The 72,089-nt window shown below is 29.8% G+C and overlaps 4 protein-coding genes across 5 annotated transcripts; 2 read left to right on the plus strand and 2 right to left on the minus strand.

Moving 5' to 3' along the window:
* The first annotated feature begins 11,852 nt into the window (after nt 1-11,852).
* On the plus strand, nt 11,853-12,818 carry LOC112758078 (protein FANTASTIC FOUR 3-like). Its single transcript, XM_025806656.3, has one exon. It carries the CDS (start codon nt 11,939-11,941, stop codon nt 12,767-12,769), a length of 831 nt encoding a protein of 276 aa, XP_025662441.1. The 5' UTR covers nt 11,853-11,938; the 3' UTR covers nt 12,770-12,818.
* Nucleotides 12,819-36,236: 23,418 nt separating this feature from the next.
* LOC112756328 (mitochondrial Rho GTPase 2) lies at nt 36,237-42,335 on the minus strand. The gene is made up of 14 exons (XM_025804866.2): nt 42,057-42,335; nt 41,554-41,686; nt 41,314-41,463; nt 40,637-40,813; nt 40,264-40,515; nt 39,460-39,528; nt 39,257-39,312; nt 38,713-38,794; nt 38,425-38,636; nt 38,227-38,296; nt 37,931-38,043; nt 37,063-37,213; nt 36,765-36,951; nt 36,237-36,645 (listed from the first exon to the last, which is right to left on the minus strand). Exons 1-14 carry the CDS (start codon nt 42,263-42,265, stop codon nt 36,572-36,574), a joined length of 1,935 nt encoding a protein of 644 aa, XP_025660651.1. The 5' UTR covers nt 42,266-42,335; the 3' UTR covers nt 36,237-36,571.
* A 4,000-nt stretch (nt 42,336-46,335) lies between these two features.
* On the minus strand, nt 46,336-54,536 carry LOC112754542 (basic helix-loop-helix protein A). The gene is made up of 8 exons (XM_025802214.3): nt 54,360-54,536; nt 53,477-53,770; nt 52,654-52,750; nt 52,525-52,539; nt 52,361-52,417; nt 50,881-51,166; nt 47,681-47,749; nt 46,336-47,357 (listed from the first exon to the last, which is right to left on the minus strand). The coding sequence occupies exons 1-8, from the start codon at nt 54,455-54,457 to the stop codon at nt 46,564-46,566; spliced, it is 1,710 nt and encodes a 569-aa protein (XP_025657999.1). The 5' UTR covers nt 54,458-54,536; the 3' UTR covers nt 46,336-46,563.
* A 4,574-nt stretch (nt 54,537-59,110) lies between these two features.
* Nucleotides 59,111-59,969, plus strand: LOC112756521 (uncharacterized). Of its 2 annotated transcripts, none has more exons than XR_011873486.1 (2): nt 59,111-59,482; nt 59,786-59,969. XR_011873486.1 is itself a non-coding variant. In XM_025805140.3 (2 exons), the coding sequence occupies exons 1-2, from the start codon at nt 59,141-59,143 to the stop codon at nt 59,937-59,939; spliced, it is 486 nt and encodes a 161-aa protein (XP_025660925.1). In that variant the 5' UTR covers nt 59,127-59,140; the 3' UTR covers nt 59,940-59,969. The 2 variants fall into 2 exon arrangements, 1 of the variants encoding a protein (XP_025660925.1); XM_025805140.3 differs by having other exon boundaries at nt 59,127-59,472.
* The last annotated feature ends 12,120 nt before the right edge of the window (nt 59,970-72,089 follow it).

Here is a 72,089-nt window from a genome sequence, read left to right on the forward strand (position 1 = left end):
TTTTCTTCTTCTTCTTTTTTTTTTTTAAGCCAAAACGACGTCGTTTGGCATTGAAGTTACAAACTACTAAACCGCCAAAAAACCGGATAGTTCTTCCGGTTCGCCGGTTAACCACTAGTTCGACTGGTTTTTCCACCGATTTTTTGCCAGACGGTTTTTTACGTTACCCAAACCAACTAGGTAATCGGTTCTCGGTTATTCCGGTTGAACCGGCCAGTCCGGTCCGGTTTTCAGAACCATGATATTAACTTAACTTTTTGATATATATAATTTTAGGAAAGTAAAGAGTTGAGGTGCAAGTAACTAGTAAACTTCCACATACTTAACTTTAAAAAAGCAACAAACTAATTCCGATCCATTAATCAACCATTAACTTAATGAGTATAATTAATTAATTAACCATCCGTTTGATCAGTTAACTAATTATCACCACGACACGACCGCGTGTGTCTATGTATATATATTAACTGTAAATATGGGGATGCATAGGAGATCAACACGTCTGACCAAATCAATATATAATATTACTTTATTAAGAAACGAAAATATCAGCATGGTGCCTAATTGGTAACTTAGGATGTTCTTTGCAGCACAATGCATGGGACATGCCATATTCATCTATCGACTTGTACTTAATGCAAGCGTGACTAAGTTTTTGATGTAATTTTTTACTAACAAACGTTAATAAAATACTGATATAAACAATCGGATATCACGTTTAATTTTGTAAAACGATGCTGTTTTAGATTTTAGCATTTAAATATTTTAAAAATAACATCATAAGTAATGTTAATTGAAATTTTTCTTCCTAAAACAAGTAATATGGTATTATTTTTAGATTATTTAAACATTAAAATCAGTACTGTATTAGATTCTATTGTATAGTATCTGACTCTCTATATCAATACTCCATTAATATTTGTGATTTGAAAATCATTCAAAAAATAAAATAAAATCGATTAAAATTTTAAAGACTAAATTTTTCAATCTCTCCATGATTTATTATTTTTTAAAACTATCAATGCTTTTCAGAAGGTTTCAATTAAAATTTTATTTCTTTTCAGCCAGATTTCTATTACTTGCATATAGAAGCAGTCAAGCGTGCACATAAAAAAGAAGAAGCATGCAATTATGAACAAAGAGGAAAAAAAAAAAAAAAGCATACACGTGATGTATATTTTGCAGACCCTCTCCAACAAAAAATGTATTTGTTCAAAGTAAATATCCCATTTTAGAAACTAGGAAAGAATTTTCTTTTATGTATGAAAATTTCTATAAAAATGTAGCACGCGTCTTTTATGCTAAATAGTGTATATATATAAGCTACTTAGTACAAGAACTGAAGTGTGTAAAGCATGGTCTATGTCTAAGTCTCCATGTGGGTGCAAGTGGACAATTTTTTCCTAACTCCATGATACATACACATGTATTATTATTAATTCTTTTTCATTTTTTTTAACTGCATGATATATATTAATGTTGCTCAAGAGTACGTTGTTGAGTAACAAGACACAAATAGGTTTTTTGAACCTGCTGGTTTCACTCCCTATAGCAATCTATTATTGATCATTAAGCAAAGAAGGAAAAAAAACGTGTAGAGTAAATAGTGGAATGGACTCTAGATATTTCAGGACCAAAGTTTATTTATAAATTGCATTGCACGTTTAATTTGTGTGCATCATGAAACTTAACTTCTCTAGATATTTATATGCCTAAAATATCAAGTAGGAGAGATGAAGTTTTACATCGATAGATTAAAAATTAATTAATAAGAAATATATAACATAAAGGTATTACATTTATAATGCTTTTGCATAATATCTTGGATATGTAATTGAGGGTAAGGGAATATATTATGTGTTAGTTTGGATTAGTTTTGTTAGAGAATAGTTAGAATCAATTTAGATTAATTAGTACCGTCTATATTTATATAGTATATCTGTATATTAATTGTAGGATTTTATGCATTTATTATTTTGATTCATTTAGTACTTATAAATACCCCTTGTATATTGTACCTTTGATTATACTCAACAATACACTTTTCAGATTACTCTCTCAATCTCTTGTTTCTAACATGGTATCAAGAGCCTAAAGTTTTTTTTTTCAATGAATTTTTGTTCATAGCCTTCTTGTTTTTTCTCCTCTGACCGTGCCTCTTTTCTATCGTTTTTTGATCTGTTTTCGACGCTTTAGTTCGTCACCTCTGACATCATCGTGTTCTTCTCTTCGTCAGCTTTCCAACGCCGCTGAGATCGCCGCCAGCCGCTACCGGACGTGCCCTCACGCGCCGCCGGAATCTTGCTGCCCACCTCTATTGTTTCTCCTTCCAGAAGCTTCAGCAGCCGTTAGATCTCGGCGCCGATCGGACGTTCCTCGCGCTCCCAGGTGTCGCGATGCCAGCCTTCCTCGCCCTCCAGTTTTCAGCAGCCGTTGATCTTGGTGCAGATTCAACGCTCCTGGTGCTGCCACGTGTCGAAACGAAGCCATCCTTGGTTGACCCGCGCGCGACCCGGCCCGACCCGCGGTTGACCCGCGCTCCACCTCACTGCCAGCATGTCTCTCTCGCTCATCTCCAGTGCCGCCACGTGTCATCGTCTCGCTGACGTGGCGGACAAGCGGGACCCTCCTAAGGTTTTTTTTGTGAGCTCTTTCCGATTCTGCGTCTCGTTTTCTCGTTTTCTGCCCCCGAATTTGCAATTTTCTTTTTTCTTTTGCTATTTCTTCTATTACTATGAAAAAATCGAATGTCTTTCAGCCTATCCCTGTTATCCTTAATGGCTCCAACTATGCACATTGGGTTGAAGCTATGCGAGGATTTCTTAAAGGGTGAAAATTATGGCGATATGTGACTGGTGATATTGCCTGTCCTGTTAAGCCAACTGTGACTGACAAATCCAAAGATGGTGTCTCCAAATCCAATGAGGATGCTGAGAAGGAGAAGGACTATGCAGAGAAATTAGAAGATTGGGATAGTAAAAATCATCAGATTATCACTTGGTTTCGCAACACTTCTACTCCTGGCATTCATTTACAGTTTGGGCGTTTTAAAACTGCTAAAGAGGTATGGGATTATTTGGCAAAACGTTACACTATTTCTAATCTCTCTCATCAGTACCAACTGCTTAAGGAACTTTATAGCCTTAAGCAAGAACGTGGCCAAGCAATTTTTGGTTTTCTTGCTCAAATGGAGATTATTTGGGATCAGTTGACCTCCTGTGAGCCTGTTCTTAAAGATCCCACTGATGCTAAGGCATATGAGGATTATCGGAACTGGACACGTCTCATCCAATTTCTGATGGCACTTACTGATGACTATGAGCCGGTTAGGGCTTCTCTTCTTCATCAGAATCCCTTGCCTAGTCTTGAAGATGCTCTTCCTCGTCTTAAGTCCGAAAAAACGCGATTGGGATTGCTTCGTTCTAAAAGCAAAACTGTCTTTGCTGCCACCGACAGAAAGGATAAAATCTGTCGCAACTGTAATCGGTCTGGGCATTCCTTCTCCGACTGTCCTTCTATTGAATGTCGTAAGTGCAAACAAAAAGGCCACATTGGCTCCAACTGCCCGAAACTGTTCTGCCATTATTGTAAGCTCTCGGGTCACTTGATTGCTACCTGTCATACTCGACCACCACGCTCAAATCAGAACAAGTATCAACCTCGTCCCAACAACTCTCCGCATGTGCCTGCCTCTACTACTGCTACTGCTACTGAGTCCACCTCTTCCACATCTCTCAACACACCTTCTGTCTCTCCATCAGATATTGAAACCCTTCTTAAGCAACTTCTCTCTTTTTCTGGTAATACCCCCGCTACTCTTTCCACCCCTCCAGGTAATTCTAAATGGTATTTTGATTCTGGTTGTTTCAATCATATGTCTCCTTTGTGTCATCTTTTTTCGTTGTCGTCTCCCACTACAAATGCACCTTCTGTCAACACTGCTAACGGTTCCCTCTTGCATGCAACACATCATGGGGTTATTTCATAGTCCAATATTCATCTTTCTGATGCTTATTTTATTCCAAAATTGAATTTTAATCTTATCTCTATCGGTCAACTTGTTGAACTCGGTTTTGATGTCATTTTTTCTATTTCTGGTTGTCGTGTGCAGGATCGTCAGACGGGAAAGATCATCGGGACTGGATGTAAGGTTGGATGCTTATTTGAGCTCGAAAACCTTCATGTTCCCTCTACAAATCTCTGTGCTGCTTCCTCTCCATCTACTCTTCACTTGTGGCACCGTCGTCTTGCCCATAGCTCCTTAGGAAAATTGCGTCCTCTTATATCTACGGGTGTTTTAGGTCAAGTTCAAAATGAGTCTTTAGATTGCATTTCTTGTCGCACTGCAAAACAACCTGCCTTATCCTTTAATAATAATTCCTCTATTGCATGCTCTCCTTCTGATCTTATTCATTTTGATGTTTGGGGCCCCGCTCCCACCGCTTCTATGGGAGGGGCTCGATATTTTGTCGTCTTTATTGATGATTATTCACGTTTTACTTGAGTCTATTTGATGAATAATCGTTGTGAGTTGCCTCAGATTTATATTAACTTTGCCACTATGGTTCGAACTCAGTTTTCAAAGGTCATTAAAATTTTCAGACGTGACAATGCTATGGAATATCGTGACTCCAAACTTTTAAATTTTTTCACTGAACAGGGTACTTTGTCCGAGTTTTCTTGTCCTGGTACCTCTCAACAAAATGGCAGAGCTGAGCGTAAACACCGTCATATTCTTGACTCTGTTCGTGCGATGCTTATTTCATCTTCCTGTCCTGAGCGTGCTTGGGGTGAAGCTGTTCTCACTGCTGTTCATGCTATCAATAGACTCGCTTCTTCTGTTCTTGGTAACACTACTCCATTTGAGCATCTTTATCGTACTTCTCCCGATTACAGTTCTCTCCATATTTTTTGTTGTGTCTGTTTTGTCCTTCTTCAGCCTTATGAACACAATAAGCTTGAACCTCGGGCTCGCTATGTGTTGCTTTCTTGGTTATGCTTCTGAACATAAGGGTTATCGTTGTTGGGATCCTATCTCTCGCCGTATTTGTATATCACATCATGTTGTCTTCTGGGAGCATCACATGTTCTCTAGTTTTTCCTCTTTTGAGTCCATTCCTTCTACTCCGTCACCGTTTTTTACTAACCCAAATGTTGATCTCTTTCCTAGTGATGATACTACAAGGTCTACCCCAAGTCCACCCCTTGAGGCTCCTGCTCCTCCGCCTTCTCCATCTCCCGATGATTCCAGTCCAGACGGCGATCTCGCTCCTACCGTCATGCCTCCTCCTCCCACTCGTTCTTCTCGGGTAAGGAATCCACCTCCTCATCTTCTTGATTATCATTGCTTTTCTATTATTCTTCATCAACATGAACCTAAGTCATTCAGAGAAGCCTCCACAAATCCAAATTGACAACAAGCAATGCAGGAAGAAATACAGGCACTTGAAAAAGTACACACTTGGAATTTGGTTGATCCTCCTTCTGATCAGGAAGTTGTGGGCAGTAGATAGGTATACAAGATCAAGACGCGCTCTGATGGCTCTATTGACCGTTATAAGGCACGCTTGGTTGCTCAAGGTTGTACGCAAGAGTATGGTATTGATTATGAAGAGAGTTTTGCTCCTGTCGCTCGCCTTACATCAGTTAGAGCTCTCTTTGCCATTGCCGCGGTTAAAAAATGGTCTCTCAATCAGATGGATGTGAAGAATGCATTTCTTAATGGAGATTTGAAAAAGAAAGTCTATATGAAACCACCTCCGGGATATCCTTGTCCATCTAGTAAGGTTTGTCTCCTTCGCAAGGCACTTTATGGACTTAAGCAATCTCCTCGTGAATGGTTTGACAAGTTCAGCACTACCATACGCAATCTTGGTTTTACTTCTAGTCCTCATGAGAATGCCATTTTTATTCGTAAAAGCAAACGTGGAGTTGTTCTTCTACTTTTGTATGTTGATGACATGATCATTACTGGAGATAATGTTGATGGTATCTCTGATCTCAAGGTCTCACTTCACCGTACCTTTGAGATGAAAGATCTTGGTTCCCTCAGCTATTTTCTTGGTCTCGAAGTCATCTCAACAGATGATGGCATCTATCTCTCTCAGGCTAAGTATGCTTCAGATCTTCTTGCTCGAGTTGGGATTACAGATAGTCGCACTGAGTCTACTCCTATTGAGCCTAATGTTTGATTTACCCCTATGGATGGCACAGTTTTGGATAATCCGACTCTCTATCGATAGTTAGTTGGAGGTCTCGTCTACTTGACTGTCACCCGACCAGACATTGCCTATCCAATTCATGTCCTCAGCCAGTTCTTGTCGGCTCCTCGTACTACTCACTATGCGGCAGTTCTTCGCATTCTTCACTACGTCAAAGGCACTCTATTTCATGGCCTTTATTTTTCTGCTCATTCCTCTTTGACCCTTCAGGCATACTCCGATGCTGATTGGGTTGGTGATTCCACTGATCGTCGTTCTACTACTGGTTACTGTTTGTTCTTTGGTGACGCTCTCATTTCTTGGCGTGCTAAGAAGCAAAAGTTCACTGCTCGCTCAAGCACAGAAGCTGAGTACCGTGCACTCGCTGACACCACTGCTGAGATTATCTCGATTCGTTGGCTTCTTGAAGATTTGGGTGATCCTCAGTTGTCCCCTACTGATGTTTTCTGTGATAACCGCGGTGCTATTCAGATTACCCATAATAATGTGTTTCATGAACGCACCAAACACATTGAAATTGATTGTCACTTTGTTCGGCAACGTATCCTTATTGATACTGTTCGTCTCATTGCTGTTGAAACACTGGATCATACTGCTGATATCTTCACGAAAGCTCATCACCTGACTCGTTTCCAGACTTTGTTATCCAAACTCAAGTTGGTATCCTTAGCTCCCACTTGAGTTTGAGGGGGGATGTTAGAGAATCGTTAGAATCAATTTAGATCAATTAGTATCGTCTATATTTATATATTATATCTGTATATTAATTGTAGGATTCTATGTCTACTTTGATTCATCTAGCACCTATAAATACCCCTTGTATGTTGTACCTTTGATCATACTCAATAATACACTTTTCAGATTACTCTCTCAATCTCTTGTTTCTAACAAGTTTTTTTCTTTTAAGTATTTTTTAAAAGGTTTAATTATTCTGTTGGTCTATATAGTTTTGTGAAATTTTTAATTAGGTCTCTATATTTTTTTTCTTTTAATTGAATCTTTGTACCAATTTTTTTTTAATTGAGTCTCTACACTTTTTTTTTTCTTTTTATTTGAGTTCTTACACCAATTTTTTTAGTTGGGTCTCTATACAATTAACTCAATTACTATCAAGAGGGACCTAATTAAAAAAAAAAAATTAGTGCAGGGACTCGATTAAAAGGAAAAAAAGTATAGGGACCTAATTGAAAATTTCACGAAACTATAAGGACCAACAGAGTAATTAAATATTTTTTAAAAAATAAAATATTTTTATTTAATTTAAAATTTATTTAAATATGTCTTTTAAAAAAGTAAATTATTTTTTTTCTAAAAGTTAACAATATTTTACTTTTTAAAAAACAGAAGTAAAAAACGTTTTTAATATTTAAATTTTTTTTAAAAAGTCTATCTAAATATAAAATAATTTTTATTTGTTAAAAAAATATTTAAAATATAATAAAAATAAATATTTTTTTTCAAAAAAACTGGTTATAAACATTTTTTCGTACAGTTTTAAAATTTTGGCCAATAGAATTTGTAGAAAGTTTAATTATTCTGTTGATCCCTATAGTTTTGCAAAATTTTTAATTAGGTCCTGTATTTTTTTTTAATTGAGTTATTGCACCAATTTTTTTTTAATTGGTCCCTATACTTTTTTTTTCTTTTATTTGAGTTTCTGTACCAATTTTTTTTAGTTGGATTCCTATAAAGTTAAGCCAATTACTGTTAAGAGAGACCTAATTAAAAAAAAATTGATGCAGGAATTCAATTAAAAAAAAAAGTATAAAAACCTAATTAAAAATTTTGCGAAATTATAAGAACCAATACAGTAATTAAACCTTTATAGAAAGGACCAGGGATAATAGCAAGAAAAAAGCGATGAAAATGATGCTGTCTATCTTTTTTTCTCTGACCAGAAAAAATATACAATGGCCATAGAATTTGAAAAATGATGAGTGTGTTTGTTGTAAACTCCATGACTGATTGAAAAAAGTCAAGGAAAGTTGGGGAACCTCTTAGCTTATTAAAAGACATATATCAAAGTGATGAGGAATTATTCAAACATTAGTATCCATTCCTTCGGTCCCTCTTGTTTGGTCGTTTGACTATAAATAGTTACATACTATCTACTACTATGTATTAAATAACTTGTTATTAAAATGAAGAGCTCTCTGCTTATTTTCCTCTAAAAATAACACATATTATGCGACGTACAATACCTAATTACCTATTGTTCCTTCTTCATTCACTCAAAATGTCTCAGGTATTATTGTTTATCATGTCCAAATAGCATCTACTTTGACTTTATGATATATTTTAGAGTTATAACAATTAAATGGAATCAAGTATTATTAATTTGTAGTTATGTATATGCCAATTAAAATTTATCTACTTGATTTCAAATGAGAATTTGTTATCTCCAAAATTCGATCGGAATGGTTTGAAGAAAGGATTAGTTTGAGAAGAAACTAACATGAGTGAAATTATATCTACTATTATATGTATGTGTCTATTTTTTTTTCTCCGGTACAATTAGATATCTATTCAAATTCATCATTTAATCGGTTATTATTTATAAAAATTTTAAAAAATAATTGTAATAACTATTTTTAGATATTATGCCACAAATCTATTCTATTATATATATATATATATATATATATATATATATATATATATATATATATATTTAAACTTTAAAATCATATATCCTTAAATTTAAAATATTTAAATTTAAATTTCAATCTAATAAAATAAAAATAACAAACTAAAATAAAACCCTAACTAAATTAAAATTAAAATAATACTATTTAAATCAATTTTGTTCGATTTTAAGTGTGTTATATAATTATTTAACAAGAGTAATGAATATAATTATTTTTGGATGAATTTCGAATGTATTAATAATTTATTTAGTAAGTAATCTTGTAATTTTAAATATATAAAAAAAATTATTTATGTTAAAAAAATATAAACATGAATTTAAAGGAATTTTAGATATGTACAAAAAGTATCGTATAATATCTTATTATTTTAGATGTATTAAGTACAAATTTAAACGAATTTTAGAAGACAGAGGTTGAGAGGCGACACAAGGAAGCAGGGACAGTGCAGCGCAAACGGAGGACTAAACTGGAGTGTGGGAGAGGATATAGGAAGAGTGAGAGGCTGAGATTAGAGAGTGTGGGTGGCAGGGTGGGGTGGCGGCTGTATTTTTTAGAAGAAAAGTGAGTGAGCTTTTTCAGAGTTAATAAATTGTAAGTTTTGAATTTGGACTGTTTTAGACTAATGATGGTCTAAGAAAAAGAAGAGTAAAGTGATAATCCGAAGATTTTGACTTCGAACTAATTAGTTTTTAAAGAAAAAAAAGTATCAATTTGATTCTCTTTTAGATAACAAATGATAAATATATGATGTTTTTCTATCAATTTATCAATTAAAACTTAACGGTAATACTTATATGTACTGTTAATTATTTTGATGTGTCTGCCATGATGAGTTTGTTATGAAGAAAAGTCACCAAAAAAAATTATTCTGATGTGTCTATCTAAAAAAGATAGTCATGTAGATAATAATTTTTAGAGTAAAATTTTGTTTGTTTTAAAAGAATTTGTGATAAATAGAAAAACACTTGATAAAAGAGATATGAAAACTGAAAAGATACTATCCAAAACTACATCATTTTCTTGCTCATATGACAGTAACAATATATGCACTACTGTAAATAACGAAATATATAGATAATTTCATTTCGTTTTGCATTATTTATTAACAGAAGAACATATATGTCTATCCTTTGCTATCTTAGAGAATTTAATTGATACTTTTTTTTCAATGACTAATACAAAATTAATATCTTGAAAGATCTAATTGTCATTTTACTCGGATAAAAAAAAAAAAGAAACAGCATGCATTTAGTCCAACTCGTCTCACCAATGTTTGCAGGTTAAGTGGTGCGAGTTTAAGCCTTTTTTTTTTTTTCAATCTCAAATTTTATGCATGCTTCATCTTTTTTACAATTTAAACGGATCGGTATAGTAGAACTTCGTTTTATTTGTCACTCCTAAACATAGATAAATAAAAGAAAAAAAATAAAAAACATAAAACATACATGATATGTATACAACTGATTCAATTCATATATACATTTAAAAGTTTGTTTCTAAGAATTTAGTTAATTTTATACAATATTAGTGTAAATATATAAATAAATTATATATGTTGTTATGTCGTTGACTCTATCATTTATAAAGTAAAGATATTTCTTTTAGTTTATTACACCTTTGCGTTAAAGCGGTGATGATAACACAAAAGTTAACTTAGGAAGCTAGAACAGATGAGGTCTAAGTCTTACATTTGAATAAGAATAAAATAATAAGAATATATATAATTGAAGAGTCAAATTAAAGAGATGAATTATAGTAATTTGTATCTGTATATAATAATTGCAGGTTGCTTTCTCTCTTATTCCTTTGTTCTATAGATGGTGATGCAATAAGCTATGGTCACAATAAATGGAAGGTAGTAAATAAGGGAAATTCAGTTGACAGACAAAGGAAAACATCTGTCAAGCCAGTCCTCTCACTCCTCTGGCCTCTGGCCTCTGGTCATAGATATTTCAAAAATAGACAATGGAGAATGAGATAACCCACTATTCTATGTGCTCTATATATCTACACAGAGAGAAAACCATGTCATGTGAAATTTCATAGTGGATGTGCATTTCTTTTTACTATTGAATATTGACCGAGACAAACGAGAGAGAGTGAGAACATTTTTTTTTTAAATTAGGCTTAAACTCGCGACATCTTAAATGAGTATAGAAAAAATATGTCATTTGAATTATAGTTCGTCGAGAGTGAAAATCATTTGCCATATTGTTTGTTTATAATTTTATTCTAAATCTTCTTATCATAAAAATTTTTGATATAATATTATTAAAAAAATTTTAAATATATGCAGAACATGAGTGTCCTAATAATTTTAACAGTTGATTTTAATTATAATATATTATATATATTTTTTATAATTAAAATTAATGATTAAAATTATTAGAATACTAATGTACATAGTATACTTAAAATTCTTTCAATATTATTATTGATCTAAAAAATTTAAATTAATAAAAAATATATAAATTAATTATATCTCTAACTATTCTTTATATGGTTTAATTTTTCAATTGAGTCTTCAAATTTTGAAAATTTATTGAAGCCGTTCAATTTTGTGAAGGTACTGAGTAAGTAGACATTATCTAAGACTCAAACAACTAACTTTAACAGTGACTTAATTTAAAAGTTCACCCCTAAGCAATTATGTAACCAACAAACCAAGTCTCATTGCTTTATTGCTTTTGTTATCTTTATAATAAGATGGGAGTATGATAGTAAATTACATACGAGCAATGATACATATAATTTGTTCATTTTTAATACATTTATTATGTATTTATTAAAATAAATTAAAAGATTTAAAAATTTCAACAAATAATAATTTAAAAATTAAAGTATGGAAAACAAATTGCTTGTTATGATTCACTATCTAGTTGTTGGGGACCCTCTATCCACAACCACAAGGTAGGTTCACCGTTGCTGAACTATATATATATATACCATCCACTTTTCACTACTCAATCCTCATTCATTTTTCTTCACTTCACTGAAACTCATACCACTTCCTCTGTTTTCCCCTGTTTTCTTTTTTTTTTCACCATTATTTTAAAAAAGAGAAAAAGAATGTCATCGTTAAGCGTGTGTCAAGGGTTACAATCATGTCTTGAACCCCGTGTGATTGAGCCACGTGTCATTAGGCTGAAATTGGCTCCACCAGGTTCCAAAATTGCTCCTCCACCCTCGGAATCCGAGTCCCACCAACAAGAACAACCTGATGAGAAAAAGGACATGGCTGCTGGCAGTGGTGACTGGAGTTTCCTTCAAGCACTCTCACACCACCCTACTTCTCAATGTAATGATCATAATAACGATGACAAAGTTTATGTTCATCCAACAGTTAAACGCTCCTCTTCAATGCTCAGTGCTAAGAGCTTAGAAATGTGCACTGAAAGCCTCGGAAGCGAAACAGGTAGCGATCAAAATTCTCTCTTCATCTCTGAGATTCACGAGACTCATCAGAGTAGTAACACAACTTTGATAAAGCATAGAAAGAGATCGCCTCACGGCCGCGGGGCTCGAAGCTTTCCACCGCCTCTTACTTCCATCACTCATCTAATGCCTCACCGCCATGACGGCAGGCTCGTCTTGGAAGCCGTCGCCGTCGCTTCTCCTCCTCCGGAGAGTGGCGCTTACTTTCACGCTGAACGCAGCCATGGCAGGCTCAGGCTTCGGCTTTCCCTCCCCGAGGAGAGTGAAAGCGAAGAGGAAAAAGATAAAGACGACAAAGATGAAGAAGAAGATGAAGAAGAGTCTGTAGAGAATAGTGTGGAGGAGGGAGTAGTGAGAAAGTTTGGGAGAGGCATGAGTAATGGCGGCAGGTGCAAGGAAGGCGGGAATCCAAACTTTTTTGGTGCTGATTCCTTCTTTGATCTCATCAGGACAAGTATAGTATAGTATAGTACAATAATATTATTTCTATTCTCTCATCTATCTTAGGATTGGTTAGCTCCTTCATTTTTTTCTGAATCTTCTAATTGGTAGTTATTATAGTTATTAGTTACTGTTAGTTCCTGTTGCTCTTGCTCACTATCGTCCTTCTATATCTATGTATTATAAATTGCTTCCTTTCATAACTATAAAAACTTTGATTTGCTAATGCCAACACATACATACACTAGACATTAAAACAAGGATATTTAATTTCTGAGTAAATAAATAAAATAAAAGTTTTAGTTGTTCAAAATAGTAGTAGAGCCAGCTAGCTAGCACTAAAACGCAATTATAACTAAGTAACTAACTACCTTGAAGAATGAAATTAAATATGAGTAGTTGTGTATATAGTATCAGCAATAACATGAAAGATAAGTGATGAATCATCACTACTCACGCGTTTGATGTTTGGAACGGATGAAATGAAATGATGTATTCCTTCCTTCATTCCTTGCTTCCCCTACATCAATGTCAGTTAACAACATGGGTGGTGGTGGGCTTGGAATCTAGCAAGCTAGCTCATCATGGGGATCTTCTAGCTATCAAAGTGCATGGCTACTTAATGTGGTAATAAATCAAAACGGGGGTCACTTGAAAAAAGTAGAATTGTTACACGTACACTCATGCATCATCATCCAATAGAAATCAAACCTAAAAGTCTAAAACCCCAAGTTGTGGTGTTTGTGTACGGACACAGTACCAAGCAATGCCCAGTAACTATCAAAAAGGAGAATAGGGTCCCCAAAAAACACTGTAACATGGACTCATTTCATCACCTAGGTATCACCCATGTGCTTCCCCTTATCCACCAATCATGTTACCAACACACACATCGCAAATTGGAAAAAAATATTATCTATCATGACCCTACTACTCCCTTCCCTTTATTAAAGAATGGTATATTCTTCTATCACATCCTATGGTGTCACCTTTTATAATTTGAATTTAATTTTCAATCAAAAGCTCTCTTCAACTACATGATTGGTAATTAAGAAGTTGGGTGTGGGATTCTTTAAGAGAGGGAGGAATCGAAGGCAGTGACAAATCGTGGAGTGTGGCCAACCAGAAGTTAACTAAATTTGTTGAGAGGGAAGAAACTACTATATAAGCAATGACAGTGAAACGAAACTTTCAACCATTCACATGCATGCAAGAGGTTTTTGGTCCCTAACATCATGTGCTTTTTGGAACCTTAGTTGTAAGGTATATAGCCTCTTTATTAGGCACATATTCTCTCACCATATCATTTCACGGTAAGAAAAATCTTCCCGAGCAAATCAGCATGTCCCTTAATTTTAATGTCACATGGAGGGGGTAGTAGTGTAGTATAGTACTAATGTTAATATCTTCAAATCCTGGTTCAAAGCTGAAAGAGATGCTTTTCTTCTTTTCTTGAGTTGGTTTTTTAATTTCTCTTGTTTTTTAATTATTCGATAAAAGAGATATAGATACATGGTATTTTCCATGAAAATGCTGCTTAAGTAACGTTATATTGAAGAAAAAAAAATTATGTGTATACAATAACTACTAAATCAATTATTATTATTATAATAAAATTAATATTAAAATATAAAATATATACTAAAAATATATAAAATAATACATATATTTACATACAAACATATATTAATTAATTTTTAATGCATCTTAATATTTTTGTTTAAATTATATACACCAATTAAAATATTTTTCTTGATTTTAATTAAACTAATTACATTTTTTAAATTAATTCCAAAATTCACTCTAGAGCTTAACTTATAAATTGTATTCTATGCATATGAGAATTTTTTGAAATCATTGCTAAACAAAAGAGTACTTTTTTAGATTCTCAAAATAGATAAAAATATCCATAACGTACAGACAGACCCACTAAGTTATACGGATAAAATAGATACAGATTTGATTGATGGAACATCAGTTACAGATTTCATTACGAAAATAGTTAAAATACTATTCTTATCGTACACTACTTCCTATTAAATTCCAAATTCATTAATATTTTATGAGTAGTATAACTTAGGGATCATCTATCAATCAATGTAATACACATTATATAGAGGAACTAAATTCAATTTTTTTTAAAAATTATTATATGAGTTTTTAGTTATAGACAGTGATTATTGAATAATAAAGGAAGAATATTATAATTAGTTTTATATATTAAAATAAAACAAAATTTAAAATAATACATATATTTACGCACAAATTTAATGCATTTTGATGTTTTTGTTTTAAATTATATTCACCAATTAAAATACCTTTCATAATTTCAATTAAATTAATTATATTTTAAAAATTATCTTAGAGTATGTAGCCAATCTAAAAGACCTATTTTAGAATTTAACTTATAAATTATATTTTATGTATCTAAGAATTTTTTAAAATTATTATTAAATAAAATAGTATTTTTTGTAGATTCTTTAAAGGAATAAAAAGATGGTTGACCCTACAAATTTAAAATACTGAAAACCAATTTGATTGATGAAACAGCAGTTACAGATTTTAAATACTGAGGACTGAATACTAAAAATAGTTTTTTTTTTGTGACTGAATACTAAAAATAGTTAAAAGACTATTCTAGATTCTCAAAATAGATAAAAATACAACTGATAGTACAATTTCTAAATTATAATGAATATTGATAAAACAGTTAGTCAATTTACAGAACTCATTGGTCAAACACTACATTATTCTTATGTACACTTCTTACTATTAAACCTCAAATTCATTAATATTTTATGAGTAGTATAACTTAGAGATCATCAATCAATGTAATACACACTACCAGATAAATATTATTGTGTGAGTTTTTATTCACAGACAGTGATTATTGAATAATAAAGTAAAACATTATAATTAATTTGATGTATTAAAATAAATCCAAACTTGAATATTTTTTATAGAAAAAAATTTACCTAAAAAATTATTTTGACAGAAATACTTGAAATTTTGGTGAATACAGATGTTAGATATTGAGAAAATTTGAAAGGATAAGGTGCAATTACAATAACTTCAATACTTTGTAAGTCAGTATTGCAATTATGTCAAACCTCTTATCATACTTTCTTTTTTCAATAAAAAACTGTTTCTCATATTTAGCTTTTGAAATCATTGCTCCATTATTGTTAATGATTGTTTGATTAATTAATATAAATATTACAATAAATTTGTCTTAATTACTTTAAGATTTTATTAACATGTGTTCTAAGAGAATATTTTAAGGATATTATAAAAAAATAATCTATTAAAATTTATTAAAAAGATAAATACTTTTATATTTTTAAAGCATTAAATGCATAAAAAATTTTAAACTTTTTTGGTATTATTCTCTTAAAATGTACTCTTACGACACAAGAAAACTAAATCCATCACTTTATATTCACTTTCCATGTATTTTTTTTAATTTTTTTAAACAAATCCATATATAGGTGTAATTATATATAATAACGAATATGTATTTTATTTAGATAGTATATAATATATATATTATTTTAGAAAATGTATAAAACGAAACAATGTATAATTTAGATAATATATAGTATATATATTATTTCTGACACGTGAGTGAACATCAGAGACTATAAATAATGTGATTAAATATTAAAGAAATTCCATTTGTCTCTTAATCTTCTTAGAAAGAAAGAAAGAATGATCATCAACCATGATTTTTGAAGTCGGCATCAACCTAGGTATATTAACTATTAGTTTCTCCGTGCCGTTCGATATTGGCGGCAGAGGAGCTATCATTGGTGGGTATATATGTGGCTTAACTACTACTAAATCAATTATTATTATTATAATAGAATTAATATTAAAATATATAAAATAATACATATATTTATATATAAATATATATTAATTAATTTTTAATGTATTTTGATATTTTTATTTAAATTATATTCACCAATTAAAATACTATTTACAATTTTAATTAAATTAATTATATTTCACAAAAGAATACTTTTTATAGATTCTTCAAATATATAAAAATATGATTGATAGTACGAATTTTGAATTATATTAGATATCGATAAAACCGTTATAAAATTAAATACTATTTTAGATTTTCAAATAGATAAAAATATAGCTAATCGTATAAATTTTAAATTATACTAAATACTGACAGAACAGTTAGTCAATTATAGAATTCAAAAATAAAAGAGATGCTCCTCTTCTTCTTAATTTTTTAATTTCTCGTGTTTTTTATTCGATAAAAAGAATATAAAATATGGTATCTTCCACCAAAATGCTGCCTAACTAATGTTATATTAAAAAAAGAAAAAGAAATTGATTGGGTATACAATAACTACTAGATCAAATGATCAATTATAATTATTATTATAGAATTAATATTAAAATATAAAATATATATTAAAAATATATAAAATAATACTTATATTTATACACAAATATATATTAATTAATTTTTAATGCATCTTGATATTTTTGTTTAAATTATATTTACCAATTAAAATACTTTTTCGATATTTTAATTAAACTAATTACATTAGTACAGTACTAATGTTAATATCTTCAAATCCTGATTCAAAGCTGAAAGAGATGCTTTTTTATTTTTTTTTAAATTTTTTAAGTTTTCTTATTTTTTATTCAATAAAAAGATATAAAATATGGTATCTTCCACAAAAATGCTGCTTAATTAAGGTTATATGAAAAAAATTTTAAAAAATATATTATACATATACAGTGACTACTAAATTAATTATTATTATTATTATTATTATTATTATTATTATTATTATTATTATTATTATTATTATTAAAATATAAAATATATAAAATAATACATATATTTATATTTATACACAAATATATGCTAATTAATTTTCAATGTATCTTGATATTTTTGTTTAAATTATATTCATTTTGAGATTTTAATTAATTCAATTATATTTTTTAAATTATTTTAGAGTAGATAACCAATCTCAAAGATCCACTCCAAAACTTAACTTATGTTGTTCGAAATCATTATAAAATAAAAGAGTACTTTTTTATATATTCTCAAAATGGATAAAAATATGACTGAATGCAGACTCTAATTTGTATATTCTAAATATGGATAAAAATATCGCTGAACTCAGACCCTAAATTATACCGACAAAACAGTTACAAAATTCATTGGTCAAACACTATCTTTACACACTACTTACTATTAAACCCTAAATTCATTAATATTCTATGAGTAGTATAACTTAGAATCATCAATCAATGTAATACACACTAACTAGAAAAACTAAATTCAAGCTTTTGTGAAAATTATTGTATTGAATTTTTATTTATAGATAGGGATGATTATTAAATAATTAAAATAAAATATTATAATGTTTTATATATTAAAATAAAACAAAATTTGAATCATTTTTATAGAAAAAATTTACCTGAAACAATTACTTTGATAGGATTACTTGAAATTTTGGTGAATGTAGATGTTAGATATTGTGTTTGGAGGGATAAGGTGTAATTGCATTAACTTCAATAATTTTAGTATGAACGGAGTACTTGGTCAAACGTTTTGTCTATACTTTTTTTTTTCTTCAATAAAAAATGCTTTGGATACTTAAATTTTAGAACCATTATCCCATAATTATGAATGTTTACTTAACTAATTAATATGAATATTGCAACAGATTTGTCCTAAAAGAATATTTTAAGGATACTATAAAATAATAATTTATTAAAAATTATTAAAAAGATGAATATTTTTATATTTTCAATGTATTAAAGGAATTAACAATTCAAAAAATTCTAATATTATTTTCTTAAAGTGAACTCTTAAAACACAAAATAACTAAATCTTCTGTCACTTTATATTTACTTTTCATATACTTTTCATCAACCAATATCAAATCTTAAAGTTTGTTAATTAATTTTATATATATATATATTTTTTTTATTAATCACCCTTTTTATGTTTTTGATTTTTCTTTCACATTTTTTCACTCTCAATTCCTTTTTCTTATTCACAGTATATGATCATCAATTTTCATTCTAAAATTACCTTTACATACAATTTTTTGTACCACGGTTACATCCTTCTTTCTCTTTTCTACATCACCAATATTCTATAAGCATTTCCAAAGGCATTCAAGACTCAAGAGTCATTCTACATCTAAAAACGACCCAAAGACATACAAAACTTTTTTTCATATACAAAATTATCCATATAAAAAAGTATTATATGTATATTAAAAATTAGTCATTATATATTTATGTATTAATATATATAATTTAATTTATTTTTAACATATCTTTTATATTTTAATATATATTTTATGTTAATAATTAACTTTAATAGCTAATTTTAAAAAACAATCCAAGCACATCTGAAATTATTTGTACCAAGTTAAAAAATGTCAAATTCAGACCCAAAATTAAACAAATCCACAAAGAAACTTCCGAAGCACATCCGAAATGTAATCACAAAAATATAATTAAATCTAATTACTTACTAGAGAGAAAAAGAATGGAACACTTTTGGATGCCATATGCGCACAATAGTGGTAAATTGCGATACAATTATCCAAAACAAAAAATAGTTTTTTTTTTCTTTTCTTTTAAATAGCACAATAAATTTAGATAAGGGTCGTCTCTACTCTCTACAATCATGTTATTGAGACTCAAATGTTATTGGCTAAACAAGGACTAATTAGCGTTAGTTACCTAACAATTCTGTTTGCAAAATGTATTCCTCATTTTAGAAGGTCGTGCATACACTACAACAAAACCGGCATTTAGGAGTGGTTCCTGGAGCCGTTTAGCAGTGGTTTTTAACTGCCGCAAAATATTTTGCGGCGGTTTAATAAAACGCTGGAAGATGGGGCACGGCTAAACGGATAGCGGCGGTTTTATTCAATCGCTAGAATAACCGTCGTTAAACGTTTATCAATTTTGCGGCGAGTTGCAAACCGCTACTAAATAGCAAATAAACGAAAACATCATTTGTTTAGCGACTCAATCATTAAATCCGTGCTTCCACCAATAGACCCACACACTCTATGTATACCTTCCACAAATGAAGAAGGCAATGCTCGAACCTGGAACCTGGAAGAAAGAAAAGCTTTAACAATGTCATGTTACCACCAAGCCAAATGACTCTTCGATGTATATAGCGCTAATAATTATATAGATGATTGATTGTTTTTCATATAAAAATATTTTTATTCTATTTAGTATTTAATTTTGATAAAACATTAATTAATTTTGAATTTAATTCTTATATCTAAGAATACAAGTTAAGATTGTTATTAAAAAATTTTAAATTTTTTATTTTAATAAATGCTCAACAAATCAATAAAATAAAAAATTTAAAATTTAAAATTATAATTTTGGTAAAATTATAAAGTTTTGAATTTTTAATGACTTGTAGAAAATATTTTTAATTATTAATTTTTCGTCAGGTCAATACGATGTTGGAGAGAAATTTTGATTTTTTATTATAAGAGTTACGTTGATTCCCTTAATTTAATGATTTGGGTCGCAGGTTTACATATTTATCTACTCTTAGAGTTTCCTGATTTATGTTTAGTAAGGCATAACTTCAAGGGTAAAAAACATAAATAAACCATGGGAAAAAAGTTGTTACATGAATAAGCCAAATTGAAGATTGATTCACGAATGAGCCAGAGCATACTTATATGTAATTCGAACCTATTTGGTTCGAACTACATTTGCATATAAATCGAACCTATTTGGTTCGAACTACACACACATAATTCGAACCTAATTGGTTCGAATTACACACGAGTTGGTGCCACCACATAATTCGAACCTAATTGGTTCGAATTACTCATGATTAAGTGCACATGGTTTATTTGAGTTAGTGGTTTTGCATGTAGTTTTAGTGGCAGTTTATGTTAGTGATTTATCGTGGTGGTATTGCAAATGGTTTATATTAGAGGTTTTGCATGCGGTTTAGTTGGTGGTTTTTGCTAAGTGGTTTTTTGTAAGTGGTTTTATATGCGCTTCTGTTAATGGTTTATGTAAGTGGTTTATGTTAGGTGGTATTGTTAGTGGTTTATTGTAGTGGTATTGCAAATTGTTTATTTTAGTGATTTTGCATGCGGTTTAGTTGGTGGTTTAGGGTAAGTGATTTTTTGTACGTGGTTTTATATGCGGTTGTGTTGTTGATTTATGTAAGTGGTTTATGTTAGTGGTTTTATATGCGGTTGTGTTGATGGTTTATGTAAGTGGTTTATGTAAGTGGTTTATTGTGTTAGTTTTTTTTGTTACCAGTATTGTATGTGGTTCTAATAATGCGGTTCATTTAATGCGCAGCCACAGCGATGCATCAGGAGCATGCGACGGCAACAAGGCATGCCACTCGATGAGCGTTATGTTCCCTACTTGCAGATGGCCGGGTTATACCATCTGGCTAGGCTGAACGATAGATGGTTCCGATTAGATGAGCCCCTTGTCAGCGCCTTCGTCGAGCGGTGGCGTCCTGAGACGCACACCTTCCATATGCCCTTCGGAGAGTGCACGATCACGCTTCAGGACGTGGCGTACCAGTTGGGGTTGGCAGTGGACGGGCGTTATGTCAGCGGTTGCCTTACAGAGTTCCATTTGTATATCGAGGGTGGACGTCCAGCTTGGGTGTGGTTCGAGGAGTTGCTTGGAGTGACTCCTCCTCCAAGCCAGGTTCAAAAGTTTGCAGTAAACTGCACCTGGTTTCAGGAGAATTTCGGAGAGTGCCCCAAGGGAGCCGATGAGGAGACTGTGCGGTGCTTTGCTCGTGCCTATATCATGATGTTTGTCGGGCAGCACGTTTTCAGACTTCCTTGCCGGTGTTGGGTTTGATGGGGATTTTGGTGGATCCCCCTTCTTACATAAGATCAGTGTCATCATGCATGATGATGAGGCTGCCCATGGGCGGAGTCAGACGACGGGGACACAGGCACCGTTACATGTCGATCTGAATGACCCGCCCTCCGTGCCTCCTCCTGAGTATTTCGCTTTGGGTGGTACCCCAGCTTCGGCACATATTGCTGGGTCACATTTAGTTGTCGGGCCATCCTCATCCCGACCAGTACATGTCCAGCCTAGGACGCCTGCACAGCCAGCCCCGCAGAACGAGGACGAGGACGACGAGATCGAGGATGAGGAGCCGCATATCCGGAGAGGTCAGAGGACATGGGTTCCACGTCGTTGCTTCATGGGGTCGCACCTGTTTAGATGATTTCTGTGCCGAGTTGTATGTTACCTATCTTCGTCTATGTATTTTGTTATCAGTGTTACTTTGTATCCACCTTTAGATGTATGTGTGTTACTCTGAAAACATCTGTACTTTGCGTTTTGATGTTATTTAATTTCCGCATCATGTCTTAATTAATTTAATTTGTAGAGTAATTTATTCCCATGTGTGTTCAACAGACATTTCGTTTAAAACTCCTTAAACGAAACATATTCATCAATTACGATCCCATGCACGTAACATATTCAGGTCTGTTCCTTAGTAATTCGAACCATCTTGGTTCGATTTACAATTAGTGGAATTCGAACCAATTAGGTTCGAATTATGTGGTGGCACCAATTCGTGTGTAATTCGAACCAATTAGATTCGAATTATGTGTGTGTAGTTCGAACCAAATAGGTTCGATTTATCTGAATGTAGTTCGAATCAAATAGGTTCGAATTACATATAAGTATGCTTTGGCTCATTCGTGAATCAATCTTCAATTTGGCTTATTCATGTAACAACTTTCCTCCCATGGTTTATTTGTGTTTTTTACCCTAACTTCAAAGAGGAATAACTTTAATATATGCTCGTTACAACTTTATTTTAACTTTATAAAATCAGCCTATGACTATATTTTTTTATTTTACATTTATGTTTGAATGCAAATTTAAATGACAATAAAGTAAACGAGAAAATCTTATTGGTAAATTTGTTCACATGAGTTAACATATATAGCTTATTTAATTTGTGAAATTTTTTACGTAAAACGGATCTAAAAAAAGTGTTACGAAATTAAGTAACAATGATTAAACCATATGTAGGCTAAAATAGTAGTCTTAAATTAACTAGATTATATCCAGTTGGTTGTTATTAAAGGAAACCAATGAAATATGTCGTTATATGCATTTTGCGACGGTTGGAATAAAAATCGCCGCAAAATGTAACATGATGAGTCACTTGACGTTACAGATGGCGGTTCGCTGAAAAACCGCCGCTAAATACAATCCTGATCGAAGCATCGCTGCTAACCGCCGCGATATGCGCCGCAATATGTCATTTGGCGGCGGTTCAAGAAAAACTGCCGCTAAATACAATCCTGATTGCAATCTCATCTCTAACCGCAAAATTTCCGTCGCTATCTGCCGGATTTGTTGTAGTGATATATATAAAAGCTTAAAAATATTATTTCAACGTAAATTTTTTTAAAATAAATAACAGAGCATAAAATTAAAAAAAATCCTAAAATATATTGTTTTAATAAAATCTGCATGATAATTTTAAAAAATATACGAAAAAAAATGATATTTAAACCGCTCATATTCTTATTATGTCAATTTATCTACACAAACATTTACTTTTTCGTAACTCACCATGAATGTTCCAATTACTTATGTGGACTAAGAGTCTCGTTCTTCTTCTAAAATTGTCCAAGATTTAGGATTTGATATCCCAAATACCTAATGTTCCCCATCTGATGGCAAAAAGCCAAAAACTACTCCCTAATATGTAGCATTGCCATGGCCACGACATGCAAGAGCCCCAGTCAATTTTTGACACCGCAATGCACAATTCATGAGCAAATTCTAGGCTCTATAAATTAAATTGACCCCTATTGATTTTGTGTCGCGACAAATTATTCACATTGAACTTTAGTTTGTTTTCATTATCTAATTGTAGAGGTACACATACATACAAATACCAAATGCATGCTCCAATATTTGTTGTTGTTTTGTGTAGCATTTGAAGATTTTGCAAATCCAGTTGGTAGGTAACATGATCTGACAAGTATTGTGTGTAAGCGCACTCATTTGTTTTGCGTAAACATACATAATCATAACACAATAACGTTAACATTAGTGTGCATAAGAAATTAACACTCTAGCCATTTGTCCAAGATTTCAGCATCCTTTTTAAGGTAAAGGTGTTTCAACTTTCAAGGGTTTTATTTTGTCTTCATGTCTTTAAAAGTTCATGGAGATTAAGTCTTTCCAAATTAACGATGAATTTATTAATACGGTAATATTAGAGAGACAAAAAAAATTAAAATTTATCTTATTTATTATTCATTAATTATCGCAACAATTGATGAATGCTAACTAAAGTAAATTATGACTACTATTTTACTAATTTTCTTTGATTACTAAATATTTCTGTTATTAATAAGCGAATATTTTAATTTCTTCAGCAACCTAGCTCAAATAGCCATTATATGGATCGTCATACACTTTTTTTTAATCAAATCTAACAATTCTTACAAATTGTGTTGGACGTGGGGATTGGGGAGGTGAGGAATACGTGCAATAAAAAATAAATTAATTATGTTAGTATATACTAAAATCAGTTATATATATATATATATATATATATATATATATATATATTAAAAATACATTAAATTATACATATATTTATATATAATAAATATATGGGAGAGATATGCCATTTGAGTTGAGGTTTATTGGCGAGAGTTAAACTTTAAAATGGTTCTTAAAATTGGTGTCGTGCACTAAAATCGTCCATGAAATTTCAATTGCACCAATTAGATTGAAAAAATGCACCATATTAGTCCTTCACCTATTTTCCATTAACGACGTAATGACATGGCATGATGACGTGGACTGTAAGTGACACGTGTTACTTCATGATTTGGCCACGTGTAATGGTATAATGATGTGGTGACCAGTGACACGTGGCATGCTGACGTGGATGTTATGCCACGTGTCACAATGTTATTTGGCCACGTGTCTGTTTTGTGCCACGCGTCGCAACAGTATTCGTTCGCGTGTCATCTATTATGTCATTATTGTATATGCACCAAATTAGTCCCTCACTTTGTATTAAGTAACTCATTTTAGTCACTGAAATTGAATGGCGTGCACCAAACTAGTCTCTTCACCAGTTTTTTCTCTTTTTTTTTTTAAATTTAAAATTTTAATATCTTGGATACACTAATTTCAATTCTATTTGTTCATATATTGTTTAAATACAAGTGCTTTCATAAAAATTTTTAAGATTTTAGTTTTAATTATATAATTTTTTTAATAATTTAACATTGGTAAATTTTATAATATATAAGTATGTTATTATAAAAAAATAATTATATGATTGATTAGACACATTTTTTTCATAAAAAAATATGTGTTTTTAACAATAAATTAATAATTAAAATAAACATTTTTTGTCTTATGAAATACACATTTTTGTTATGTGTAAATGAGCTAGATTGAAGGCACTTCAAGCACCCTCACTACCATCTTTGACCTCTGCAGTCTAGACGAAAGAGGTCGGAGATGGTAATGAGAGAAGCTTGAAATGCCTTCACGTCAACTCCAAGACGGCGGTTATTAGGGATATCCGCAAGAAAAAAATATTTTATAAAAGTATTGAAAGAGGTCAGAAATGGTGGTGAAGGTGCTTGAAAAGCCTTCACGTCAACTCTAAGTCGACGGTTAGGGTATTCGCAAGAGAAAAAATATTTTATAAAAACACTTTTATTCGAAGAACATGTAAAAAAATAGAATTGAAATTAATGCATTCAAAAATATTGAGAATTTTGAATTTATAGAAAAATTTGAGAAAAAATTGGTGAAGGGACTAGTTTGGTGCACGACATTCAATTTCAAGGACTAAAATGAATCACTTAATGCAAAGTGAGGGACTAATTTGGTGTATATACAACGATGACATAGTGGATGACACGTGGACGAATACTGTTGCGACACGTGGCACAAATGAACACATGGCCAAATAACATTGTGACACGTGGCACAACCATCTACGTCAGCATGTCACGTGTCACTGGTCACCACATCATCATACCATTACACGTGGCCAAATCATGAAGTGATACGTGTCACTTACAATCCACATCATCATGCCATGTCATTACGTCGTTAATGGAAAATAGGTCAGAGACTAATATGGTACATTTTTTTCAATTTTAGGGACGTAATTGGTACAATTGAAATTTCAGAAACGATTTTAATGCACGACGCCAACCTCATGGACTATTTTGGAGTTTTCTCATTGGCGGTCATTAACTTTAATTTATTATTACCTCATTGTTCTGAATCCTTTATGATGTCACGGCCCTTTATATCAATTCTAGTTGTTGTTGGGTCCTAGCATCATCATAGGCCTAATCCACATTCCATTTCGTTGTAAATAAATGTCCTCAGTGTCTTCAATTGCCCTACATCATATCCATCTTTCGGACATAACCAAGTAGTGCCTAGCTAGTTTCATTAAGCTATATATATATATATATATATATATATATATATAGAGAGAGAGAGAGAGCAATGAATTTAAAGTTATTAATATTATTTGAATAATATAATAATTATAGTTAAACTTTATGTAACATATTATTCCTTTATTACTAAATGGAGTTTTTTTCAGTTACTTAAACAATATAGGTTATATATAAAATTTTATTTTGAATTAATTATAAATTTAGATTCAGTAGATAGATATTGTGTGAATGTTCCATGATTCTCTCAAGAAGAGTGCTAAAAGCCAGCAAATTTTGTAATTTGTAGTTATTATTAATATTTTTAATGGTGTGAGATTTCATCCAATAATGTGAGATTACTTACTTTTTTTTTACTAGTTAAATGTTGGCCAAATTTTAATAAAAATGCTAGCTCCCTAGACTTTCTCTTCTCTCAATTCACACTTTTAATTAATTATTTAATCCAACATTATTAAATGGAATATGCATTTTACTCATCATCACACTACTAATTAAACACTTCTCTTATCCAATAGCAATGGATATATGTCGACCATAATATGCTTACATTCATGTTTAAAAAGATATTTATGTAAAAATATAATTATTTATATATTTTTTTATTTTAATTTTTTTAAATAAATATTTTTATGATAATTTAAGTTATCTAATAGTATGATGAGGGAGTTTAGAATTTAGGGTTTAAAGGAGAAAAAAAAGGTGTAAGCATACATGAAAAAGAAGGACAGGCCCATGATTCAAGGATGCATGGCAATGAATAGTTAATTAAGGCCAAAAATCTAGATCATGATTGGTGGTTGAGCCTTTCATTCCCAAAAACAAAACTTTTTTTTTCATGACAATTTTCATAACCATTTTGGGGTATAAGTAGGGGTGAAAAAAGGTCATGCAACTTATTAGGGATTGTAGTCTAATCTGTGTTTGATTTGGTCTAATTTGACTTGTTATAAAATAGATACAAATTCAAATTTTTATAAAAGTCTTATTATATTAATAGGCCAGATCTAAGTTCATTAATTAATTTTATTGGTCAGTCAGGCTTGCTTGAGTCTGTTAATACATAATTATATATATAAATAATTTTTTTATTATTAAAAAATTATGAGATATTTTAAATTTATTATATTTAATTATAACTAAATTTGTATATTTTAAATATTTTAAAATTTAATTTTTTTATAAATATTAAATATGACATATTACATATAAATATGTTTATTAAAAAATAATTTTTATAAATAATATTTTTATTTTTATAAAATAAAAAATTATCAGACCTTTTAACAAGTTCCAGGTCAGGCTAATCTGAATAACAGACCAGACTTAATATTTTAAAAAAAGTCTATAATAGGTCAGACCTGTTAAAAAAAGTCTATAAATCAATTGACTGTATAACAGGTCAGACCTGTTAAAAATAAAGTTTGACCTGGCTTGGACTGTTAAGAGCAAACCTGGCCTGTTTTGAGTGTTTTTACCCTAGGTACAAGTAAGTGGTTGATTTTATTTGTGACCTTTATGCACATTTATTTATATGAGATATATAATTATTTATATATGAATAAATAATTTTATAATATAAGATTAAAAATTTTAATTTGTGACAAGTTTAAAATTTATTTTTTTTAAATAATATAATGTAAAATATATACTGTTTAATAAATTATTGAAGAGACGTGTAAAATATATAATGTTTTATATATATCTATTCCTATCATTTTAAAATTTGAATTGTTTCATGATAATTTTAGGATAAATAAAGAAAAAAATTGAATCAATTTAAATTGGTGGAATGATTAATTCACTCGTTTATTTAAGTAAATGTTAAAAGTTTCAATCTCATTTTAAGTATGTGGCAACCTATTAAAAAAAAGTGTATTTATTCTATTTTTTCGTTTAATGCTCAAAACTTTAGGTTGTAGAAGATAATCATTATTCTTATTAGAACCTTTTTTTCATATACAATTTCAAAGTGTCGAATAAAAAATGAAATATAGCTTGCAGTCATTTTGTAAACAAAGTAATTATAAAATAAATTATATGAGTACGTAATAAAATTTATTTATTTATTTGGCCCAACACTTAACTTATTCTAAATATTTTAAAAATTAAGTTCTAAATTCTTAATAAATCCTAAATTTCATTATTTTAATAGTATAACATAAAATATTAATTAATATTAATAAAGATATTAATCTTTTAATATTTTTTATAATTAAAAAATATAAGGATATTTAAGCAACACACGTCCAAGTTTAAACCAATTAATCATTAACCTATGAATTAGGGATGCTGGTGACGGATACCAAATGTAAGTGATGAAACTAAACCCTGTATCAATAGAATTGCTTAAGCAATATATATTGGTGTATTTTAGTATTTTATGAGACTATAGCTATAGTTGTTATATTATTTTAAAGAGTGTTGCTAAAATAAAGTTACATTTTTTATATTTTAGTAATATTTTTAAAATATTACTTTAATTTTAACAATACTTATATAATTACTGTAAATATAGACATGCTAACAATAATATATATATAAAGTTATTAAAAAAATTGTCTTAATAAGTTGTCTAACTTGCTTTTATAATTTCTCATATGTTGCTTGGGATTGATCTTTAGATTATGTTTAACAAACCAACTTGGGTTGGTTGAGTGGTTAGCTCACTCGTCCGCTTAAGTAAGTGTCGGGGGTTCGAATCCTGCCTTGTGCATGCAGCAATCCATTGGTCAGCGACAGACCCTTAAATGGAGCTTCGATCCGGGACGGATTAGTCCTTGACCTGTCGGGTTGGGGAATACCGTGGGCAAAAAAAAAAATTATGTTTAACATTAAGCCAGAAAATGTAGGTATTTAATTATTTCTTAATTTCTGTAATTTTGCGTCAATAACAAAATTTAAATGCAATCATATCTGTTAGAAACAAGAAGGAAATCTAAAAAAAATATTTTGTGTATTATTCAGATTAAAAAAATATACAATATACAAAGAGTATATATAACTGCTAAAAAAATTAAAATAATAAAAATATAAAATTCTACAATTAATATACAAATACATTATATAAATACAAATAATACTAATTAATCTAATTTGACTCTAATTATTCTCTTAACAATATCGAATTCATTAGAGAAGATGTATAAACTTTAAACCGCTCATATCATAAATTGCAGGAACATGCCTAAAGCTTAGCTACTTAAGTAGACATGTTGGGGGCGTTTTACGGTTGACTTAAACTCGTGAATAAAATGAATATTTAACAAAGTGAAAATTTTTATATCTACTTATTTTTTATGTGAAGTTATTAATTAAAAAAAATATTTAATTAAATTATAGTAAAAATTCAGATGCAGTCAATTTCACGTGAGATCGATAAATGTTAGATTAAAATTTAGTCAAATCATTCAAATTATTTAACGATTCTCAACTATTAACTTCACATAAAGTTGACTGCACCTGAATTTTTACTTTAAATTATTATTTAATAACTCTCAGTTATTATAACTTCACATGAAAACAATGAAAACAACCGCATCTAAATTTTAACCTTCAACAAAATATGCGAGATATTCTCTCTTTCTTTGTTATCTTCACTCTTCATGGTTCTTGCATTAGATTATGCATGATTTGACGAAAATAGCTTAAATCAAACACGTAGTGCACTTCGTTCTTTATTCCAAATTATTATCTTTTTTCTCAATGGATGCCATCCAGATAGAGAATCCCAAAGCGTATCCTTCAGGCCCCCCACCATCATCAAATACTTGACAAAATTGAATAATAACAATTTTTATGCAAATGTGTTAAAGTGTTTTTTGTCTTTTAATTATAGATCTCGGGAAATTAGAAAACACTCTTTATCTCTTTTATACTTATAATATTTTTTTTTTAAAAAGCAAACACCTCAACACAATAGTAGTAGAACAATTAGAGTCACCCAAACTAAAAACAAACAAACCTAAAAAGATATAAAATAACATAAATCTATCCCCATGTCATCTCCGGCATAGCCATCAACAACTAAAGAGATTTCCACCGCTCCACTCGTTAGCACTATTTGAAAACATGTTGATAATTTCTTCAACTCCTTTGCTTATGTGCTGAAAAATCTGCCTATTCATTTCCAATCATAAGGTCTAGACGATCGCGCAGAAGCACCTCAACCGGTGATTACGCTCTTCCATCCTCCTCGGTTCTTCTATCCAACTAAGAAAGTGTTTTTTCATCGATCCCGGATAAGACCATTGTCAGCCAAAGGCTGAAATCCAAGCAATCCACACCAGCCAAGCAAATACACATCCTAGAAACAAGTGATGTACATCTTCCACCTCGTTGTTACAAAGAATACAAGTAACATCGTCCTGACTGATGATTCCAAACCGGCTCAACCTGTCATTTGTATTCACTCTTCCTATTAAAACAAATCAAACAAACAGCTCCACTCTAGGCGGAACCAACCCCTTCCAAACAGTCCTGGTGAAGCTGTAGCTAGTTACCTCCTCTGGGATCAGTTCCTCCTACATCACCTACACAAAAGAGTTAGTTGTAAAAATACCCCGCCTATTATATTTCCACACCACTTTGTCCTCTCTGTTATGAACTAATTTCACAGGTCTCAAAAGCTCATGCAATGCACTCAGGAGTTCCAACTCCCATTGGAAGAGCTCTCGCTTCCATTGGAAGTTCCACATCCACTCAAACCCATCCCAATAACCACACTCTCCTATAACGGATCCACATTGGTTTGAAATAGAGAAAAGTCTCGAAAAACGATCCTTTAGAGATCCACAAAGCAACCATACATCCTCCCAAAAACGAGTCCGTCACCCGTCATCAACCTCCATGAACAGGTCTGCGACCATCTTATCCCTTAAATGTTGGTTCCTGATTTGTAACTAGTAAATATCCTTCCATGATCCTGATTTGTAATATGGTGTTGCTTCATGAACCTTAGCCTATTATATATGTTCCACTCGAGTAAGTAATTGAGGAAATATTATTTGCCAAATAATTGTTATCAATTTAGGGTAAGATTTAGAACCATATACAAGAAAATCCCGGCCCCTCCATAGTGTCTCCCACCATTTGTACACAGTGTTTGGTCTACTATGGAATTTGCATACAAAAACTGAAACATAAAAATGGTTTTCTATTGCTTTTTTTTTTTCTTTAATTTTTTTCAAAATACAAAAATAAAAATGCTGCTCTAGTCCAAATAATCCAACAGGTTTAATTAATTAATACTTTCTCTAACTAATAACAAGAATATTGTAACAAAGTAAACACACAAATTTTATTCACATAATTAGATGAGGGGGAAACTCGGATACAATCGACTTCACGTGAAGTTGATAGCGGAGAGCTGTTAGATGGTTTGACTGATTTGACTAAATTTTCATCTAATGACGCTATCAACTTCACGTGAAGTCGACTGCACTTGAGTTTCCAACTTAGATGAGACATTGATTGAACAATAACAAAGAGAGTAGTTAATTATGTTGTAGTAACACAAAAATTCCATACAAAAGGGTTGCAACTTGCAAGTAATTGATGATGATGAAGTGAAGTTTGTTCACTTGCTATGTAGCCAATAGAGTAGCCTCCTCTAAAGGATAAATGTACAAACACAACAATAAATAAATAAATAAAATTGACATTGGTGCACACAAAATTATCCCCATTATTCAAATCAAACATCATACGTGTCAAAATTGGCTTGGCTTGGCTTGTGTGGATTTCAATTTCTTGTATTTTAGTTATTTAGAAACAAAACATTTCTATTTAGGCCTTCTTTTTTAGATATTATTGGTTCTTGATAACAATTATATTTTAAAACACTTCATTCAATCTTTTGTAGATTAGAATATTTTAGAAATAATTTTATAAAGTTTTATAAGAGTTTTTTTTTAAATATTTATCTATCAAGACTATATATATATATGGAAAAGTTTTAGGGGCTAGCAATTTTTTAAAAAGTTGGCCAGTATTTAACCATCAAAAGAAAATTGAATAATCCCACACCATTAAATTTAATCTCACACCATTAAAAATACTATTGGTGGCCAATTAATGGTTATAAAACACAAAAGTTGCTAGCCCTATCACTCCTCAGTATTTGCCACAGATGTAGTGGCACTTTGATAAAATAGGCAAGTCAATGTCTTTTACCGCCATTGTGTTATATCCGTTTTGGTTAAATTTGGAGTACATATAATTGAAAGCACTACTGTATACTATATGCACTTGCAGAAATTTTTGTTGAATGGTATATGAGGTTTCATTTCCTCTATCCAATTTTTCTGTCTATTCCACGGACAATCAACTATAGACAACTTCATAATATAAAGATAAAATATTCAACTCTTGGAGCTATACAGCCTCTGAAAACAATATCATTATGAATAATATTTTTCTTTTTTTTGTTACATAATATACAATAATATAAGGATAGTTCTTTTTTTTTCTCATAATAACTATTCGTTTGTTTTGTTGTTTTTTGAATTCAATGTTCCGATGTTAATAAAAAATAAAAAATGTCCAAATATACCTTTTTTTATGATTATTTTTAGAGTTATATATCAAATATTTTATTAAAAGCTACAATTATATTACGTATACTAAAAAATCAACTACTAAATTAGTTATTCGTATAAAATATATATTAAAATATAAAATATATATTAAAAAATTATATAACACATATATATACAAATATATAGTAATTGATTTTTTATGTATATATAATTAAAAAAAAAAACAATCGCAATCTGAGTGTGGAATGATCAGAAACCGATAGCTATAATCTAGCTAGCAAGATCTGGAAATAAATGTACTGACTGAAGAAACTCATTGGGAAGGAATAGGAAAGAAAAAAAGAGCTAGCTAGTAAGATATATGATTTGATTAATTAGTAATCAATCATATTATGTATATAAATATAAAAAATTTATCAAATTACTCATTTATATATAAAAACACATGTTAATTACAAAATGTACATTAAAAATATGTGAAATAACATATATATTTATATATAATACATAATGATTGATTTTGGGAGTTAAGTCTTAAAGTGGTTTTTCAAGTTACACCCGAACTTTAAAATGGTCCTATCCCCAAACTTACACTACGAGATTTATATTAGTCTCTAAGGCATTTTCTGTCCATCGAAATACTAAAATGACGTCGTTTTGTATTAATATAAAAAAAAAAAAAAAACACGAGCCTCCCCTTTTCCTTTCCCAACCCGAGGCCCTTCTCCTTTCCCAGCCCGAAGCATCTGTCATGGCGTCGCGTCGCTCGCCTCTTTCCCAACCTAGTCTCTCACACTCTTGTTTCTTCTCTGCCTTCCTAATCCCTTTTATATTCCCTAATCCCAAAATTAATTCGTCATTGCACTCTGAGTGAAGCTGATATCTTCGAGCAAATTTATGAGAGGTGCTGCGCTGCTCCCATGAAAGGTGTTTTTTTCACCATTGATCAGTTCATTGAGGTCCTTGAAAAGTATGATTTTGATTCCAAGGTTGGTACCAAGGTCAATTCGCTTCGTTTCGGATTTTTTTAATTTTTTTTACAATGGAGTTTGTTCTGTCACTGATTGCATAAAATTTTAAACTTAATAAATGGATGAGTTAAGTATGATTTTGGTCCCCAACGTAAAGGTCGAAAATCGGAATCGTCCCTAACTTTTTTTTTGCTACGAAATGGTTCCTAAAGTTTCAGTTTGTTTTAAAATCGTCCATCGGACGAAAATATCCTTCTCCCTTCTCCCTTCTTCCTTCACCCCAAAATCAACCACCACCACCACCACCAGAATAGAAGCCTACGCTCAACCAGAACCACCACCACCACCATCAGTATCATCATAGTCATCATCATCTTCATCAGAACTTTTTCCAAAATCAACCAGAAGCCCAAGCTGAACAAGAACCCACCACCACCACCACCATTATCATCATGGCCTCATCATCATCATCATCAGAAAATTCAAGTCACATGCACTTTGAACAATAATCAACAAATTCAGCAACAACTTCCAAATTCAAATTTCAGCAACAATATTCCACAACAAATTTCACAAAAAATTCCAAAATTTCACAAAAAACTCAATTCACATAAGAAGAAGAAGCTGGTGGTGGTGCGGCGATATGGCGGTCCCCTTCTCTCCCCCCTCCTCCCCCCGCCCCTTTTCTCATGCCCCCCTTCTGTATCTCTTTCTTTATTTTTTTATTTATTTTATATTTATTTTATTTTATAATTTTTTTACTGAGGGGTAATTTAGTAATAAAATAAAATAAATTTAGTGAAAATGACGATTTTAAAACAAACTGAAATTTTGGGGACCATTTTGTAGAAAAAAGAAGTTGGGGACGATTCTGATTTTTTACCTCTACTTTGGGGACCAAAATCATACTTAACCCTAAATGGATTTTATGGTTTAGGTGAAAGATGACTTTGAATTGAGTTTGTTGAAATGATGTGTATTGATGAGTAATGATATTATTTAATTAATGTGTATGTGAAAATTGATGGTTGGTTGTGTATAAAAAAAAACAAAATGAGGTAATGGAGGAATTAATTTTGGGATCAGAGACAAAAGGAGACAGAGAGGAGACAAGAGTGTAAGACACTAAGTTGGGGAAGGGGGGCATGTGACACGGCGCCGTGACGAAGGCTCGCAAGAAGCGGCCACAAAGAGAAAGGGGAAAGGGGAAGGGAGGCTCTGGTTTTCTTTTTTTTTTTCTTTTCTTTTTTTACAAATACAAAACGACACATTTCATTGTTTTGATGGACGGAAAATGCCTTCGGGACTAGTATGAGTCTTGGAGTCCAAATTCGAGAATGAAATTGAATAACGATTAACTTCAAGGACCACCTTGAAACTCGAGTACAATTTCAAAAACCACTTTAAAACTTAACTCTTAATTGGGTGACTAATTTAGTATACACAACATTTTTTATTAACAATTTTCTATACATTTTGTAAGAGTCTTATTTATGTTTCTCTTCTTTCTTTCTCATGTGTTTAATAGGGATAATCAAAACTAGTCAATGATATACAAATACAAGCCAAAAGAAATATGGACATTCAAAAATTAAAAAATAATATGAAAAAATAAATAAAAATGCCTTGAAAAGAAGACTTAAAAACACATATATTTATCTCAGCAGATGACTCTTGAAGGCAGCAGGAGCCATGAGATCTTGTAGTTTAACTCTTGCTGACTTATTAGATCTCAAAATGCTGTCTTTTCACATCACCTGCTTTGTCCAGTTCTCATTGTTCACAAAATTTCTTCCCATTGATCATTTGGAAATAATAATATATTTGTGCTGCTTTGGTTGCTAGCTCCAATGGAATCCCATATGGAAATATATTATGTGTTTCTTGAAAAACTTGTGTAGAAAAAGTAGTGCCTTGACTTTTGATTTAGGGGTAATTTCTTATTTCCATTCAAAAGCTTCTATGCCAATTGATGATTATATATTTGATGTATTTTTTCAAAATCAGAAGTTTTAATAATAGTGCAGCTAATTTTCTCATATTTTACTAGCATGGTCAACTTTCTTAACATGCCATCAAAATACAGGATGATTGCAAAAAATGGTAAATCTTTCAAAAATTACAAAAAAAAAAAAAAAAGAATTAACCGGTGTCCATTCATAATCTCTGCGAGATGGCAAATTCTAAAAGGTTTCAAAGACAGGGGAGCACATAATTCATGAGAAACAATGAGTACTAACATTTAAGTCTTTTACTTCTATAACATGCAAACCCTAAACTACTTCTGACTTGTAAGATTAATTTGCTTTGAAAAGAAATACTTGTTGATAATTATAAAGAGTTCATTCCATAAAAACCTTGTCTAATGAAGTACATTTGTATTCATACAAGAATTTTTATATAGGAATCAAATGGTTAAAAAAATATCACATTATAAAGTACTAATTTCCATCAAACTTTAATGCACCCTTTCTAATTTTTAAAGAACACTCTCATACTTTGAATTCACCAAGCTACCTTGTATGTTTTACAAAATCATACTACCCCCGTACAGGCGAAAATACATACCAAAGGAAGCAAATGTAATTTACATAAACAAATGACAGATAAATGTAACTTAAATCAAATTTTAAGAACATAAACGTAACGTAATTTACCCTTAAAATATCCACTAGCAATAAAAAATAATGAAACTATATACACACAAATACTCTAATTTAAGGTAGTTCATCATGGTTAGTATACACAATACTGAGGAGGTACTTTTAACATTTAAATCGGCACCAGAAGCAGCATAAATTTACTTGACGACTAACCAGAAGATTTCTTTTTCACTGCATATGCGCGCAATGCTGCCACACCAACAACAGCCATAGCAGTTCCAACTGTAAATTCAAGAAAGAGAGCTATTTAGAAATCAACACTTTGACAACTTGAAAATAGATAGTGGATTTCAAGGTTAGGCTCAAGTTGTGGGGAGTGGTCGCTAGAAGTAGAAACAAACCTGATGCAAAAATGAGTGTGTTTTGAAGAAGCCGATGAAATTGCTTTCTTTTCCTCCCAATCTCTGTTTCTGGAATGCTTAAATGAGGGTGTTCTGCAACACTAACAATCCTATGGAACACATTGCTTGAATCACCTAATTTCATACTCAAGTGAATAGGGGCCTCTATTCCTAATTCCTGAGTCGCCTGTGATCGTCCTTACTCAGGTTAGATATGGAACTATGCATAAATTATATTATATTCATTTATTCAATGATATGGTACCACTGAACTGATCACTTAAAAATGCAATAATACCTTAACTGAATCTTGTACTGCCCTTGGATATGGGGTTAAATCATCCTTGGCAGCAATGAGGAGGCATGGAACTCTATAGCCAGTGAGTTCTCCTTGTCTTGCAACCTGCTCAAGCATATCTCTGGATTTCTTCCATGAATGTTCATTTGAGCTGGAAAGCACAAAGGAAAGAGCAAAACGTATGAAACAGGAACCAAATGCCAAAGGAAATGAAAATATGCAACAAATAGTGATAGATTAGTTCAGCTAAGGAAAACTATTCCACAGTCTATGACCAATGCAAGTCTGTTAGCCATGACCCATGGTTCGGCACCTCTGCCTTGGCAAGCTCTAGATAAGATTGGAATCAAATCAGACAACAGCACTTGATAATGGCCAAATGAGCTAAAGTAATAGGGGTTTATGCCCTGAATAACGGAACTCTTGACCTAGGTAAGCACTCAATCCAGCAAAGGGTACAAGAATAGGCTTATATCAAAGAATATAATGATGCAGAGTTCTTTGTGCATCCTTGAATGTAGCATTATATTGTTGATTTTGGCCTTGGCATGAATCATTAGTGTGCTTCCTGGCTGTACATATCTATGAACACATGATAGTTGGGAAACAATAGTACACAAGATACCATGACAAAGCTAAAGTTAGCAACATGTGAGTGTACAACGTGCAAGGTAGGCATTTATGGGATATTAAGTAGTTCCAATCTTATGTCAGTTTATTTTATATTATACATGTAAATATAAACATCACTTCATACACCTTTGCATACTACTCATTGAAGAGCGGGTTAGAGGAAATCACTAGTGCAAAACACTACTTCCACAGCTTAAATATAGCAATGCATAACAACAAAAGATTTGTACCATACCTGTCATACACGAAGATAGCTACATCACATGCCGCCAAATAATCCTGATTTGACAAAACTTTCGGCACTTCCCCTTCCGGAATCTCCCGCAGCACAAGAACTTTCTTGGTTCCCTATATAGAGGTAAACACCATGATAATGAGTATGGATAGTGGAGACTGCATATCATTCCTAGTTGACTTCCTCGATAAATTTATTAACTCCCATATTTACAAGTGAGGTATAGAGCTTGAGTGGAGATGATCAGTTTTCACAATCATTTATGTATCAATCTTGTTCTCCAACATGACACTCACCCGTATTAATTCAATGGTATTTGCTGCAAACTGTTCAGCTGTTGTCGGAGTATAATTATTTGAGAATGGCCTATGAAAATGGAGGAGTTAATTGTTACTTTGAAAAATAACTAACATGAAGAGTTTGAGTCGATAAAATCTCATTGATACATCTAAAAATGGTAGACAATGATTTAGGTAATTGGATTAGGAGCATACCTTCCCAAAAATGAATCCAAGAGAGCAGATTTCCCAGAATTTTTAGAACCAAAAACATAGCATTGGAATACATTCCTTTCTGTTGCTTGCTTCTTGCGATCGACTGATCTTCTGCGAGTAACACGTAGTGCTGCAGCTGTATTGCCACTATATCCAATGTAAATCAAATTAGCCACGCTACATGGTGGATCGAGCAATGTCATGAGGGCCCACTGCAGAATAAATTTAAGAGATATATCAAAAAATGCCTCATTTCAAAAAACGAAAGACAGCATAACTTACACAAACCTGGGACAAAAATCCGTTCAGTGTTATGTAACCCATGTCATTTTTCTCAGCAGCATCCTTATATGGAGCATCATTCCAAGGACTGCAATTCAAAATCAAATACCAAACCTAAGACATACTACATCAAGAAGAAGAGAACTAAGAGAACATGATAGAGCGTTTAAAGATATATATCACAATTGCAAAAGAAGTAAACAAAGTGAAAGATTTGCAAATGACATATCACTTTTGGCTAATAGATAAATAATAAGCAACATAAAATAAATAATCAAAAGAAAAATTGAAAAAATAGTTTAAAGTTTAAATGCCTACCTTTTGCCAAACATATAAATTTGTCAAAATAAAGAGATAAACTCTCCATCTAAAAATATAAAAACAAAAATTATCCGAAAAATGTAGCATAGAGCATGACATCACTAGACAAAAAGATAAAGCATGATACACAATAAGTATGATGCAAATTCAGAGGGACAGAAGAAAAGACATTATCTTTCTCTTTTTCCATATATAGGCAATTTAGGGAGAGGGGAGGTTGCAAGCTCACCTTGATGGAGCAGTACAAAATAGCTTATCAACTTCAGCAGGCCGTAAGGCTCGATCCTAGAGGGTATCAAGGTTCCACGAAGCAAATCAAGAAAAAACAGTATATTAGATATGGATTATCGCCTAAAAAGAGATCATGCAGAGAGGATGTTAAAGCATATATCTGTAATCATGGAATTGATAATTAAAAACATTGGTACATACTTTATCTGTGTCCAATAATCGGAAGATACCATTCAGAAATTCTACAGCTTCATTTGTTAGCTCCACACTCTGTCAATGAAAATACTTTAAAGTAAACGTTTTGTATCATTCGTAAGTTAAATAGAAAGCACCAAATAACTTTTCAACTATTTGTAATAATTTGATGACAAAAATCAATGAAAATTGTACTAATTGGTAAAAGTGCATACATCTATCATGCTTCATTGAAAGTCTATAACCTTTATATAAAAAAGTATTCCTTGAAAGACATTGTTTGACAAAGCAAATGTACATCCAAAAATGCAATAACACATAAATATTTGTATCCTCCCTTCAGATGAATGATGAACAGCAAAGAATAGAAGCTGAATTTACCACCTATGATGATAAAATAATTGCAATCCATTTGTCATATTTCAACAAAAGGAAAGCCAACAGATAAGGAAAGATCTGGGAAATAACCATGCTTAACATAAGAGTTATTCTACACATAAAATATATACTTGAATTATGCAAATCACCAAATATAGAACCCCAAGCAGCTGACTGTAATATTTACAAAACCTCAGATACTCTTTATTTTAGGCAATCAGCAACCATGAGACAACCTAAGGTAAATAGCTAACATTACAACTTTAAAGTATCTGTAGTTAGCAGTTTAGTGTTATTAATTTATCAATCACATATCTTTCTGTTATTGCTAATCCTAATAATAAATAAATGCTTCTCCCACTAAACCTCTTGCATTTAAACCAAACAGAAAGACAGTGGTGGAAATAACAGAATGAAAATATAAAGTATGACCTGATCAGAAGCATTCTTAGACGGAACTGGAAGGGAATCATTCCTGAGTTTTAAATCATTATCATATCCATAGTTTCTTAGAACAGCCCATAATGTCTCTGGGCGCCCTTTCCTAAGGAACATACTATGGACATAAAGAAATCCTGGAAAAGTAAGACCATTTGAGTTGACTCCTTCAGGTACATTCTGTTGTACAACAGTTTTGACCCCATTTATTTCAGATGGCTGCAATGGGGCATCAAAACATCTAACCTGTTGATACATTTGCAATTTGTGAATAACCAGGCTATATACTAAGGAACTAAATATTCAAAGTATACAAAAAGAAAAGGATATTCAAAAAAGAAAAGGACGATCCAAGTTTATAGAAAACCTGGAACTCATTTAGTTCTGTGTCACTGAGGGCATCATCCATGTCACGATCACAAAGAACAAATATTCTTCTCAATGCCCTAACACATCGATCTGTTAAAGCTTGACTTTCTTGATCAAACAATGGATCTATTGGATGTAGTACCGCTTTTTGGGCAAAATAAAAAACTTCAGGGACCTAAAGAGTAGAGTTAATATTAGATAGTTGATACTTAGTTTACAAATTCAAGGACATGGGAAATCCCAATCAAAATATCATCAAGATGTTATATATATAGCAAATAATTGGTGTCTTGCAGAGATGCACGGATTTCTTCTTCTTTTTCTTTGATTTAAAAAAAAAAACAAAAAGTAAAAAGGAAAAAAAAATGAGATACATGGATTTATACCCTTTCACTGGACTTAATTTTAAGGGGAAAATGGGAATCCAGTTAACTGTTTTTTTTTTTTATCTTTGTACTTCTTATTTTTTATCATTAAGTATCATCTTCACATTCAACAAGGATACAACTGCTCTGAATAGAGCTGAGGTAGGATCCACTGATGTTTTCAAACAAGCCCAATAATATACTGCTATATTTTCATCATGTTTTCAAAGACATTATTTATGAGCTATATACAAGGCCAAATAATAACCATAGCATGACCTACTAACAACAGTGTGGCAATACAATATACCTGGTATAGTGTAACTGCTGAGCATTCAATGCAGGTTACAATTTCCTTGAACTGTTGTAGGAGCTGATTCATGAGGCGCTCTAAGCTCACTTGCTGGCTTTCATCATGCAGATCTAGCTTGCAACCAACCACAACTACAGGCACCTTCACCTGAATCATGAACCAAAAATACAAACAGTAAAAACACTAATCGTTTAGCATCCACACATTACATTCCCTCAAACAAAACAAACCATCCACCTCCAGCCTCTCCAGTTCCGGCAACCAGTAAGAACTCAACCGCGAAAAGGTCGAAGGCTCATTGCAAGCATACGTTAAAACCACCACATCAGCCTGCTTCAATTCTTCATTGCGCTTCCCCTGTTTCTCTAAGCTGCACAAAAAACAACACCACCGATCTCCATTCATTAATTCATTCATTCAATACCGTATGACTCTGATTTAAAGAGTAAACACACCACAGCAATCAGCATCAAGTATGATAACAACAATAACAACACAATCGTACAACAATTATTCAGCACATGTAAACAGAGTTCAGCTAAGAGAATGCAACTACGCATATATGGTAGTAGAATTTGTATTGAATCATAACTGATTAAGCTAAACATAAATCTAAAATCATTGATTAACGATTTTTTTAGCATAAAAGGAATCTACTATTCCTTACGATTATTGAATTTTCAAATTACCATAACTTGCATCTAAAGTTGCGAGTGATGAGAGAAAGAGAGAGAGAATACCTTGAAGAAGTGTCGACGACGGTGATGGGGACGTTGTCGGGGTAGAAATCGGCCGGCAAGACAGTGAGAGGGAGCACCGGCGGGACGGTCTCCGAGAAGGACTCGGAGGCTACGGCGGCGATGAGGCTGGATTTTCCGGTGCCTCGGTCGCCGGCGACGACGACTCGGACTCCATTGGTGCGGCCGCCGGAGCTTAAGTGATTCAACATTTGATGATGCGAAGTTGCGGAAGAAAAAAATGGGGAAACAGTGAAAATCAATAATTAAGGATTCAAAAGGCGTTCATAATCATAAATAAACTATCATTTCGTTATTTGTTAATTTTTTATCTTTTTCTGAAAAAAATCATGTTGCCCTATTTATTTATTTATTTATTTTTAGCAAAGATAGGCAATAACTTTTTAATTGAGTATGGAGACACTATTTGTTATTTAATTATAAATAACTTATCATTTCAATTAAATAAAATAAAGATAAAAATTCGTTTTTGCAATAATATGAAAGATCTATATATGATTCCAACTTAGAGGATCTCACATTTTATTTTATTTGTTTTATTAGCAATTTTCTATAGTAAAAATAACATTCATAATATATAAAGATAAAATATTAGTTACATATAATAAAAAGATATATATGAAAATAAAAAATGGTCACATATTGGTATTTATTATAAATAATATAATAATACTTTATTCAAATTATATTTAAATTTATAATAAAAAATACGAAAAAATTATAACAATAGAATAGTAGTTATAAGAAAAACTTTTAATTATTTTACAATGAAAAAGTTTTATTATTTTAATAGTTTATCATTGATATTTATGAAGCAATTATGTAAAAATAAGCCTACTATAAAAAGTAGTAAATTTTTTTTTTTATTACCAAAGATATGAGACTCGAAGACGCAACTTCTTAATTGAGTATGGGGAGACTATGCCATTTGAGCTATTATTCATTGGCAAATAGTAAACTTATGTTGTTAAGATGTTATGATTTTAAAAAATTACTATAATTTTTATCTTTTATAAACAAAATTTTTTATATGACATAAAAAATTCAAATAATAAAATGTCAGTGTTTCCATTATAAAATTACAATGGTTAAAACGATTATATTATGTATACTAAAATTAATCATTAAAATTAACTATAAATATAAAATATATATTAGAATATAAATACTTTAAAAATAAATTAAATTATATATATTTATACAAAATATATTATATATTAATATTAGTGACTGATTTTAATATAGAAATAATATTTTTTTAGTTAAAAACACTTTTATATTTATTTTGAAGTTTTATAAAGAAATTTATTATTGTATTTCGTGCATTTTCTTTTCCATCCAACCAAAATCTGTTTATGTATAACATAAGTTGATAGTTTAAAAAATGAATTTAAGAATAAGCATACGGCTAATATCATGTAAATTAAACGTACAATGTGAAGGTCTAATAAGCAAAGGGGCACAATGGACGATTATAATTTTAAATTGGTAGTACCCATGAATTTTATAAGAAGAAGTATAGGGAGTCAATGGAATATTTGTATAATGTATACAATAGAGGTTTAGGGATATCCGATTCAGTATTAGATATATAACTATTAGTGTTATCTTTTTCCATTAGCTGAAATTTTTGGGATGAGTGGTATCATAACATGGTATAGAGCTCTAAATTCAAAAGGTGTATTGTACAAATATTTCACGTTAAAAAAAGTATCTATCAAATAAAGAAATTAACGTTGTATCTATAAAAAATAGGTTTAGTAACTTTTTTTCTTCTTCTCAAAATTCACTAAAAAAATACTTTCGGATCTAAAAGAACCATAATCAGAATAAGACGCTTAACATGGCTGAATCTATAACAACTATTTTCACTGTCGGTCACTACTCTCTCACTATCGTCGCCTCCTGTTTCACGCTCGTTACTACCTCCAGCAGCCTCTTCGTCTCTCATCATCGCTGCCTCTCGCAGCCTCCTCCTCGTCGTTACATCAATCTTTTTTTCTGTTGTGGCTACCTTGCATTTGTTGTCACCTTTCTATATTAACTCTATTTCTCTTATTAACATTTTGGAATTTAGGGTTTGTTAAGTTTTTTGGCAATTTAAATTTTAGGTATCACTTGATTTTATAAATTGATTGACAATTTAACTCTTTTTGTTGTTGTTGTTGTTATTGGTGGTGGTTGTGTAAGTGGTGGAAAGGATCTTTTAGATTTGGGGTAAGTACTGTTTTGGTCCCTAAAGTTGAGCGTGAAAATCGAAACTGTCCCTTACCTAATTTTCGATTTAGAATCGTCCTTAACGTTTTTTTCGTATTAAAATCGTCATTTTTAATAAATTTTTTTATGTTATTCCTAAACTACCCCTACCCCTCCCCCCTTTCACCCCTCACCCATCACCCCTTACCCCTCCCGTAACCCCACTCACCCCCTCACCCCACTCCCTCACTCACCCTCCCGTAACCCCCTCACCCCCCACCCCTTACCCCTCACCCGACTCCCGACTCCCGTAACTCCCTCACCCCCTCACCCACACCCTCCCGTAACCCCCTCACCCCACTCCCGTAACCCTTCATTCCCTTCCTTATGTCCCTCTCTTCAAAATTCTAACCCCAATTTCAACTTCAATTTTTCTTCTTGTTGCTGCCGTCATCCTACTTATTCGTTTCTAGGGTTCGTCGTCGCCGCCGTTGCGTGGTCATCGGGAGGGGGACTCCGCCGGCGCTGCTTCTTCTTCTATGACTGCCTTTGCTTCTTCTTTTGTGACTGCCTCTGCTTCTTCTGCTTCTGCTTGAACTTCTGCTTCTACTTGAACTTTTGCTTCCGCTTGAGTTTATGCTTCTTCTTCTGTGATTTTTTAATTTTTTTTAATTTCTATTGTTTTGCTGTTTTTAGATTTGAAAATTAAAATTGTACTTGATGATTATTGAATTATTGTTTATTGAAATTGCTGTGATTATTGAAATTGTTATACTTCTTCTACCTCTGATTTTTTTTGTTGATTTATTTTGTTTTGTGAATGTTGCTGTTAATTTGTTTTGTTTTGTGTGGGGGTGGTGGTGGTGGTGGTGGTGGTGGTGGTATTGGTGGTGGTGGTGGTGGTGGTGGTGGTGGAGGAGGTAATTATGTTGGTAGTGGTGAGGGTATTTTTGTCCAAAAAAATTAAAAGGACAATTTTAATACGAAAAAAACGTTAAGGACGATTCTAAATCGAAAATTAGACGAGGGACGGTTTTAATTTTCACACTCAACTTTATAGATTAAAACAGTACTTACCCCTTTAGATTTTAAGTGTTTTGAGTACTTTTAAATTAAAACTTTTCATTTTCAAAGGAATGGATATTGGTGTTGAAGTTTGGGGAAGAAGAGAGACCGTGGAATTGAGGTTGAAGATGAAAGATGAGTTAATTTAAAAATTTTGTTAAAAAGTGAAAAAAAAAATAAAATTTGTGTATTTTTGTCGTACAAAACCTATATTTTATGAGTATAATTTTAATTTTCTTGTTTAATAAATATTTTTGTCAACATTCATAAAGTTGATTAATACTAACAATTGTTTTTTTTTTATATATTATTATAACTTGAGTGACACCAATTGACTATAAAAAAAACCCTCTTAATATATAAAGTTTAATTTCCACTTATGTCTAGTATATTTATTTTTTTAATTTCTACCTATGTCCTCAAAGATTTATAATAGTTGCTAACAAACTATAATTCAAATGATATAATCTTTCTATTTTTATCTAAAAGTTTTAGGTTTAAATTTCACCTCTAATTTAAAAAAAAAAACTATAATTATTAATTTTTTTTTCTAAAAAATATATAAATCCAGTTTAAAAATTTTCAAAATACATATGTCTTAATTATTCTCTTTTTCCATAACTTCTATATCTTTTTAGAATTGTGTTATTCATATCACTTTTTTGGTACATTTTCCATTTTTAATATAAAAGTGATTATTAATAAAAAGAATAAAATAATTAAAAATATTTAAAAGACAAAAAATAAATCAAAATAATTTAAAATTATCTTATTTTGTATTTATGTTATTTTATTTTTAATTTTTAATTATTATTAAAATAATAAAATAATATTAGATGTAATAAATATGTCATTATAAATATCACATGGGTATAAAATTATAAATATAAAATTAAATAAATAATTTTAAATTATTATCTCTCAAAAATATTACTGAAAAAATAATAAATATGTATTTTTTCCAAAATAGAAAAATATACAGTTTAGTTTTCATACATACTAGAAAACAATATAACTAGTTAAAGGTGATTGCCTTTTTCAGTTGCCATTTTAGCCAGTACAGTATCTATATATCCCTAGTAGTCTGCATAAATAAGTTAACTTTATGTTTTCTAAATTGTAATGGAAAAACCTTTATTAGAAGTAAGTAAGAGCCATAATAGTTACTTCAGATATAAAGAACATCTTTTAAGTTCAACACCAAGAGTAATGAACAATGCTGTATGCATTATAGTGGATGATGATGAGGGTTTATAATGTTATGAAGGACCTTCTTCACTTCCACGATGCTAATCTTCTTATTCTTCTTATTATTATTATTCCTTTTTCCATTTTCTTTCACCTTGCCTCTTAACTCCACCACAAACACCCTTTCATCATCACCCTTAAATGACGATTTTACCCCTCTCACCTCTATTCCCACCTCCTTCAATGTTCTCATCAAATCAAGCAACAACCCTTCCCTATTCATACACTCCACCTCCAACAAAATCTCACCCTCTATCACCGAAACCTCCACCGCCCTCTCCTTCCTCTTCTTTCCACTTCTCCGCCGTTGATCTTCCTCCTCCAGCTTCTTCACCTTCTCGTGCAACTGTTTCACGTACTCAATTGTGTCTCCTAATATAGAAGCCTTGTCCATTTTCGTCACATATGGTACCAACGACCTTAACGTGATGAACTTCTCGTTCAGCTTTTCGCGACGCCGCCGCTCCGCTGCCACGTGGCTGCTGATTAGGTCATCTTGTGGAGAAGGCATTATCGTTCTTTCCAATTGTTCTAGGGTTTCTGCTGAATTGTGGCGGTTTTGCTTGCGATGCAAGTATGGAACCCTAAACAATATGTTCTTGAGGAGCCGTTGGGGGTTTTCAACCACCGTCACCTGGTGGCAGTTATAAGCACGGCTGCTCCACGTGGCAAAAGCTGATTGGAAGGACAATAAGCCGCAAACAGCATCCGGCCGATGGCCGGAGCTGCCTTCAAGGATGGTGGACACCGTTTTAGAGTAGTGTGTGTGGCCTTCTAATGGAAGTGAAAAAATTAAAAGAAAACAAATTAATAAGATAAAAAAAAAAGAAATTAGAACTAAATTGATTTACAAAAATATTATTTGTATACTAAAATTAGCGACTAAAATCAGTCATCAATGTATTTATATATAAATATATATGTGAGTTTAATTTATTTTTAATATATATTTTATACTGATAACTGACTTTGGTAGCTGATTTTATTGTCCACATAACATAGTCGATTAATTTAACCTTTTTTTTCTTCGTAAATTGATTATGATTCAATTCAAATAATAGGTAATAATTAAACTGAGGGAGTGAAATGAAATAAACCTTGCTCCGTACATAGGTGAGATGTCTCGGCCTCTGAGTTATTATCATACTCATCACCATGTAGTAGTTCTGACACGATGGAACATGAAATATACTTTAGAAAATTGAAAACTATAATTTGACAAAGAACACTACGCAATGCAACCAAGAAAACTATATATTTTATTTGTCAATAGCTATATCAATTTATTATTATTATTATGAAATTGAAGGATAGTGTATAAAGAAGAGTGATGATGACAATAAAAATAATGTCTATCCATCTAATAAGCTACTAATAACGTGTTAAGGATTAATTTATCAGTTCGTTATATGCAGAAGGAAGAATGATATATAACAAGGGAAGAGTTTTAAGTGTATTGGGAACACCGGTGTTTCAGTTGTTTTAACCGTTGATCTGATTATAAAAAATATATATAATATATATTAATTGAAATCAACGGTTAAAACAACTGGAACACCCGTGGTTCCGGTACACTTGAAATTTTTCCTATAACAAGTATGACTTACTCACTTGAGACTTGAGTAATAAATATGGTTAATTTTAGCGGCGCCTATCATTTGGTGCTGAAGTTTGTCTAGTAACTTATTTTTTGGGATAATGTTACATAAATAGTATAATTTATATTTTTAAGTCAACGCTTAATTATTAATATTTAAAGTATTAAATAAAAGTATAATATTGATGAGTTTATTGGCTAAAAATATTAAATTATTAAAAAAATACTGATCAATAATATAAATTAAAATTGTTAATCTTTTAATTTTTTATTTTTTATAATAATTTTAAAATTAATTATTTAAAATTTATTGATTTTTATATTTTTAATTAAATATTAATTATTTAAAAGATTAAATAAATATAGTAGTTATTTTAATATTTTAAATTTTACTAAATAAATATAATAGTTAGTTTAAATATTTTAATCTTTTAGATTTTTTAAATAATATAGTAGTTATTCTAAAAAATTATATTAAAATATTAAAATTTAACAAGTGATCAAATTGATTTTTCAATTATTGAGTTTTACTATATAAAATAAATAATAATAAAAATTATAATTTAAAAAATTTTTAAAATGATTTAAATTTTAAAATAACTACTATATTATTTAATGAAATTTAAAATATTAAAATTTTAAATATATAATCAACAATAATTTGGTAAACTCATTTAAATTAAAAGAATTTACTAAAAAAATTACAATTTGAAATGTAAAATTTTAAAATACAAATGACAACATAATTTTATAATAATTTAATTATTTTTATTATTTTATGTAAAGAGAATTTTGTTTATTAAGGTCTAAAAGATAATATTAAAATTAGTATTATCAAAAAATATTAAAAATGTAATATTATGAAAAAAATAAAAAAAATTATATAAAAACTAATTTGATTAATTTTTAAAATTTTAGAAATGAAAATGACTTACGTCTAAATTTTTAGAGACTATTTTAATTATAAATAATTTTTTTACATGTCAAGTGACACGTGATGTGCTAGGTATACTGACACGTCAACTAATTATCTTATGACACGTGACATTAACCTACTACATCATTATGCTATATGACACTTAATGTGATACATCATCATCTAACTAACGAAAGAATCAATTTAACTTATATTTTATCTTTTAAAAACTAATATGACTAAAAAATTATTTAATAACTTAATTTAAAAAATAAGTGATCTCTTGTCATAAACAAATTTCACTATTAACCCTAAATCCTAATAATAATAAAGGTTTGGAAATGTCAAATTATTCAGCTCGGTGTGTGCACATATTTCAAGGAGACCACAGACATGGTAAATCCTTTGCATGGAACAGAATCAATCGATCATAGATATGTCAGTCCCTCAGTTAAGATAGTTATTAATTAAAGTCAATTCTATAGTATTTATAAGTTGATGTTTAAATTTTGTCTAATTTATTTTTTTAATAAGTTTTAAATTTTTTAAAAATTATTTATTGTTATATTTTTTAAATTAAATATTATTTTTTAACTTTTTCTAATAAATAAGCACTACCTTTTAAGCACTGTAGCATTCACCATTAATTAAATCTGATACGTAGTGGTTAGAAATTAATTGTGGCATTTGAACTTGTCCACTAATTTATTAAGGGATGACCTACATTCAATCTTATCCCAACAATGTGGGATTTTTTTTCCCCTCTCATTATTGTTGGGCAACGTGGATGAATTCTTCATCACTGAAGAGACTTTATTAAGGAGGAACTAAATAATAAAATATAACACAAAAAGACACCATATCATGTCAACTTAAAATTTTAACACATTAAATGAATACATTTTTTGTTTTACAGATTATTTATTTACTTTAATTTTTGAATACGAGACTAATTCTTTATACTACTCATATTCATACTACTTAACATTAAAAAAATATAGAAAACCAACTATAATATAAGTGAACTCAAATCAATTTTTATATTTTTAATTTTAAAATTTAAAAATTAGAATAGTAAAAAATTATTTTATTTTTTTAAAAACAGACTTTCTATTTTTTAACTAATTAATTCTAATTAATTACATTCCTAATTGGTTCTTTAGCAGAACCAATATTTGTAATTTTAAGAACTAATTGTTCATAAATTTTTGGCTTGGTTTTATTATATATATACTACCTCGTCACTGTTAAAGATTTTAGTGAAAGATAATCTTTTAATAAAACTATATATTCATCGCCAATCTCAGAAAAAGGAAAAAAAAAATTTGTTGCACATGTTGATTAAATATATAATAATATGCATGTACTTAATTGTATATTATGGGCTTGTTTGGGTGAGTTTCTAAAAAAAAGTTTTTTTTTAGTTATCCTTTTTTAAATGGTCTTATGGAAAAGTAAAAGTAATTTTATGTTTGGGTATCTCATCCAAAAAAATCTTTTTATCTATCAATTATATTTGGGTATAATAATATAGAAGTACTTTTTTGTTTATTTATTATATGAAAAACATCTTTTTTTTAAGAAAAAAATATCTTTTAAAAAAAATATAAATTACAGCTTTTCAAAAAAATATTTTTTTAATTTTTTAATACTTTTATTTTTATTATTAAAAATTTGTGAAACACATTAAAAAAAATCTTTTTTTTAATTAAAAAAATCTTTTTTTTTTTATCAAAATAATAGCGCCCAACAAGCACTATATCTAAGATTATATATCTATTTACCTAGTGAAGCTGCTGATTCTGGTGGAAGCAGCTCCAACCCGGCTGAGTTCAGCCGATTGGAGCCATCATCCGGCGATCCGGCTCGGCTACCGTCCTCTGCCACGACCGGCTCCTTAAGCTTGCTTTGTGGGAGGGTTGCTGTTTCTGAATCCAATAATAATTGAGCTTCTTCTGTAATGGGATTGGAGGCAGAGTTTTCAGATAGGGCATGCTTTGGTTGGGGACGGTGGTGATCTCCTATGAAGAAGCTCTTTACATGTTTGATTACGTTGATGTCTTCTTTTACCTAATAATAAGGAACCATACCCATTTAATTGGCTATTTATATAAAGATATATTTAATTAAAAGTAATAACTAAAATATAAGTAGTATTATATTAAACTATTTAACGATTTTTAATTACTATAATTATGTATATAAGAAAAAAATTTGAAAATTAACATTACAGTAATTTTTTTTTTATTTGAGACTGCCAAAATTTAGAAAGATATGTGACTCGAACTCGCGACTTCTTAATTGAATATAGGGAGTCTATGCCATTTGAACTATAACTCATTAGCAATATTACAGTAATATTTAATATTGTAAAATAAAATAATATCATTTTTAATTTTTATAATATCACTTATGAGATGATTCTTTTGCATTCTATTTGATATCAATTTATAGAATAAATGAGTGGCATTATAAAAAAATGACATCATCATTTTTTTTATATAACATTAACATTTGAAATTTAAAAAAAATCAAAATTTAGCTAAATGACTTTTGAAATTTAAACTTAACAAAAATTCATTTTTAGTGAATTTTTTAATAAACTTATTTGACAACTTATTATAATATAATTTAATTTTAATTTATTGTTAGTATAAAATAATTTTACATGTGTATTTAATTATGTAAGGTTACATCATAAAAATAACTATTATTTTTAATGATAGCATAATTGGTCATCTCAAAAATAGATATAATTATATAATTATGTAAAATATTTTATATTATAAATACATCAAAATTAAAATTATTATAATATTTGGTGAAATTAGATTTTCTAACATTACTCCTTAGGAGGATGCTCCCATAAAAATACGTAAAACTGATTTTTTTTTTTTTTAACAATAACAATAAACTCAATTGTTATCAGATCCAATCAAACCGACTAACATAATCTACTGGATTATGATTTTTTTTTTAAATAAAAATTAGGAATATATTTGTCTTTTTATCAAAAAAATTAAATATAATTCGGTTTAAATTATATAAATCGGTCGGATCAAATAATCGGATCTAATAATTATAGTGTGAACAATTGGGTTTATTATTGTTATTATAATAAACAGATTTTATTTTAATTTATTAAAAAATAAATTATTAACCAATTTAATAAAAATATCCAATAATATTATGACACATATAAACGTCTTTAGAAAAAGACATTTTTAATATCTTTATCAAAGTCGGCTCCTACTCCTTATTTACCTTATCAATGGTGCCGACTTCAACGACGCCATCCAACATTGGAATGCACACCACTGTCTGCAGTACAGTTGGCATGGTACAAAACGCAATCACATGTTAATTAATTAAGACCTCATCAACACATACACACCACAATAACAACAGTTTGTTGAAGGACATTGTACCTTCACATGAGCACTCTGGCGGTGGAAAAATTTGCATATATAATCATTCACACAAGAGAAGCTATAGTAAGTACGTAACTGATGAATTATTATATGAATGGAAAATAATATAATTAAGTAAGAAAGTACCTTGGCAAGAATTGCTCTTGAAAATGTCTTGGTGTCCGTTTCGTTTGCACCTTGGAGCCAAACATGCTGCCTCCTCGCATATGCCTTTCCCGGCAACCTTTAATTAACAACAATATTATCATTACTTAAAATTCTATCTATCAAGCATAACATAAGATGTAAATCAGTTCTGCTTAGCAGCTATTAGTACATCCTAAAATTTGTTTAAGATGGGTTAGAAATATAATTATTTATATATTTTATTTTTATCAGTTTAAAGTTTTTAAAAATATAACTTTATGACATTGTATTAAAATTTATATAATTAAAAATTTTAAAGTGTTGAACTACAAAAAAAATATATACATAAAAATTTAAGTAAATACAAAAAGATTCTTGTTTAAGAAAACATATTAAATATATAATTATTTATACACCTTTGTTTATCAATTTAAATTTTTAGAGAAAATAATTCAATAACACAAAGAATTAGTTTTTGTTTTAAACAACAACTGGTCAACAAATTAACAGACAGAAAGAAAATAGGTAGGGACCAACATTAGGAAATGTTAAAAGAAAAGATAAAATATTAACCAAAAAAAATATTAGTTTTGAATATTTTTTAGCTAGGATAATGATGAGAGGAGTGATAGGAGCAAGTAATTTTTGTGATTTGTAACTATCAAATAACTATTAATAATATTTTTAATGGTTTGAGATTTCATCCAATGATGTGAAATTACTCATTTTTCTTTTGCTGATTACATGCTGACCAGAATTTAATAAAGTTGCTAATCCTTTAGACTTTTCCTAATGGTAATTAGGCCAACGACCATGTACTTACCCTACACCAGGAGCAAAGGAGAAGGAGACACACATCAAATAGTACCATTCGGATTCGCTAAGATCCTCCGGCGACAAAGCGGTGGAAGGACGCGGAGTTGCCGGAGGATCAACAGCGAAGACGTGGTCTCCATGGCGATCAGACAATAGTAAGTCATAGAGGTCTCTAAGCTGGTTGCTTCTCTGGAGAGACGCCTCCTCATTATTACTACTACTCTTGTTAGCCTCTATTGCTTCAACTGTCCTCCTAATCTTAATTTCTCCATTGTAGAATCCATCACTCCACCTTAGAACTCTGCACATTTGTTATGATGAACAAATTATTATTTGTACTATCAAAGATATAGATGTCGACAAATATACCCATATAAAAATAAAACGACAATTATAACCATGGAAGATGGCTTCCGTGTGCTAAGAGTACCCGGACGTTGGTTACACAATTGATCCGTTAGGATATTCTTGGCACACGAGAGCTATCTTCCGTGGGTACAATTGTCGTTTTATTCTTATATGGATACATTTGTCAGCGTTTATATCTTTCATAAATACAAATAGTAATTTATTTTTATTATGATAATTATTTTATGTACTTCTCTAGCTTCCTTATTATAATTAACAAGTAAAATTTGACCATCTCTTTATAATTCAATAGTAGTAGCCAATTTTAAGGGGGAAAAAAGTTAGATAACAGACACAGTGTCCTTTATTCTAAAAACTTAAATTGATAAGAAGATCAAAGACCGTAAATAATTATATCTCAGACAATAACTAACTCTAGTTATGAGTTAGCAAAAAATGTTATTTCTGTCTTAACTAAGTGTTTGAGAGTTTCATCGATTATCTATCTATCCCTGAATTTGAGGAAGAAGATGATGAGATACCTTTGTTGTGGAGAGAGTTGCCAAAAGATGGTGTAAGTCCAGTGAAGTGATTGAACCGCAGCCTGCAGCATGCTTTGAACCCTGCTACAGCTTGGCATTGTTATTATAACCTTGATTGAGTGAGATGAAGAAGAAATGTTGTTTTATTTTCCAAAATATATGATATAATATAATGGGAGATATTATTAGAGACTATATTTTCAGCTCAAAGGCCGAAAATATATATATACAAGGGAAGGAGAATTTCAAATTAAATGAGACGAGCACGTGCAGAATATGAGAAATTAAGAAAGCTTGACTTTCACATAGGGAAATAATTTCATTCATGTGGAGGCTAGTATAATTAGCATGTGAGTTTTTAATTGCAAATTACAAATGTTATCATCATCTAAGCATATATATCGTTGAGTGAACAATAACAGATGCGAATAACATAAACAACAAATTGTGTTTTAAGTTTATTAACCATCTAATTTTATTTAATCTATTATTTACGTTGTTAAAAAAAATATTATTCTTCTATATTTTTTCATAACTGAAATATATGTTAAAAAAATTAGTTAAAAATCTTTAAAATTTATCTTATTTATTATTTATTAAATAAAATAAATTTAAACTAATTTTTTATTTTTCTAACATTACTGCATATTTAATTTGTTTGTTAATTAAGAATACAAACGTGGAAGTCTGTTTTTTCATATAAAAGATGAAATTGTGATAATTCTAATGATGTTAATTATTAGACGTAAGAAATTATTTTTAAATTACTTTTATGTTTTTATTTTTTTTTTTTTACTTGATGTAAGTACAGTAGCACATTCATATAGATATAGTTGGAACACGGCGTACAAATTAAAATTGTTTAATGAGGAAGTATAGAGAGCCAATGGAATATCTGTACAATGTGTACAATTGAGGTTTTGAGATATCCGATTTAGTGTTAAAGATATAATCATTAGTGTTACTTTTTCCTATAAGCTCAAGCGTGGTTTCGTGATATGGTATTAGAGCTCTAGATCCAAAAGGTCAATAGTTTAATCCTTGGTAAACCCCAAAATTAACTTAAACTTTTGGGATAAGTGGTTTCATGACATGAAATGTTTATTATTCTGGTACCCGAATGGTTATTCTGAATAGTAGAGGTGATGTTTATTTTTTAATTCATAGTCCATTGTACAAATATTTTATTAACTTCTTAGCGGAATTCTTGTTTAATTTTACGTACATATGGCAATTTTGTTTTTACACTAAATAATCTTTTAAAAATACTTTATTTACTAATAATTAATTATTCTCCAAAAGGAAGAATAGAAATTAGTAAACTATACATCATATTATTATGCAAACTAAAACGGATTCGACTAGATAATAATAATAATAATAATAATAATAATAATAATAATAATAATAATAATAATAATAATAATAATAATAATAATAATAATAATAATCTCTTTTAATTAAGCCTAGATATATATCAAAGCCAACCATATAGCAGTGCTTTTAGAGAAATTCCATGTATAGTTTATTTAATTTTGACTGGTTGGTTTACCAGACGGTCTTAGCCTATATATAACAACAAAAAATATTGAGAGTGAGAGTGTTGGTGGCTATAAATACAGTGCTAGGGTTTGGCTGCAACCATTATTATTAATTCATAAAAAATATTACACGTCCAAATAAAAAATCAATCATTATATAAATATATATAATTTAAACTCAATTTTAATTTATATTCTATATAGATGATTAATTTGATAATTAATTTTTAATATACTCTTAACGTAATTGTTAATTCATTTTAATTTATTCCATGTGGCTGAAAAAAATATTAATTATTAACTTCTAAAAAGATACAGATTACAACAAAATAACTTTCAAATATATTAATTAAGACAATAGAATGAAGTCTAAAAATATAATGTTTGAAAAAATTTGCTCATAGTCATTCAATCAAATATTAAGTTATTAATAGGCATCATCACTATCACCACTTTCCCACCAACCCTAATAACTAACAACCACAACAACATCATCATCAATAACAACCGTCACCATCACCATTACGGCCAACACCAACCACCACGGCCATGAAGAGTGAGACCATGAAAATCGGTGGTGATGATAGCGGTAAAAATAATGGAGATGGTAAAGTTAAATTAATCATTTTATAAAAATTAATATTTAATTGAATAAATTAACGGTTGACTCAATATTTGAGTTAATTTTGTCAAATAAAAATTATTTTTCGAAGGATCATTTTGTTGTTACTAGTTTTGGGAATCATTTAATTTGATCAAAATTTGCAATTATCAGACACCAAAATAACTATTTAATACACATATTTTTTTTTTTTTTGGTTTACACGGTATCCCCCAACCCGGCAGGTCAAGGACTAATCCGTCGCGATACTGAGCTCCATTTAAGGGTTTGCCGCTGGCCAATGGGTTGCTGCATGCACAAGGCGGGATTCGAACCCCCGACACTTGCTTAAGCAGACTAGTGAGCTAACCACTAGACCAACCCAACTTGGTTTAATACACATATTTTAATTGTGTTGTATAATTCAATTTTAAATTGAAGTTAACTCAAAAATAAAAATATATATCCATTTAAAAATATAATTAATTATTAAAACTATATATAATTTTTTATGGATAATTTAGTAAAAAAAATAAAAAAAGAGTATATTTAAATAAAGAGTGAAAGTTTTTACTAAATTTATAAAAAACATGTGAAATTGCAAATAATATATTTTTTTATTTGGCCGTTTCTTTACTAAAAGAAACAATCTTTATTCTTTAACAAATATGCCAAAGTATTATCTATTTTAGTATTGAAGGATTATTTTGTCTAACCCTTTAACATAATTCAAAATGGTTAAAAAATAAACTCCATAGGAAAAGATATGGTTCTCATTAGTAATTGTTGTTTTATCTTGACAGTTTGACAATTGACACTTAATAATTAGAAAAGAATATATATATATAAAATATGTGTGTGTATAAAATTTCAGCACTTCAATTAATACTTAGGTACGTCATGAGAATCATAATAAACGTTTCTTGTAGTAGTAAAATTGCCTTGTTTGCATTTTGGATGAACATACATGTGATTTAACTGATGATGTCCCTATCAAGAAGTTATTAGATGAACAATGATTTAAGTAATTATGATTCAAATAAAATTCAATTTGAGAGATGAGGGATGTGACCTTCTTCAGAAAATTAAATTAACACAAGAAATTAAAAACAAAGAGTGTGCAACACTTGAGAAAGTATGAATAGGTAGTGTACATGATAATCTAATTTAGAAATCTTATTGGCATCTGTGACAGAAATAAAATGTGTTTGAAGCAATATTTAATTGGGTAATGCTAGAAGACAAAAAAAACAGCCAGAACTTGTCTTATTTAACATTTATTAATTGTCGCAACAATTAATGAATGCTAAATAAAGCAAGTTATGACTGTTTTTGGGGATTTTCTTTGGTTACCAAACATTTTCGTATTTAATTTACATATATAGATAGATAGAATGATAAAATGATGTATATATATTAGAGTTGCATGTAGAAATATTAAGACAACATAGAAAATATTTTCTTCATCTATTTTCTATAAAAGAACCAAAAAAATTCTTTTTATATATTATTAATTTCCCCATTTATATCATGTCTCATCTCTAAAAGACAGCCTTATGTATGATTGCAATTTTCTCATTTATTTCTTAGCTTTTCTATAGTAACCTCTAGTGGATACAATAATAGATTATTATGTGAGTTCGATTCTTTTAACATTCTCTTTTTCTTTATTTTATATATACTAAATTTTTTCTTTAGAGTAAAGATGAAACTATAAAAAAAAAATTGTCATAAAAACTTTAATTATTTAAAAAAACACATCAGTATAATTCAAACATAAAATCTTTAATATAGTATCATAAAATTATTCATTTCTTTTCAAATATAACTATTTTCTCTGTTTTAAAATAATTATTAATTTCATTTTTTGAATTTATTGAAAATAGATACATTTTTCTTAAAAAAATAAAAACAACAATTATTTAAAAATAAAAGAAGTGATAGTTTATGCCTAAAACAAGGATTGGTAGTTTGATAAGAGGATTTAGGAATTCATGTACGAATCAGTTCACGTAGATGCATATTGGAAATTGATCCTTTCAATTGTTAAAAAAAATTAAGAAGATTCATTTCTGACGAATATTTCTTTTGGATAGGATTGAAGAAAAGATTTTTTTTTTTATGATATTTTTAATCCAATAAATAAAAAATTAATTTGTCCTAGATCAAAATTTTATTTAAGAATTCACTATTAATCAATAATAAGGGTTATATTAGGTAACTAATGATTTTTGTAAACAATATAAACAACCACCAATAAAATTAAAATACACTACACCTCCAAATTATTCACCTAAATTTTAATATTAGAATAACAATCCACACACCTAGTGAAATAAACATCCAATATATCCATTTTTCACATTATTTAGTATATTTATTGTCTACTTATATTTTTGGGATAAGTATGATTTTGGTCCCTAAAGTAGAGGCTGAAAATTTATTTCGTCCCCCAACTTTTTTTTACTCTAAAATGGTCCCCAAGGTTTCAGTTTGTTTTAAAATCGTCCTTTTTACCAATTTCATTTTTTTTATTACCAAACTACCCTTTATTAAAAAAATTATAAAATAAAATAAATATAAAATAAATTAAAAAAAAAGAAAGGGATAGATACGGGGTGGGGAAAGAAAGAAAAGGGATGGGGGGGAAGAAAAAGGGGGCAGGGAGAGGGGGAAGGGAAGGGGACCGCCGCCCGCCGCCTTGCCGCCCTGCACCGCACCACCTTCTTTTTCTTCTTTTTCTCCTCTCCTCGCCGCCGCCACCGATCTTTCTTACCGCCGCCGCCGCCGCTCTGCTCCTCGGGGAAAGGGGGAAGGGAACGCGAAGGGAGAAGAGGGGGAGGGGGGTTTCGGGACGGGAAGAAGAGGGGGAAGGGGAAGGGTCCTCGCCGCCGCCACCGGTTTTCACGGACGCCGCCGCTCTTCGCTGCCGCCGCCACCGCTGCTCCTCGCCGGTTTCTAGTTTCTTGTGGTTTCTTCTGGTTCTGCTGCTTCTGCATGCTTATGATTATCAATCTGGTTTCTGTGTTGTTGTTGTTCTTTTGATTCCATTATGATTATCGTTTTTCTGATTTTGGGTTCTGAGTTTTGACGATGACCATGATTTTGAGTTCTGAGTTTTGATTCCATTATTATTGTTCTTCTATTGTTGTTTGTTTGAGTTCAGATGATTCTGAGTTTTATTGTTGTTTGTTTGAGTTCAGATTATGATTTTCTGAGTTTTGATGATGATGATTTTTCTGAGTTCTGAGTTCGGTGTTGCTTCTACTTCTGTTTTGCTTCAGCTTCTGGGTTCAGCTTTGGCTTCTGGGTTCAGCTTTGCTTGCTGCTGTTCTTCCGCTTCTGCTTGCTGTTCTTCTGATTTTCAATTTTGTTTATGGTTCTGATGATAATGATAATGACCATGATGATAATGGTGGTGGTGGTGGGTTCTTCTGATTTTCAATTTTGTCATTGTTGTTGTTGTTATCCATTGTTGGCTGTTTTTTTTTTTTTTTCCGGGTTTGTGCATCTCGTTCTGCTTCCGTTAATGTTGAAGAAGAAGAGGAGGAAGAAGATGGGAGGGGAGGGGAGGGGAGGGGAGGGGAGGGGAGGGTATTTTCTTCCGAAGGACGATTTTAAAGCAAACTGAAACTTTGGGGATCATTTTAGAGCGAAAAAAAGTTGGGGGACGAAATAAATTTTCAGCCCCTACTTTGGGGACCAAAATCATACTTATCCCTATATTTTTTTATAAATTATTATATACACAAGGTGAGATTCGATGACAAAGCCAAGTTGGTTGAAGAAGAAGATATTAATTAGGTTTCAATCGACTCACAAAAAATGCGCATGCAGGGGGAGTAGATCCTCTCCAGTGAGAAAAAAACTGGATGGTATTCAGTGTTTAATCTAATCATTTATTGTTCTCTCTTATTTATTTTTGGTCTCACTTATAAAATTAAAAGTAAAAAATCACACTGTATTCTATCAATTATAAAAAAACTGAAGAGGATCATTTTCCGCATGGAGCATTAAGAAATGACAGAGAAACAAAGCAAGACACAGTCCATGTTGCCGTATCAATGGACCTTGCCAATTAAATTTAGGGCCCTTAAATTTATTATTGTCCTGGGCCTAGTGCCCTGTAATCTAACCAAACAATAAAATATTATTGTCCCACAATATATAAAAACAACTTAATTAGCATTTAGTAGTAGCAATAGAAGAGAAAGGATATGCCAAAAAAAAAAGGAGAAAGGAACATGTATAATAATCAGTGTTATGGATGAAAATTATTTTAATATCATATGATTATATACTTTAAAAGAGAATATAGGTTATTATAATTTTTGAACAAAACAAAAATATTAATATAGTCACAAAATAAATATTAACAACATTTGATAATTCAAAAGATAATAAACTCAATAATTTTGATTATTGTTTGCTAACATAATACAATAAAGATAAATAGTTAGCTTTTTAGCAATATAAAATGTTACTAGTTTTTATAAAATATAATTCTCTATTTCTATGATTTTTTGAGGGTCATTGGAATAATCAAAATATAGATATTATGTATATCATAATAAATATGATAATAAAAATATTAATATATTCAGTGAAAATTATTTTAATTAAAGGGTTAATGTGCAAATAGATTGTGGTGTATGTAATTCATGAATAATAAAGCCACAAACTCTATCAACTTCATTTTAGTAAAATAGTTTTGTCATATTTTGCATAATACTTTGTTATTAAATTTCTCAAACTTAGTTTGTTGCATTATGCGCATAATATATAACAATACAAAGTTATCATTTTAATTTATCTGTATTCACTTTATACCATATATATATAAACTTAGTAAGAGTATTACGAATAGCAATCTCCGAATAATGTAATATGTGTGAATTTGAAAATAACATTACACCAAATTAAATAAATAACTACGTTTATTTAATTTTATGACACTTATATTTAAGAGTATTTATTCAAAAATATTGTGACACTTTTTAATGTAACTTTTTAACCGCTAGTTTTATCATCTATATGAATATATCTCTCTTTTTCTTATTTTCCATTCTTTCAAAAGACCAAAACCCCTTATAGCTTCCGTTTGAGATTGAAAAGATAAAAAAAAAGTCACAGAATTTAATAATCGAACCGTGACTAAATATAACATAAAAAACACTAAGTGTTATAAATTAATAATGATTTTATATTTCAAAAATCATCACAAATAATTTAGTAACGGTTTTTATTAATGATAGTCTAAAATGATCGTTCTGTCAGCTGATGATGCTCAAATTGTGATGTTTTTCTAATCATTACAAAAAAAATTAGCTACAATAAATAATAAAAAAATCATTGCAAAGATACTATTTTATTATGGTGTAAGTCTATAAATATGAATATACTTATGCCTATGAATAGTATTATTACATATAAATAAACAATAACAAATCCTATGTAAATATATAGTTCCGTATGAAAAAAAAAATAGATTGAATAAAGTATTGACTAAAAAATTATAAATATGTCAACTCACAACTTGAATTTAAAGAATCAAAGATAATTTTATTGTACATATGTTCCGATCTGGTCCAATATTCTGACCCGGTCGACTCGACGGGTATGTAAAACCCGAGTCGGGAGGAAATCCAAGACACTTTCTCCCCTCTCGCGAGATACATGACAGTTGGGGAAGGAAGTTTTTTGGAAGGTGGGTCTGCTTCCGTGGGATTGGACTCGTCCTAGGTGCAGACTATATAAGGGGAAGGTCCTACTCCTCCCTCGAAGTACGTCACCTGATCCTCACTTTTTCTGCCATCTCTTACGAAATCTGACTTGAGCGTTGAAGTTCCTTTTGCAGGTGACTCTCCCTTATCGCTTCATCAACCCGGGAGATCGTGAAGCTACATTCTTCTCCCTTCAACGTTTGTCCAAGAGGTCCAATCACGCACAAACGATCCGAGTCCAGGCCTCTGTCATCCCTATATACACAATATTTTCGACCCGTTCAGGAGCCGACCTTCTGAACAGATTATATTCCTCTCCACAAAAATTCTTTTAAAACTATTGATATAAAAAGATAATATTTTAAAGAAATTATTTACAGAAGGAGGAACAACGAAGGAAAACATTTGGTTTATTATTATTATTATTATTATTATTTAATTTAAATTTTCTTGTCCTTCTTCGTCAGTAGCTTACGTTTATCATTCATATTTTTCCCCCAAAAGTATTACATTATCATGAGATAACGTTTACCCAAAAAAGTATGATTTTTATCCTTAATATTTTCAAAAAAATTTAAAATTATTATTTGTTTCAAATGGTCTCAAACGTTTAATTATGGGTCATGGCAGCATGCAGAGGAGAGCATATAATCAGAAAACCCGGTGTGATAGATATATAGTGGTCTCTCCACTTATCAAATATCTCATTGAGAAAAAGCTTATAAACTTTGTGGTCATCATTCTCCTATCATTTCATGGATAATTGCTCGAATTCATTGCACCCCATCAAGGGATTTCAATCATCATTTCTTTTTTACTTTCCAAGCACTATTATTTCATATATATATACTTGCTTCTTCTAAGATCCTTATTACCTAATTTATGCACTACTATATTGACTTGCAACCCAATCTCTTTCATCATCATTATTAATCTCTCTCTATCTATATCTATATTCTATTTACATGATGGTGCTATAGCCTACTAGTGTGGTTTATCCCATAACTAATTAATTATTTATGCTAATAGTTCAATGTATATACACTACATTTAGAATGTTTACACTAATAGGTTATTATTCTTTTTAGGTTTATTTCATAACAGTACATGTCTTAACAATTAAAAATATATAGGGTAAAATATTAAATTCGTCTTCTACGGCGTGATTTTGTTTTTATTTTTAAGATTTAAAGTGTTTTATTTGAATACAAAAAAATTTCGTTTAGTTTCAATATAACGTAGTCTCATGTAGCTAAAGCCTAAAAATATGTAGCAGCCATGCATTTCAATTAATTGAATAATGTTTGAAAAGAAGCAGGGTTAATAAAGTGGACATACATATATTTTATTATGCGCTGACTATCATTGCAATTGAATGAGTAAAATATTTATAAATAAATAAATAAAAAAAATACATATACTCCATTGCAGCTTGAACCATTGGTGCGTGCTGCGACTCTGGTTGATAAGGGGACACCATTTTCAATATAGGGTAACATAGATACAATACATTCAACATCAAACTGATAGGCTTTGCGAACATACTATACGACTTTCCTTAAAGTCGTCGTCATCATATTATTATCATTTTATTTTGGTTTAATTATTCTATTGGTCCTATAGTTTCGTAAAATTTTTAATTAGGTCTCTATACTTTTTTTTCTTTTTAATTGGGTCCCTACACCAAATTTTTTTTTTCAATTAAGTCTCTTTTAGTAGTAATTGACTTAATTTTATAGGAACCCAACTAAAAAAAAAATTGGTACAAGGATTTAAATAAAAGGGAAAAAAGTGTAGGAACTCAATTAAAAAAAAATTTGGTGTAAGGACTCAATTAAAAGAAAAAAGTATAGGAACCTAATTGAAAATTTTGCGAAACTATAAGAACCAGCAGAGTAATTAAACTTTTTACTTTCTTTCAATTTATTATCATATTATATATATATATATATCTCCTGAGATGTCAAACACCAATGTAGTATCGTCGGAAAATGCCATTGTGGAGATCAAATTAAACCTAAATATTAGATAAATAGAATCATTTTTTGTCGAGTAGTTAGTTCACTCGTCCATTTAAATAAGTATTGTGAAGTTTGAATTTTATTTTTGTGCATGCAAGCAAGCTATTGACTAGCGATAAATCCTTAAATAAAGTTCAAATTCGCAACCAATTAATTTTTAGCTTATTGAATTGGAGGATATATATTGTAAACAAAAAAAATCATTGCATGTATAAATTATATATAACTTTTCATGTTAGTTTAAATTTGGTTTAGTTACTTTTTTATTTTTTATAATTTTATCAAATTTATAATTAGATTTTTATATTATTTTTAATTTTTTAATTCAGTATAAAACAAATAAAAAAATTATAGAGAATTCAAGTAAATTCAAAATATTTAAAATAAAATATAAAATTTAAATAAAAATTAAAGTCGTGCACATTGTTATCATTAGAAGAGAAGAATAAGTAGTATTACAAGCCATATATATATACATTTCGAATTGAGGAGTTCAAACTAAAATCTCATCACATATATCTATATCTATCAATTTTCTTTAGGTGGATACTATAATGAAGATGGTAAAAATATCTTCTCATAAAGATTCTTTGGTTAAAAGTGTAGTTTATTTATTTAGCCACACTTTAAACAAAAATAACACTTTTATAAATATCAAAATTTAACCAAACAATCTATTATCCAAATGTAAAAAAAAAATATATTCATACGAAGAGAATTATAAAATTTTCATTGTAGTATCCATTTTTTTTAATCCTTTATTTGTTCTTTGTTTTACAGAAGACAATGAAAAAGCAAAAGAATGAAAATAAATCGAATACATAAGCCCTTACTAAAATAAAGTAATGAGGTACATGAAAACGAGTGAATAGCACTAATGTATGGTGTGATTGGGAGGCCAACGAACGCAATAAAAAATGGGCACCAATGCAAATTAATTAATGGACATACTGTGAATCTATGATCATCATTTCTCTTTGTTCCTTTTAACTACATAAAGTGCTTAATTAGTCATTAGTCATTAGTCATATTCATGCACAAAATAAAACCAATGGATCAATGGTACCGTGCATTTTCCGTGGCACGGATTCTAGATAAATCGCCAAAGAACTTGGAGTAATTACTTTTATTTATTTGTCTTTTTCATTACAAATAAAGCTGCACAGTAGTTAAACACACATTGAGAGATCGTTATATATTATATGAACAACAAAATTAATTGTCTTATGTAGCTAATTTGTCTTATTATTATTGGATATGATAGTGAAGCCATTAATTATCTAATAGATATTATTCAATTTTTTAATTATTAGAAATATAATTATTTATCTTGTTTCTTTCTATCAACTTAAGTTTTTTAGAGAATTAGTTCCATGATACAATATTAGAACTTTATGTTTGAAAGATCTACAATTCGATTATTGATGAATCTTCAAAAAAAAAAAATAGTATAAGACAAATAAAAAAAAATAAGGCCATTGTAAATGTAATTAAATAAATCTAAAAAAATAATTGCTTAAAAAAATATTAGAGATATAATAATTTATGTTCTATTTTTTTTATAATTTAAACTAAAAAAAATAATGTTATGACCTATGATGTACAGACACTGACACCGACACGGGACACGACACCGACACGGGACACGCTGACACGCGAATTTAAAATCTTATAAGACACAGGGACACGCATACATATAAAATATAAAGTATTTTTTAGATAAATCATAATGGTATTTTGATATTTTATTGAATACTAAAATATAAATAAATTTTTTAATTATTTTTAATATATAATTTTAATTATATAAAGTATTTAAAATATTTTTTGTTTTAATAAATAATCAATATATACTATATCTAAATTTTTTTAAAAAATATATGTTAAGAATAAGATTGGAAACGCTGACACGTGATGGTATTTAGATATGTTCAAGTGTGTCCGGTGAAAATTTTTTTATTTTTTATTAAGACACGGTTTGGACACAACAAACACGGGTGTCGGACGAGTGTCGATGAGTGTCGTGTCTAAAATGTGTCCGCGTGTCGGACACGGCAACTCAGAGAAGTGTCCGTGTTTCATAGGTTATGACATAAATATATCTTTATCAGCAGCAATGATGATAGTTGAATGGTATAACATGATATGAGACTTATTTATTATTATTATTCATCCAAAAACTAATACTATGATCTTATTATTATTATTATTATTATTATTATTATTATTATTATTATTATTATTATTATTATTATTAGTAGTAGTAGTAGTAGTAGTAGTAGTAACAATAAAATTGTAAAAGAAGTTTTGATTATCTAATATTTTTCATTACTATTAAGAAATAGCCTCAATAATCTTCCATATTTATTGCATTATTAATTAGGTATAATATGTATAATTAAGTGCCTTACATGTCATGCATATTGGTTTGAAAAATACAATGTCTCCAACCATATTATGGGACAATCAAGATTTAAGATAACATATATTTGAATTTTAAAAAAAGCCAATAGTTTCATATTTCCACCGTCCATTTTATGAAATTTATTTTGAACTATTTGTTATTACATGGTGATGGTATTATCTGCAAAACTATTGATAATATGTGAAAGGACCACTATCCATTGATACCTACTCTTTCCTTTCCTTTTCTTAATTTTAGTTGGATGATCTATGCAATTGTTTGCTGTACCGAAAAAAATTAGGTTTTATCAAAATTAAAGTGAAGTTACTATTTTTGCGAGTGAATACTCCACCCGATTTCGGACAATTATCTCGAAAAGACAACGAGACCCTAAAAAAAAAACATCCAATCCGGTCTCTGATATTTTTTTTGGGACTGATTAACCCCTGTGTCAAAAAAATAATATTGACTTTTTTTTTGCACAGGGGCCTCGTTGTCCTTTCGAGGTAATTGTTAGGGGCCGAATTAGATTTTTTTTTTATCAAAGACCTCGTTGTCTTTCGAAGTAATTGTTAAGGGCTAATTTGGGTTTTTCTCCTATTTTTGCTGAAGTTACTAATTAATGAGATAGACTAATTTATTTTTCTACTAAAGACTTCACACACTGATATCTACATGACATTAAGTTAAATATTAGTTTAAAATATTTGTTTAAAATATTTGTCAATATTTTTGTTCAAATGATGCAAGTAATTTTTTATCAATAAATAATAATGTTTTATAATTTGAAAACTATCAGTTATTATTAATTACCTGAATTATTCATCATACATATGTTATTGTTAAAATGAATGAGATATTTTATTATTTACATTTTTATATAATACATAATATTACTATTTTTATACTAATGTTTTTTCCATTATGCTGCCATATTATTACATTGATTCATTTAATTTGATAATTCAATTAGAGAATCAACTATTTTGCAGTTAATAAAAGTTAAATTTTTAAATTATTTTGTTATGCTTTTCACTTTTTTTTTTCTATTCCAACAGTATAGTTTTATTATTTATTATATCAGTAACTACTGCTGCCAATTAGTTATTATTTTAAATCTTAAACTCTAAATTTATACCATTAAATCCTAAATGCCAATATCTAAATTTTAACTTTAAACTTTAAATTATAAATTCTAATCTCTAAATCTTTCAAAAAACAAGGATTAAAATATCTAGAGTCTAAAATTTTTAAAGTATTATTACCGACGCCTACAACCATCGATAAACCCTGAAACGGTAATAATATTAAATGTGACAATCAATTTTCTTGTTTAATTATTTATTTTAAATTTAATTATCTTTTTTAAGAAGATTTTAAAACTTACCAATAGTTATTTATAGTTATAAAAATAATTTTACAATAAAAAATTGACTAATGTTGACCAACAAGTAAAATTAGTTATTTATAGTTATTGTTAACCTAAATAATTTCATATATACAAAACACTACCAAAAAAAAAAAATTCATTGCTAGTACAATGTAACATCATACCAAAAAAAGCTAATACATAGATACGGTGGTACACATCTATCGTTTGTTTGCTGAGATATGAATTTTTAAGGACACGATGACACACAAACATACATAAAATACATGTATTTAGTGTTCTTCAAAAAAGATAAGACACAGAAATACATTGATGAAATACAAATATTTACTCTTTTATCCTTAATAATTTACTCATATCCTTATTCTATTGGTGATGATATAAGGATAAAATTGATATTTAGTTTATACTGTGTGTCTTGTTTAGTATCACCAAATACAATAAAAAATTTATGTATCTTTGTGTATATATGTCTCTTTGTATATTTATATTTGTGTCTATGTATTTAAAAGACAATAAACAAACGCAGCCTAAGGTATTACAAGAATTTCCATTCAATTAATTAACGAATTAATTATATAACATAACTTATTAGAGATGAAAGTGAATTCCCATGTAGCACATACATCATCATCCGGATTTAATTTGAACACAGTATTTAGTTTGAAATCATATATAATGGAGGCCCAGGTAGGGTTTTTGTCTGATTCTCTGATTTCATTATATCTCATATACCGAATTATGTCCATATCATGTTATGAACAGCGGAACCACTTACACAATGCAATGCAATAACTTGCCAACTTAATCAAATTTATTTTGAAATGAAAAACATTACATATACACGTTTATCAAATGTTCATTCTTTTACAGCAAATATATTTTATAAATATAATGAGTTTCTGGAGTTATGGCTTACACAACAATTTCTCATGCTCTTTTATTTTTCTTTTCATAGCGGCCAACAAAGCTTACGCGCGTGCAAGGCACACATTCGTCTGTCGACCCCAACATCGTCGTACATATTTCGTACATATAGCATTTCCTAGGTAACTATTTATTAGAAGTGTAACCGTTCCTATATATTTTTTTTTAATTTTTAGAAAAAAATAATTTTAGTTTATATGATAAAAAGAGAAATGTTTAAGATTAGTTAAATTTATTTTTTTTACCATTATTTTTAATTATTAATTTAATCTTTTTAGTCTAATAATTTAGTAACATATTTTTAGTCTAAATTTTTAAATATTTGATGACTAACCGATAGAAAAAAAATAAATTCTAATAGTCCTTTTTTTTTTACCAAAGTTAAAAAGACTCAAACCTACGATCTCTAAATGAATATGGGAAGATTATGTTATTTAAGCTATAGCTCATTGGCAAATTCTAATAGTCCTTGAGCATTTTTCAATTTAGAATTTAATTTTTGATTATACTATTATAAAAAATTTATAAAAAAAAAGTTATTGTGTGAAAATATATATATATAATAATATTTTATTTTAAGAAAAATGATTTTGGAATTCATATATATTAGATGTTGCATATGAATTTGAAATATATTGTTAGAGATATAATTATTCATGTTATATTTTTATCAGGTTAAATTTAAAAAAAAAATAGTATTATGATATAATATCATAATTTCGTATCCGAAAAAATCTAAAATTCGATCGTTAGTGATCTCCAAAAAAAAAAAAGTATAAAACTAATAAAAAAAATTGCAAAAAAAAAAAAAATTAAGCAAATACAAAAAATATTTATTTAAAAAATGTTAGATATATAATTAACCATTTATATTATTTTTTTAACTTTTTTATCAACTTAAATATTTAAAAGAAGGAGTATGACGAGAGATATATAGAACCTAATTCCAATTAATATAGTAGTTTGTTGTTTTCTATATATGCCACAAAATAATATAATGGTTGATATGTGGCCATACACTAAAATAATAATGGGAATTTCTAGGCGCGTCAATTATTTCATAATAGTGTGAAAGCACATATGTCTGCTATGAGGTAACCAAAATATAGTGCACACTTTTGAGCATCAACCACCTGAGTCGTTTACCGTGCTTCTCTATGTTTTCTTATCAAATATTAGATGATTTAAAGAGAAATGATGGACAATAGGTATCTGAATTTAGGAGAGAATTCTCTTCACTATCATTTCCATAAGTTTAGTCTAAATTAAAGGTATAACAGCCTCTAAGCTAGGAGATAATGATTCCGACACAAGTGTATTACAAGTCCTCCTACGTTTATTAAAGATAAAGTTTTAAGAGAATTTATAAGTGAGACATTTTTAAATTAGTTATCTAAAAGAACTCGTAGTTCGGTTTGTTTTAGATTGAGCTCGACTCGATTTGTTTTTATAGATCAAGTTCAAGTTTTTTTAAGCTTATTAGTTAAAAATGTCAGATCATAAAAAGTTTGTCGAGTCGACTCATGAAAATATTTATTTTGTAAATAAATTATTCTTAATTTGAATTTTTAACTATTCACTTATAACAAATTAAAAAAATAAGTAATCAAAATTAGACAAGATTCTAACTTTTTTTTTTAAAGAAAAAGTTTATTTATATATATAGATATTATAAATATGATTATGATATGTGAGTAATGATTGATATATAAACGAATTGTAATTTACAAATTATAAATTATAAAATATAGAATTTCAAAAATTTAATCTAGTTTAAACGATTTCATACTAATTTGGCCCTTTAATTTGGGTTTTGCCGCAATAATAAAAATGTAAAGATTTATTTAGATTGGTGGTTTATTGTGGTGTTGCACAATGTTGTTTTGGAGGTGCATACCATAAATGGAGGTTCTATTGGGAGGACTTTGCATGTTTTGTTGAACTTAAGATCATTTTTTTGAAATAAAAATGATATTTGTACACTAAAATCAGCCATTAAAAATAGCCATGCATTAATGTATTTATATATAAATACATATATGATTTAATTTATTTTTAATACGTATTTATAATTTTTTTATTTTAAGTTATAATTTACGAAAGAAATTTTTTAAATAGATTCGTAAACTTGTCCGACTTTTAAATTATCAAGCTGAGTTCAAGCAAAAAAAAATCTATGAGAAGTAAAAGTGACGAAGCAAAAGAGAAACAATACAAAGTAATGTATTTTTAGTTATTTAAAGTCCTTAAATTTCTATATGAATGTGTACTCTTTTTTTCTAATTAGAGAATAGTGGGGTTGGATAATGGAGCCGTGGAGGAGTGGTTTCATTTAACAATTAATGAAAAATTTTATCATATTAATGTACAAAAATTTAGTTATTTTATTATAGCACATTTAATTATTTTATTAAAAAATATATGTATATGTACATAAATATATATACTTGATAATTGATTTTTAATATCCGTTCGTCTATATAATTTTTTTGTTTTTTTAATCACGCAACTATATGAATAATGAAAATTAAAGTGGCCTCAGATGTGATGATAATTGATAACCTCCACTATATGCATGTAGGTTGTGTGATATACATAATTATTACAATTATCTATACCCTTCAATCTGTTTAATCTTTTCTCCATGCTTATGATTATTTGGAGGAATTTATGCAAGAGTTTAAGAAAGGTCATAATTAGTAAAAGGAGCAGGTTCTATATATTATTATTATTATTAGATGAAAACTCAGATCCAATCGACTTCACGTAGAAGTTGATAGTTGAAAGCTGTTAGATGATTTAACTTATTTAACTAAATTTTCATCTAACGATTCTCAACTATCAACTTCACGTGAAGTCGACTACAATTGAGTTTCCACCTTCTTATTATTATTATTATTTTTACGTAAAATTAATAATTAAGAATTGTTAGATAATGATTTAGCCAAATTTATTAAATTATTTAATTATTTTTAAATATTAATTTGATAACTGTATGTAAATTTTTACCGTTGAACAAACATCTAGGGCAGAAGCACTAACTTTATACACAGCATTCATAAAGTTGTGACACTAAAAATGTCGGATCATGGTCTTTCTATGAGGAACACCTGTTGGGAGAAA

Source organism: Arachis hypogaea, chromosome 16, assembly GCF_003086295.3.
Source record: "Arachis hypogaea cultivar Tifrunner chromosome 16, arahy.Tifrunner.gnm2.J5K5, whole genome shotgun sequence".
NCBI lineage: Eukaryota > Viridiplantae > Streptophyta > Magnoliopsida > Fabales > Fabaceae > Arachis > Arachis hypogaea.

Bases quoted from the DNA above. Each gene is read 5' to 3' on its own strand.
- LOC112758078 (XM_025806656.3), top strand. From the start codon at position 11,939: ATGTCATCGTTAAGCGTGTGTCAAGGGTTACAATCATGTCTTGAACCC.
- LOC112756328 (XM_025804866.2), bottom strand. From the start codon at position 42,265: ATGTTGAATCACTTAAGCTCCGGCGGCCGCACCAATGGAGTCCGAGTC. The intron at 38,297-38,424 runs GTATGCTCCTAA...CCATTTTCATAG, and splicing joins TTGGATTCATTTTTGGGAAG to GCCATTCTCAAATAATTATA. The intron at 36,646-36,764 runs GTTTGTTTCTAC...TTGAATTTACAG, and splicing joins CACACTCATTTTTGCATCAG to TTGGAACTGCTATGGCTGTT.
- LOC112754542 (XM_025802214.3), bottom strand. From the start codon at position 54,457: ATGCCAAGCTGTAGCAGGGTTCAAAGCATGCTGCAGGCTGCGGTTCAA. The intron at 47,750-50,880 runs GTAAATAGATAT...CCATCGTGTCAG, and splicing joins AGAATCAGCAGCTTCACTAG to AACTACTACATGGTGATGAG. The intron at 47,358-47,680 runs GTTTATTTCATT...CACTTCCATTAG, and splicing joins TCACCTATGTACGGAGCAAG to AAGGCCACACACACTACTCT.
- LOC112756521 (XM_025805140.3), top strand. From the start codon at position 59,141: ATGGGGGGGAAGAAAAAGGGGGCAGGGAGAGGGGGAAGGGAAGGGGAC. The intron at 59,473-59,785 runs GTTTCTTCTGGT...GTTTTGCTTCAG, and splicing joins CCGGTTTCTAGTTTCTTGTG to CTTCTGGGTTCAGCTTTGGC.